Source organism: Varroa jacobsoni, unplaced genomic scaffold (genome assembly GCF_002532875.2).
Source record: "Varroa jacobsoni isolate VJ856 unplaced genomic scaffold, vjacob_1.0 contig00098, whole genome shotgun sequence".
Lineage (NCBI taxonomy): Eukaryota > Metazoa > Arthropoda > Arachnida > Mesostigmata > Varroidae > Varroa > Varroa jacobsoni.
In genome coordinates, this window is record NW_019214408.1 from 17,149 (window position 1) to 89,237 (window position 72,089).

General features: G+C 44.4%; 1 protein-coding gene and 2 long non-coding RNA genes across 7 annotated transcripts; 1 reads left to right on the forward strand and 2 right to left on the reverse strand.

Moving 5' to 3' along the window:
* The first annotated feature begins 6,359 nt into the window (after nt 1-6,359).
* LOC111270749 (innexin shaking-B) lies at nt 6,360-40,715 on the forward strand. Of its 4 annotated transcripts, none has more exons than XM_086972610.1 (3): nt 6,360-9,779; nt 9,953-20,394; nt 39,379-40,715. In XM_086972610.1, the coding sequence occupies exon 2, from the start codon at nt 10,560-10,562 to the stop codon at nt 11,667-11,669; it is 1,110 nt and encodes a 369-aa protein (XP_086828736.1). In that variant the 5' UTR covers nt 6,360-9,779; nt 9,953-10,559; the 3' UTR covers nt 11,670-20,394; nt 39,379-40,715. The 4 variants fall into 4 exon arrangements, with proteins under 4 accessions (XP_086828736.1, XP_022706869.1, XP_086828735.1 ...); XM_086972609.1 differs by lacking the exon at nt 6,360-9,779 and having other exon boundaries at nt 9,786-20,394; nt 39,379-40,232; nt 40,479-40,715; XM_022851134.2 differs by lacking the exon at nt 9,953-20,394.
* LOC147752087 (uncharacterized) lies at nt 15,508-57,655 on the reverse strand. The gene is made up of 2 exons (XR_015315067.1): nt 56,147-57,655; nt 15,508-19,574 (listed from the first exon to the last, which is right to left on the reverse strand). It is a non-coding gene; the product is annotated as an uncharacterized LOC147752087 (long non-coding RNA).
* On the reverse strand, nt 43,676-49,433 carry LOC111270750 (uncharacterized). 2 transcript variants are annotated; one of them, XR_015315068.1, is made up of 2 exons: nt 49,376-49,433; nt 43,676-44,082 (listed from the first exon to the last, which is right to left on the reverse strand). It is a non-coding gene; the product is annotated as an uncharacterized LOC111270750 (long non-coding RNA). The 2 variants fall into 2 exon arrangements; XR_015315069.1 differs by lacking the exon at nt 49,376-49,433 and adding an exon at nt 48,182-49,367.
* Nucleotides 57,656-72,089: the final 14,434 nt, after the last annotated feature.

Here is a 72,089-nt window from a genome sequence, read left to right on the forward strand (position 1 = left end):
GGATGGGTAGAATAGGACGATCGCTCAGTCAATGAAGATATTGTGATGACGGATCATAATATCCGATTTCGAGGCCATTACCATTGTGGTAGCGATGCTGAAATTATGACAGCGCAGTCCACCTGGAGCGCCATATAATTTGTACCTTCGTGACTTCGTTAGCCGAGTGACTTCAACAGGCTCCCGTTCAAAGGCTACAGTCTGACAAAAGTTGGCTAAAAGGCCCGATTGTGGAGCTATGTTTGTACTTACACGAAAAAGAAATCTGATAATGATTCTCGTTTGTTGTTTATGTCGGTGCCATAAACATAGTGTCATATGTCTACGTTTGATTATCGTACAAGATATAGCATTTGGCCTACTAGACATAATTATTCACTCAAAATTTAGCCCAAAACGTATTATCGACCATAAGAATGGAAGTTACGTAAACCGACTTTCCCACCGTTATTATATCCGTACTTGGATAATAAAAGAGAACAATAAATAAAACCACTAATGCGCGAGTTTGGAAGATAACATTTAATTTTTTTGCTTATGTGGACTGAAGTTTTAGAGTTCAATAGTCTTGTTAGACCCTTGTCGTTCGTCACCTGGCATTCACTCATCGGAGCATCTGATGGAAAGGTAGCGCACTATGAATATGCTTGCGGAGAGATAAACTCTGTGTAGAAAAAGATCTCTTAGAACCCTCTGGGATCAGACCCGGGACGTTATTATAACAACCTTTGTTTGCCGCTTGCTTCAATGTTTCCTCCACACTAGGAGTTTTGATGGAAATCAATTTCTCGAAAATAAACTATTTCGTCTTCTACAATACCAAACATACCATACGTGCATGCACGTTATTGTGAAAACTTTTTTTTTTAGCATAGCTCTTAACTTGAAGTTCTTGATTAGTACTCGTAACTACGCCGTGCCCTTCAAGCTTCAGAACAATCGGTTTTCAATATAAAAACTATCAAAATGATTGTATGTATATACTAGACATACTGAGACGAGATATAGTTGGATGTATCGACTGGCAGATCAAACAGGTGTACAGAATTTATGATTACAATCATTCAATTTTTATTAGCTCTGCTTTGTTAAGTCGTTGAAAATCTTTTTTCGAAAAGTTTTTTTTTTGAGAAGTTCACAACCTAACTAAACTACCAAAGATTTTAACTTCAGTTGTAGTTTACGTTCGAAAAAGCTTACATTCGCAGATTTTCACATGGGTTTCCTTTCAGAAGAAAGGCTTTCAGCTATATTTTTTCCTGTCTGTTACTCTTTATGCGTCCGAAACTTCCCTCTTCAAACATTTTAACTTCCCACCAGATGACCTTGTTTCCTAACTGACGTATTGTAAGTGAGACGAGGAAAAGCAAAATCAGCCGTTGGGTATGGCCACAGCTAGTACATTGGGTTCCTTTACCCTCTGAAGAGTAAGAACTTCGTATCTATTGTATATGAGCTGACGATTACCTTAGTTACGATGCCATATAGTACTACCAGTCACACATACCTATTACAGGCAGAAGCTGCTCTAACCTGTTCCGGTATCGAGAGATTTACAATCGAACTTTTCTTAATTCCAGGTAACCAAATATTTTCCGTGCTGGTCCCAGCGACGAGGGAACTGGGCCTTACTTTTATGTCTGCAGTGAACTGTTTCTCTAATGGAAATGAATTCCAACTTGCTCAGTCTATTTCGGTGCTTAGTTAAGGGTTTGTCCCTTAGAATCAAACGTGTCCCTAAATTACAGTCAGGAATTTCTTCACAATAGCGTACTCGTAAGAAGATTATTTGTTTTAAAAGACACTCAAGTTGAAGCCGTTTGCAGGCTATACTGTTAATGAGTGCAGCTTTTCCAAACGTTTTTCCTTATGCATTCATTTATCCAAGTCGGTTCCTAATTACGGCTATGTAAACTGACCTCAAACAAGCTACCTTTCATCACTTGAAATGAGGTCGTGAAAAACTGTGCTCATCTGCATTTCAGCGAAAGGACGTTAGGCTTCAATAGAATTGGAAGATGTTGTTGGGACACCGAGAAAAGTCGAATAAATCGGTTACTGTTAAAGTGGAAATTTTCCTTGCTATAATAGGCCGACACAACACTGAATAGCGCTGCTAACTTTTATCCTTTGTTTTCTATGCATATGAATCCTTGTTTACACATTTCATGGTTAAAAACGCTAGGCCCAAGGCAGGCGTTATATTGTTCAAGGTTTGTAATGTTAATGCAATCGAATGTCTGTAAAAGGTTATGATGGCGTTCGTTGCGGTGCAAAACTGCATCGCATTTTCGGTTCAGATTATAGTGATTCTTACCTGTCACGAATAGGCCCGAAATAATTTAATATTTGTTTTAACGGGTTTATTCAACAAGCTTTACAAGAAACAAGTGCAACGGGTCAACTACATCACAATGAGGTGCTGATCTGACTACAGAAACGTTGAAGTAAACCCTTGTAGCCACCTTAAAGCGTATATTTTTGTTTTGCCAAAACCTGAGAGTTTATAACATTTTACTGTAATTTTTAGGCTATTTTTACGGCCCGTGGACAGTTCTGTGCCTTAAACACTACTCCTTTGCGCTAACGTCCACTGCGAGCACTAACTTTTGTTCATTCAGTGTTTTTTAAATCTGTTCAACCAATTATGTGTGGCAAATTTACCTAAACCTGACACAAAGAATGTCTTTTCTTTTAAAGAAAATTGGCTCGAATTTGGTAACAGCGGCGGTTTGAAGTTGCTGAGTAACAAGCCTCCATAGCTTCGAAAGTCTATGCAGAAAACGGAAAACTTTTCAAGTTAGACCTAATTCAGATTGGGTCTTTTACCACAGCATAGGCAGACAGCGGATTTCAAAAAGTCATGTCCTCGACTTACAGTTGTATTTTACAAAGTACATATATACGCTGACAACTTCCCGAAATCTCTACGAGTCACGAAATTCTCATAAACCGATTCAGCTTGGGACAAAATGCAAAACATAGGTACAATACCAATCTAAATGTCCAGCATCACTTCTACATTTTCATCTTACTATACTATGAACAATGGTAAATATGCGCCATTTTTGCGCATAATGTATCGGTAGAGTTGCCCATATAATTGTCTTAAGTTCAAATTCGTCACTTGCTTTCCGCCAAAGCATTCTAGTACAAAAGCTGGCCGAATGACTTTTTTGGGATTAACTTCCTTATATACTAAGCCCTCTCAAGGGGAAGGTACTAAAGCCGTAGCACTAGAAAGAAAAGCGTCGGACCAAACTCGATCGTTCCCATCCAATTTTTTTACTGAACGCTGCCCCCGGCTGCTGAGTTAAATGATCGACTAAACACCCCAAATGAAGGCGATCAAAGGAATAACCACACGGGCGAAGGAAAGTTCTTTCAGCCCATTAAACAGCCCACAGGCGCATACTGCGCCATCTTGTTGCAAGCGTTTCTCGTACTGCCAACACGTGTGCTTGGTATGACGCCAATCGCTTCCTTCGCGCCCGATTAAAGCGGGGTACTCTTGTTTATCATATGACGCTTTTTTCTGTACGATGGCAATGTACGGCCGAGGATATAGACCACCATGGCTAACGTCAGCCCGAGTTTGCGATACTGACCACGATTTCGCCGTTGAACTGCTGCTCAACATTTCGTTCTTCTGCGCGTTCGGCTTAAGCGAATGTAAGTGTGCATCATTTGTACATTTAGCTTTTCCTTTCTGTATCTTTTTCCTGTAGTAAAGAAAGGATCATTTCCTTCCAAGTTCCGATTTCAAACTCCTGTCGATGTGTAAGACCCAAGATGCTCATCTGTCCTTCTATTCACCAAAGTTCCAACCAAGTGCTTTTGCACAAGCCTAGAACATGAACATACGTTTACGATCATATAAACCTACCAGGCTTCCATTTGAGCCCTGGTACATGTGTGATATTACCTCGAAAGCTTGATGAGCCTTTCCTTGTGCATCTGATCAGCTCAGGACCAAGAGCTCTACTTTTTCTCGTGCAAGCTCTGCTCGGCGCCACAAAATGTATACGTACTATCTCGTCTAGATAATTCTCAACGGCGACACCGGCATAAACTATACTGCAACCTGCAGAATATGTCGGCTGTTTCCAAACAAGGTATAGCAACCTGAAGACGAAGGGGAGTTCGCTGAACTCTTCGTCAAGAGCGCTGTCCTTGACGCTATATTGCTCTTCCGCGCCGCAAACAACAACAGAAAGGAAAACGAAGATAGGCATAAATTGCATGGCATAAGAGCTTGCGATGGCGGGTGGGCCGCAGTGAAGGGCTATGATGGCATCATAATGAGCTAAAGCGATGTTTTCCTTTGCTGGCGCCGCTTTTTTTTGCGTGTGACTGTGTGCGCGTACGCAAATATGCGTAGTACCTTATTATATATATATATATATATATATATATATATATAGCGTAAGAGGGAACATATTGTCGACTCGTTACTCTTGCATCGTGCTTTCGTATTCTGTCCCGTGTTGTTAGTATACAACTCGCTGAGTTGCCGCAAGCTCAACCGCCTAATTCTCGCGGTTGTTGGTTAGATTTCAGTGTTTATGGTGCACAGGGCAGATGACCGACCGATGCGGTAATAGCAAATGTCTAGCCAGCCAACCCTCTGTTCCAGCAGTGATTGGTCTACAAGCGTTGTCACGAAGCCCCGAATCGTCGATTAAATATCTTAGGCCTTAAAAAAATATAAAAGCCTTAGGCATCTACAGCAACAGCAAAGCAAAGGCAAACGTTGGTAGCATAGTCCTATTAGCTAAGCAGCAAATTGGTGCGATCGTTGCCGCCGCGCCGACCGTCTAGCCGCCACTCGCCTCCTTAACAGGAGGGTTAGTGGGCGTCGGTTACGCGCTTGAATAGTCTGCCGCTGCGACGGATGCTGGCATTAGCTGATTTGGAGCGGTAATATTGATCTCAGCAGCGACAATTGAGCAGCAGCTTGATATAGTTACAGTTCCTGCCGGTGCAGTGCAGTGCTCGACGTTCGAACCCGAAGCAGGCGGCGTCGCTGTGCCGCAACTGATAACCATTATAAACCCGCTTTTACGTCCTCCTCCCCGACACTTTACGACCGCACCTTATGGCAACAGCAGCGGCAGCGATTCTAACTACAATTTGGCGTAACATGGTAACGAAGGTGTAGGCACCATTAACACGAAGGCCGTGCTTCGTATTAGAACAGTGGGCGCCTGCTTTGCAAAGGAACAGATATCTTACCTACCCAGTTTTCAGTAATTGCTCATGTTTTCGATGTTATTCAATGCTCGTCCGAGTTCTCTATAGACACCAATGTGTGTAGGACCGTAATGTTGTGTTTTTCGTTACATCAGTCTTCCTATCGTTTATGTATATCTACTCCTCAAACAATTATCTATCAATAAGCATATCATACTTCATAGGCAACGCTGGCATCGTTTCTAATTCCGGCCTGAATGCACGCCTTCCTTGTTTGCGCATCTATCGACTGGGTCTCTATAGCTGCACCAATACAGGTATCGAATAGCTGTCAACACTCATCGTATTGGACTATATTAATTCCCGTTCTCGCTGCTGCTGTTGCTCGCATTTCTTCCAACCACCCCTGGCCCCATCTCGGCGATTGTATTTTGCCATTTACCACACCTAACCCCATCCCTACAACAAAAAACCTCGATCCCCCCGTCGCTTGTGCTTGAACGCGGCGACACAGCCTCATACGACTCTCGCTTAAACGTTGCTCGCCGCACATGCTTTCCTCACAGTAGCAATTGTCGCACAAAACAGGACTTTAAATGTGAGCTCCAAGCAGGTGTGGTAAACTTCACTGCTTCTCTCTATCCCGCTCCCCATTGGCTCGGTTGTTCGTAGCGATCCCCACTGCGGGCACTCCTCGAAATTCGTGAAAAACAACGTGGCAAGTTCACAATAAGTGTCAGCTACTGGGCGCGCTACAGGAAATTGTAGCCAGTCTAGGACGTGCGGCTCATTCCTGTATTGTGCGCTGCTTCGATCTGCGTTGCGCGGGCCTGAACCTGCCAAACCCGCGACTACTCTAGCATCTAATATCTGAACGGCTCAGTTGGTAGGCCGGCAGGCTCCTCATCGGTCAGTAGGTCACAATGTTGAGCTAGGCAAGTTAGGCAGGTTGGTAGAGGCTAGCCAGCCAGGTCAACCTTTTCTTGTTCCTGCTCTCTGCTGGTGCCAGAAGCTTTGGTAGTAGTTATCGCGGTCGCGGTGTCCGGATCTCTTTCTCTCGCGGTCCGGAAAGGGCAACTTCCCTCGCCTTCTTCAGTTAAGGCAGCACAGAAATGTGAAAGGGTCGACATGGGTTCGAGCCTATGCTACTAATAACTAGCAGTTTAAATAGGATGGCGGCGCGCATCGTGCGGAGTGACCATGTGAGAGCGCGACTGTTCGTGCGTGTGAGAAAGGAAGTTGTGCAGCTGCGCTGGTGATAGTGGTGCGAGTGCAGGATGTGCTGATGTGCCTGGGTGACCGCGCGCGCCTCACTTATTGTACATTATGAGATAAATTTAGTCTTCTATATTTTCTCCCAGTCTTCATTATAAGTAAATTGAAGCAGGCAAATAAATAAGAGACCGTAGCAGCTAAAACAGCAGTTGTGTGTTGCCACGATTGTCATAGAGTGGCGAGCACACGTTCGGATGCGTGTATGCGTTTAATAGATGATTAGAGTATACCTGATTAAAACGGAAACAGCAACCGACTAGTTCTCTTTCGTTAATACTTCTACTACTAATCGTTCCATCAGCCAGTATTCACGCCGGCGACACGGCCCGAAGCAATGGCTTCTTGTTCCTCCGACGCTGTAGTAACAGTGCGTCGTTCGAGACGCAAACTACGATCGGTCAATGTTGGCGACGATGACCTAGAACGACATCCTAGTCACTTTCAGGAACGTCGGCGTCAGTGAGCGTTAGCGTGTGTGGGGTGCTGTCGGAAACAGCAGGCGGTGACGGCGACGGCGACGGCGGGGACAGGAAAGAAGTTCAAACAAAGAAGCGAAGTGCTCCGCTAGTGAGATCGGTTGACGCGCGTCTAAGTTACTTACTGGGTCACCGCTGAGTGTGCTACTATGATTATACCCCCACGACAACGTTCATCTTCAATCTTCTATAATCGTATGCAAGAGTGCGTGTTCTTCCCATCGTGCGTTGATGAGCCTGAGTGCTTTGGTGGTTGAAGTGAAATTGTTCTCTGTGTGCTCAGCTGTAGCCTGCTAGTATCGCACCTGCTAACGAAACTCAATGGAAAAAAGCCCAGCCAACGAGAATTACCTATACATTTATATAGATATACGTATCTATCGGCAAAATACTACTACTGTATTGCCACCTATTTACAGTACGCCCAGCCAATAAGAAAATAGATGCCGTTGGCGTCTACCATGATACCATCAGCTAGCCAGGATCAGTTCAGTCTTCAGACCAATACCATCCATTAATTAGAGCCGGTTAGTCAATTGGTATTCTACAAGCAGAAGACAAGCACCACCTTCATGTATCTCAAAGGCAATATTATTAAAAAATCGAAACATTAAAAAGCACGTTATCATTAACTGCACCCTCTGGGACAGAAGCCATAGATTGGGGTCTACGAAAACTGCCAACTGAGTACAACTATCTAGGAAAGCGTTATTACAAACACATGCAGAGATTGCAGAAACTGAACGCCGTACAATGATCGCAGTAGATCTGCTGCTAAAATCAGGATAATAATTTCCAACGCAATAAGTCGCTGTTATCACGAGCAGAAAAATTCATTATTGTGCCCTTCATTGGTAGTCGCACAGGCCACTATGACGAGACGTAACTGCTGACATCGTTGCTGCTCGTGCTATTTGGTCCTATTCTACATAAGACTTCGATTGGTGCGCGAGGCCCACGCTGTTGACTTTTTCATTATATTGTAGCGACTGCTGCGGCAATTCTAATCCGTTTGTCCCGTATTCCCGTCTATTAAGCGTTCGCTACTGACGAGGCAGTATTTAGGCCACGATTAATTTCCCCTTACAACCTTGAGCCTTGATCTCGTCAACGAAGTGACGTGATGACAGTCATATGGAGCGGTCACCGACGCCCGCCCGGCTAGGGCAAGGTTATGGGGGGCTGCGCGCAAGGCTGAGGTGGTGCAGGAGGAGACGTCAGCAGGTACGCGGACCCCGAGCTTGGCGGAGGCAAGTGGAAACAGGCATGAAGTGAGAACCCTCGATCAGGCCGGTGACGATCTCGAACTGCTTCGATGCTATCTTGGGTCCGCTACCTCGCCAGGGTCGTCAGGACTACTCGGACTTCTGGACACCGCCAGATCTCAATGGTAACAGCAACAGCAACAGCAGAGGACACTACCAATAGTAATAAGAAGAAGAACAGACAAACGATAGAGGCAGCTAGTAGCGAGAAAATAACAACAGCTATATACAGAGCTCCACCAAAAGTCTCGTTAGAACCAACGACGAGATCGAAAGTAACGATCACAACGCAGAACGTACCGCAAATAACAACAACAACAACAACAACAACGAAGACAAATACCGAATCAGAAACAGCTGTGTCTGTGTTAAGGACGTTTGCGAAGTCAGAACAACAGGATCAGAAGCAATCCGCAGTGAGCGCGAGATCAGAACTTCGGTCGTTTTCGTTACTACTACAAACAGTTACAGCTCAGCAGCGACTTGACTGTATGTTCCGCTCTCGCTGTGTCCACGACGAAACATGTCATGTTCACACGGCACCCAGTCGAACATTTGCTGGTGGCTGACGCGTTCCGTTTGCAATGCTACAATTTTTACAGGTCACTACTGTTATTGTCATTACTATCTACATCGTCACATTCAAATTTCTACAATTCAAACTACCTCAGACACCGACCCTCAGCAAGTACAACCCAACAACGACAGTTATTACCAATTGTCCAACAGATATTTTTACAACCAAAGAAGGACGAAGCGAAACAGCGACAACGGAGAACAACAAAATCTCAACAGCTACAGACAACAGCAGCAGCAGCATCAACAACAGAGACGACAAAACAACGACAAACCAAAAACAGAAACAACACTTTTACTGTCTATCAGCAGCAGCAGCAGCAGCAGCAGCAACGACAGTACTGCTACTGCAGCCCGAACAGCACAAGCAGAAACAGCCGAATCAGCTATTACCGCTGTGATAAGTGCTGCTACGATTATTTCGGCAGGGGTCACCGCGAAAACAGCAGCCACAATATCAACTACAGATTACTATTACCGACGTTCGTCAGCGAGGCAAACTGCGGGAACTGTTACTCAGGCAACCATCGAACGTATACTCGCGCGGTCGGTATTAGGGCACTGTTCGAGGCGACACCAGAAGGACCCAGGTGGCCTTCGGACGCCTCTGTATCCCTCGGCCGCGAAGCGGCCAGCCGATTGGGGGTCGGCCTCAGCCGTCCTCCAGGCGCCTGTCCAAAGAAGCTTCCCCCAACGAAACAACAGGCAAAGGCAGCCAAAAGAGCAGCACAGAAGGCGCAGGGGCTGCATCCCGGCTTCGGACCGTGCTCCGGTCGTGAGAGCAGGCCGTGTAGGTGGAGACGCGAATGTGCAAGCGGATTTGAAAAAGCTCAGAAACAACAGCGTCACCATTGGTGCTGATGGTGGCGATGGTCAGTTACAGTGTCCGCGACGACAGAAATCTGTGACGCTGATAAGCGTTCACGACGAAAACACGCGACTCACCAAGTGTTGTCAGTATTTAGGCTGGTTAATCAGTCAGTCAAGTTACATCGTAAGTGGTTATTATTACAAATATTATTATTATTATTATTATAATTATTATCGCTACTCATATTATAGCAATTATTGCAACAAAATAATAACAAGTGGTGGTGATTGTTACACAAGTGGTTACGAAAGTGGTCATCAGATATTGTTACATCGTCAAACACGCCCTAAAAACAGGTTGGAAGGAAGTCGGTGGGAAGTTCGTTCTTATTGTGGTCAGGAAATCAACTACGAAGATAGAGAGAAACAGCAAAATCGGCTAAGTGACGTCCGATCGTCGCCCATAACGATCGGTGGTGGTAGTGCTGCGCCAGTCCCGGAGGAACCGGGTCGCTATCGGCTCTGCCGTCGTCGTTCATCTTATGTCTGCTGTATCAGTTTATTATTAAATTATACAGCTGAAAAGTCTATTCAATCAAGCCAGCTGAGTCATAGCAACCAGACAAAAAGAAGAGGTCAAACCGATAATACTGATACAAACAACAACAACAACAACTATAATAACAGAAATAACTATAACAATAACGAAACAAATTGTTGCCATTGCTATAAGTGCAGCAGTTGGAGAAACGAGCGCAGCTTATTCTGCAAGATAAAAAAGCACCACGACGAGGAGGGAAACGACAGCGATCAGAACACCCTAAACGAACTCCGGAATAGGTGGGGCCGCAGTAGCTGCGAGACTCTTTGGTGGTCCCAGAAGCGGGGTAGAATTTGTCGGTGTGGGCCGCCCCAGCTGCTTCGTCGGGCTCCACCACCGGCCGCGTCAGAACATTCGTCAGCCATGCTCGATGTTATACGTTCGGTCAAGTCTCTCTTGAAGGTATCGCGAGTACACATCGACAACGATGTGTTCCGACTGCACTACACCGCGACCTGTGTGATCCTGCTTGCTTTCTGTATAGTAGTCACCACGAAGCAGTATGTAGGAGATCCCATCGACTGCGTCCGGTCTGCGGAGGTCCCTCAGAGCGTCATCAATACCTATTGTTGGATCCACGCGACCTACTCGGTCAAGTCGCTCATGCATTCGGGTCACCATAAGGAAGTTGTCTATCCCGGTGTGGGCTCAAGATCGTTATCAGCGGACTCTTCGCCCAGCGACCACAAGTACCACAAGTACTATCAGTGGGTGTGCTTCATGCTGTTTTTCCAGGCGACACTTTTCTATATTCCTCGTTGGCTATGGAAGTTATGGGAAGGAGGCAAGATACAGACGTTAATGATGGACCTGGATGTAGGAATGTGCGGTGAAACGGAAAGAAAGCATAAAAAGAAGCTTTTGGTCGACTATCTCGTCAACTCATTACGCCAGCACGATTGGTACGTAGCGAAATACTTCACGTGCGAGTTTATGGCGTTCGCCAACGTTGTCGGCCAGATTTTCCTCATGGACAAATTCTTCGATGGAGAGTTCCTCACGTACGGACTGGAAGTAATCCGCTTTATGGACCAGGGTGACGAGGAACGCATCGATCCCATGGTTCGAATCTTCCCGCGCGTCGCCAAGTGCCAGTTCTATAAGTTCGGTCACTCCGGTACTATAGAGACCCACGACGCCATTTGTATATTACCCCTCAACATAGTAAATGAAAAGATCTATATTTTTCTTTGGTTTTGGTTTATAATCCTGTCGATACTCACGGGGTTCGTAGTTTTGCAACGAGTCATATTGACCGCGTGTCCGCCGGTACGCGTCTACTTGCTGAACATGCGGTTCCGGCTCGTACACTACGACCACTTTCACACCGTGGTTCGACGGGGCTCTCTTGGTGACTGGTTCCTGATATACATGCTCGGCCAAAACCTCGATTCAATGATTTTCCGCGAAGTCATCGCCGATATGGCCAAGAGGATGACGGCTGAGCCTAAAGATTCATCATCGGCTGCATGACGACACGAGTTCCGACCGCTCCAGCACTGTCGGGAGGCTCCGCCACCGCCGGGGATGGTCGGCCTGGGTACTGCAAGAACCAGCTTCGCAGTACCTTCCCATCAGGAAGTGTGAAGTACGGCTAAGCTATCCGAGTCGCTAAACCGTCGCTTACTGATGCTCAAGCGGACCCTTCTTCGATCCACGCGAAACCGCCCGCCCCGCGAGCGAGGCCCCGTTCCCAACGGAAGGCCCATTCACAATGAGGTCATCCGAATACGATCACTCTCGCTCGTTCAGGTGCCTTACTAGTCGCGATTCCATTTTAACTAGCAGATTCTGTTCAGCCCCTCAGAAACAACCGTCCACCCGCACACGTGGAGGACCATTAGCTGTTAGTGGGCACACGCACAGCGTAAGTCTTGATTTGGTTTGCTTCGACGAGAGAGAAAAAATATCAGGACGGCGATAACGACAACGATTAGGTAGTTTTTTTTGTCTGTTATTATTGCTGATAGTTACGAAACGGGAGAAGCGCGTGGAGTAACACAGGGAAGATGGACGGCGCCGTTAGGCGTTATCCTGAAGCCGAAAGTAAAAAAAGTGCTCGTTGATTTTTGCCATATAAAGCAGCAAGGAGGAAAAGTAAATGGCTATCTAAGAGAATGTACGGAGGATAAAAGTGTAAGAATCACCAACTCGACCTTTGTCGTGATGCTCTCAAAACAACGGGAACGTACGCATCGCTTTACGTTAGTTGGCGTGTATGAGAGCAATAGAACATGCAACAAAACTATTGTACATACAAATATAAAGGCATAGAACGATTTTCCAGTTTCTATACCGCCAACAGGTTTACGGTTCGAAAGCAGCGTGTCATATCGCCGTCTTCATCGTATTGTTAAAGCATTGTTGATCATTGTATTGAATCAATATAAAAAAAAAAATTTGCGACGAGCGAAGTAAACGTGCTTAGTAATCAAAGGCAAATATTTAAGCAAAAAGATCGGCTTCAAATTGTTCTCAACTATTCTTCCATTTGCCGCTAGTTGTTTTTCTCCTGTAATTGCAATTAGCGTTTTTCCATTATGACTATTAAACGTATTACGATTGTGCCCTGCGTGTCAAGTCGCATCTATATTTATACACTGCAAACGTACGTCGTGTCATGTATATGTGCCGACAAGAAGCAGCTTTAGCTGATAATAATAAGGCAATATTGCAACAACTACTACTACTTCCTATATGAAGGACAACAAAATGAAGTACGGAATCAAGATAACTGCGTGTGTCTGCAAGTGCTTTGTGTTGTACTGCCCCTTCCCTTAGTCTCGTCAGCCGAGCGAATCTTAATATCAGGAACGTGCGTCAAGAACTTACTCTGCCGCACCGCGTGACCGAACAAACCAGAACACTGCGAAAGGACGACCCGCTGTCTGGCTGTCGCACACTGCCACAATTGTCGGCCTGCGTTAAAAAAATCTTCAGAGGAAAAAAGGAAGTTAATGAAATCGAAAAACGAGCGAGGATGCATTAACCAATATAAAATTCTCTAAAAATCGAAAGAAAGGCCTGGCCATGATGCGTGAATGCTCTAAAGAACAGCCAGGCGGGGAAGACGAAGATAAGAGTGTCAATGTTTAGAGCGATAAGGATAATTTAAAAAAGACGGGAAACAAAACAAGGACAAGGACAGTTCGAGAGAAGGAACACTCTTCAAGGAGTTGCCAGCAATCTATTATTATATCAGCTGACAGTGAACAAGGACCGAGCTTCAACTATTACAAGAAAAATTCAAGACTCTCCTAAAGCTCGGGATATCGGTCTTCGATAGCCTCTTCAATACTAGCGCTCAGGATGGTGAGAGAGAAGGGAGAGAAACCGGGAGATTGGGGGCTGCGAAAAAAGAAAAAGCTGAAATGATCGGATCAAGTGGTGGATCAAATTAGCGACTGATTGTAAAACCAAATATGGAACATGCAAAAATCAAATCAGAAGGAGAGGATTCAGATGCGACGCTGTGAACGCAGGCGCCACAATATAGGCTTATACATAAGTGGCATCTCGTAATTTACCTCCCGGTTTTTCTGACGAACGGTAATTTCTGAGAGTTGCCTTAGCCATATCAGACAGCTGGCAGTTTCCGTGAAGTCTTCTTCTACAGATAAATACTACGTCCGACTGAGCGAAGTAGTGGAACTGCATCGGTTGGGCTGACCTGTGCCTATGCAATTTCTCGTCTCGTATCTGTGACTATGCCTGTAGCTGATCTTACTACGCCGACCATCTACTTATGATTGATTCGTTCACCCATCGTCCATCTGTATCACTGTGTATCTTATACAGAACAGCATTTTTTTCCAATTGCATCACGTGTGGACGCGTGTCTTGCCATTGTCACAACGACGTTTTAGTGATTTACGAACGCTGCGGAGACACGTTTCTCGTGTTACCTGTAACAACTTTAGATGTATAACGGAAACGAAAGTAATCGAAGCGATTAGGCGTCTTATGTGCGTAATACTTGGAATGTACATCATGTAAAAACAATAACACATTGCCAGAAAACACTATGAGCAGTGTTGATTTTTCTGCAACGACTCGAATTGATACGAAAAATAGACTAAAGCAGAAACATAGGTCCGTCTGCTGATCAAGACCAATAAAAGATAGTGTGGCATATGGCAGTGTAGATTCGTTTCTGTTCCCAAGTCGTCCTCATGCACGCGCACGTACACACACACACACACACACACACATACACCGACCCATCCACCTTCTGATATCGAAGAAGTGAGAAACAAGGGTCAATCAATTGAATTGATTACCACAGTTTCGTGCATACAGCAGCTACTGCTATCGAACAGGATAGCGTATCTCGTGAGTCAGTCGATATGGAGAAGGGCTGCTACTGTCTTGACCTGAAGAGCTGTTAGCACCGCGTACCACAACATTCTTATTCTGACGGAGCGTGTAACGGAGCAACAATAATACGTGTTACGTATCGAACCGTTAGCGCGTAGCGACATCCAACAAAGAAACAGACCACAAGATAAACAACAGATCGAAACGAAAGTATGGTAGACACAACGAGAAACAACGAGTTGTACGTACTGCATTCAGCACCAACTAGTACTACTTCTATTATGATGGTCAACGGATGAAGAAAAGAAAAAATTAGATGAATTCATCTTCACGAACAAGCTTTGAAGACACAATCTCCGCCCAACGTTGCAAGCTGCCTGTTCTTTGGGTGGAAACTGTCTCACAGAGACACAATGAATATATTTGTATATCTGTCGATATTCGGACAACAGTTAGCGTTCATCGGGGTGACGTGACAGGGGAAAAAGAGAGCACCAAAATACAGGCGAAACTGGAAGATATTTGAGCCAAATCTCTTTGGAAATTACTTTCCTAGCGTGCTCGTCATTTACGTGTATGGTATTATGATAGACAGAACTACCTCAGGACAGTATATAATAACAAACGCATATTATTATACAGAAGATAGATGCTATACATATTTAAGCGCGTTACTTTCTAGCAGCTCCATGAGCCTAAATGCTTCGTCGCCGTTAGCTCTGCACAGAAAGCTTCCATTACTACTGCTACTTAATATTTACAATAACCGAAAGATACTGGTGTTCTATGATGAACTGATCGGCATTAGAAGTATTATTCAAATTCGCAATACCTATCTAGAGACGGTGATTAATCGAGGCAGATAGAAGATGCGCGACTGCACAGAGGCTAAAATCAAACAATGGAAAACGTATAGAATAGAAGCAACAACAACAACAACAACATCGGCAAAAAAAATAACAAGGAAACGATGGAAGTCATTAATTAGAAGAGCTACGATGACAACGATTTATTATTACGATGATCAAAAATAACAATCGGGAAAGAGATTAGACCGTGACGGAGAAAGCGTCAGCCACAAATGACCAAGAGTTGTTAGACATTTCTTCGCAGAAGCTCCTACTCTAGAGTGACGACTTATGCGCGTATTCATAATAGATAACGATTAAGATCAGTAAGTGAAGCGCCATTCATAATTACTAGTGAAATCGGTGTGTGACGGCACATCGAAGTACGGCATCGTCGACGTAGACGATGCCCTCAGCTCGAACTTTATATCTATTCTATATTTAGTCTATACTTGATGCATAATAGACTAATAGTTCACTCGTCCATAAGTGGGTTTATGGTACATAAATTCCCTGCTGTTATCATCGTCGCGGAGCTCAAGCTTGAACAATGCTAAATAACATTAACATGATTTAGCATTATTTTCCCATCGACGCTGCCGTTGACAGACATGCGGGCGGACCTGGTATAACTTTCAGCGAAAGTAACTTTACTCCGCGAAACCTGCCAGTGGCAATTTTATGCCAATGTCCTGCTTCCGAATCCAAAGACGCCTCAGTTATTAAAAGCGGTCGTTATCGTCACCAACAGCAGACGCCCTTGCTGGCAAGCACGACCTGTAAACAGCATTAACAATGACGACGGCAGAGAAAAATTCCGCAAACAACAACTGACAGACTCTCGCATCGCGCGAACTTACCTGGAAGAGGAAGGGGAAGGGGGAGAGAGGGAAGTAAAGGTCGAGAAGTACCATATCACGGCAAAACTGTGCTTATAGTAACAACAAAACCTTGTATGCCAATGACAAAACTTAGGACGAAATCAACCATCAATCCGACTAATACTGTTAATATACCGCAGCAAGCAACATGTAAAATTTTCCTAATATCTACTTTTCGTAAAGCGCCAAGTACAAGAAGTATTTTGCTTCACCTTTCATCCTCCGTTGTAGCTATCTAGCGACTTATTGCTACGACTGCCTCTCGTTATGAGCTTCAACGTAGTACTACTACAAACACTGAGGGGAAGGAGAATGATGATATATGAAGAAACGTGTGTACATGAAGAGGCCAAACAAAATAGATGATGAAGAGGTACCCTTGTATCGTTAGAAACACAATGTCATGGTCATTCCCTCTGATTCACTTTCGGAATGACAGTTGATTTCGGATGTTTATATATATACACATACATATATGTATATGCGTTATAAAGATACGGCGATATAATATAAGTAATATTGTCGGCGCTAAGCGCAAAAAAGACGAGGGAAAAGCAAGCAATCCGAAACGCAAAACCCAACTAGAAATAACAGTAATTCATATATAAGATGGAGGAGAGATCGGAACACTGAGATAAATGAATAAAAGCAATTCAACTACAATGGGGAATGACATGTTAACGGCAGACAGCCCAACTACGAATCCGTCTAAAGATTGCTGTCACCTCTGTAGGTGTCCATTGGTTTTGTTGCGCGCCCATCGACCGAACGACCTTCACCGTGTTATGCTTCGTGAGTACATCTGGTTCGTCGCCGCCCGAAACGGTAATATTAAACTGGCGAAGTAAACAGTCAAACCGAAATTACCCCCCCCCCCGCCCCCCCGCGTCTCTTAAGACCACACGTCTCGGTGCACTTTTACCCTCACGACTTCTACTATTTACATTGTAAACACAACTGCGACAATGTCAGCATTACGAAGATTGGAAAAACATAACTGTAAGGACAAACATAACGTACGGCTGTGTCGGATTCAAACCAGGACCGAGTCAGCGTGCGTACAGATGTCGACCTGCCGCACTTACCTTAATTACTTGCGGCTATCATAGACAGGACGACCTCTAACCGACCACCTACATTTATCGACAACTTTTTTACGACAGTCAGTATCAATGCATATATGTACCTCATAACCTCAAAAACGCCAGTAATTTTGACCAACCAGCTTCAAGACTCTGATCACGGCGACGACAACAACAATGCCAAATTATTTTTATCACTATTTTTAATACTACCGATTCTAACTGTTATCTCTAAGACAACAACAGTCAAAACTCAATCGGCATAATGAGTATCGGTCGTTACCGAGGACCGTTCCGAGCTAAGCGATTCCTACCACTTCATAGCTCTAGCAGAAGCTATCGTAGTGTTTTCTTACTGCGATAACAACTACCTCTACTGATCCACCGCCATATTTCTGTCTTCACACAGCACCGCTCGTCAGTCTCCAACGTATAAGGAAATTAGGTGTGCTAAGGATTATGTAACGATAGCATTCGGTGGAATGGACGTTTCGAATCATCTTTATGTCGGACTATTCTATCTGGATAAATGTTGGAACTGTCTACGCTTATAGGAAAGATAAAGTCGAAAGGCAAAGAACAAAACGCTCCTGGCTTTTCAAGCCGCTAGACCAGGTCTTTTTGCCTCAACAAGCTCCATATTTGAATGTCGAGGTTAAGCTTACGATGAATGCTTTCGGTTCTCAGCTTGTCGTTTATTTATTACAAGAAGAATAATGATAACAATAATAATAAAAATAAGTATTAACAACATCTACTTAAAAGATGACCAACACCTGTGCACGTTGCTGACGGAAGATCTGACCCGAGGAGATTCACCATTGTCTACGATCGGCTGGACGTCATGCTAACAATGGACACAGACACCCTGATCTGCATCGATTTGGTGAGCGTTCTGGTATCTCAACGAAGAGCCAGCGGTCTCTTCGCCCCCTGAGATGAGCATCAAATTGTATTGAAGAGTTAGTGTGAGGCAGGAAAGGTAACGCGTATTGATTATGATGTGAATAGTATGCCAACGATTACCTAACACCGGCAGAATCCATCGGGACGGATTGGCCAGCCATTTTAGATTTCATCTCATTTACTGGACAGCAAAGCAGATAAAAAAAACTGGCCGTGGTATCTAAAAGGTGAAACGCGGTTTCTAACTAGGGCCCTTTAGGGGGGTACATACTTGCGAGAGGACCAGGACTCCCCCAAATGGAAACACCGAGAATGAGGATAATGATTAGAATGTTGAAAGAGACAGCTAATTCACTAAGCAGTCGATCCACAACGACAACAGAAACAACCAATGAAACGAACAGATAATTAAGAAAAGCACGCATAGTTTCCATTAATGCAAGGCGTTGGTCAAAAAAAATTACCCTGAAACATGACCACAGTTGATTCATGAACAGGAATCATCACATAGTATTGACTATGATGACGATAACAATAAATAACAGTAATAGATAGAAACAAACTGATACCACGAACCACTGCACAAACCTAACCACACGAATACAATTACCACCAATAGGAGCTGAGAAACGCGGAAAGGAAACCAAAATTACAATTGTCAATCAAGCACGACACTTACCGTACGTAACGGAGAAACGTGTGCAAGTTATAGAACACGATGAAAGTATGGCTGATAATTGACGAATTACGCAGAAAACAGAAGTTACGGAATCGTGATATTTTACCGACGCCAAACTAGAATAGCTATATTTGAAAAAAAAAAACAAAAATGAAAGACAGTGAGCTAGAAAGATGGATGATAACTAAATGGGAAGAGTGAAATGGACTTTGAAAATTTTATCCACCGCAAAACAGCAAGGATACCAGTAATAATTGATTGATACGTGTATGAAGAATTAGTTAAATGAAATCGTATGACGACGGTGACAAAGAGTGCCGATAAATATCATCACAATTATTATACATATGGAATAGTAATGATAACAATAAACGTATATGACACAGATGATGATGATGATGATGATTGTGGACTGCGAATGCTGCCGGTAATTGTTTGATTAAACGTTGATATAAACACGTACGATAGAACGAAAAGGAAGGGTACACGTGTGTGACAATATCCGTCACGACTGTAATAGCGTAATTTGTCGCTCCTTCGCGCCGATGAAAGTCTTCGTCAGCGTCAGAAAGGATTGCGCTCGCACGAAAAGACGCAAACTCCGTCGTTGGCCGAATGCCGCCAGTGGGTCGCACAACAGTAACGTTAGGCTAAAATGTGTGGACCTAACAAAAAAAAAAGAAAGCTCATCTGTGGTGATAAATTCACGACGATAATCCTTTGCGAAAAGAAGAAACAGACTGTCACCAGAATAAGTGAGCAGATGACGCTGACGACGACGACGACGACGACGATTACGGCAAAGTGACGACGGTTTCTCACCTGTCTACGCATAAAGCAGAAGGAGTAAAAAAACGGAGAAAGAAGAATGATGGGGTTTCATCCGTGCCATATGTATAGAGGCGTATGGACAAAATGAGGCTCACACAGACACCAGCTAGAACATACTCGACAGTTATTTCTACTGCCACTTTAACGGCTTCTGCTCCTACGACTGTTTTACGTCTGAGAAAAATTTCGAGTGGAACATGATTCCTGTCGAATTCGGGAGTGCGGAAAACAAGGCCTGTCCCAACGAGAAAATAAACAGTTCTGTAGTATGAGCTTACCAAACAAGTGACCTGCTATGTACGAAACGAGGAAATGAGCAAGTCACCGATCGAAGACGCCGTTGGACGATGAGCCGATGTGTTTCTATGTGGCCTAATGTGGCCATAGAATTCCTTTAATTGAATAACGAATGAAGGGGCATGCAACAAATGTCAACAAACAAGGAGGTTAAAAAAGCGTATGCCCAGCTCGCCACAAAGGGCCAACATGACACAAGGAGATATCTAAAACGGCCACAAGACCGAAAAACCTTTAACGGTATCGAAGAATAAACAATACTCTTCCAAGTAGCGTGAGACAAACATATATGAGGAGCCAAGTCTTCATCATTTTGGGTTCAATTACAGACCTTCTGGTATCCGATCGATACACACGGTAAGTGGCACCCTTTTAGTTATTTCGATAGTTATAAGCTACCTGCTGATAGTATTATATACAATGAGTAGATGATATTATGTCCTTATAACGAAATAGTGTAGTCTATGTTTGGTCCACTTCTGAGCTAAAATTGGGTGTATTTAATCAGTATTTTATGCTCGATACTAACTAAATGTGAATTACGAAACTAAGAAATCACGAGAATTTTCTTGAAGGCTATAACTGGTTTAGCTATATAACTGGGTTTCAAACGGGATGCTCATAAGAAAAGTCTGCTCGTGTATCACATGGGCCTTATAAGGTTAGGTTGGCCTAAACTGGATTAAAGACGTGCTACTCGTGCGGGCTGTCATTAGTTTGTGCAGGCAGGAAGGTCAGTGGAGGCTTCGCGTAGTAAAGACATATCAGGGACCTAACCTTAGCGAATGGCCAACCCGGGACAGGTTAGGCGGGATGAAGTTCAGTTGAGTTCGGCAAGCCAACTTGTAGCATGGAATAAATTATCGGCCTCGGGAAGTCTGTGAGAATATCAGCACTGAATACCGTCGACACCCCGTGATCTTTTGTCGTTATTTTATGTACTTTTTTGAAGCGAATATCTGCATCAGCGGCAGAAGCAGCAGCCGTGACGACAGACAGAAGGCACAGGCACTCATTCTGTGCTAGCATTTATTTGAGCTCTCCTTTGACATCGCCTATGGCCTTGCAGTGATTCAGCGGAGACTACCAACAGTCGAACAAATTTTTCTGTCGTCTTTCTCCCACTTCCCAGACTAAATAGTCCCTATTACTACTACTACCACTGCTACTGCTGCTGCTGCTGCTGTTCGCTAAGGCAGTATTTCAAGCTCTGGTGGCCCAGATTACAAAACCGTCGTTCTCTTATACAGCGCCACTGCGTCTCAACTTTCGACGCATTAACAGCAGCCGGGTAACGCTTAATGTCACTTAAGCCACCCTATGCCTTTGCTATGCTGCATTCACCATGTTCGAATGACGAACGGAACGATATCGCACTCCTATCGGCCGGGAGCTTTTCCGTACACTGAAACAATCTGTCTATTTTCTTTGTTTCAATCTCGCTGAGTCACTGTTCCGTTCTCGATATCTTTTTTATTCTCTGTTTCTCTTTCTCTCTCTTCAGCTCACTACTTCGCTGTCCTTTCCATGTGCACATGGTTAAAATCACAAATGCATGGATTAATTGTACTGTTGGTCCTCGTTTAGATTCGAGAACTTCCCTAGATTGTTCTTTGCTAGACCCGCCCCGATCCCTGCTCTTTTTACACGACGACGTCGACACTGGCGCCCACTGACTTGAACGAAGGAAGCCATCTCGGTTTTCGGCAGCAATATCAACTAGCACGTATTTGCATAGCAAGGGAAGCCTGGCAGGTTGGTTGTTGTGGCGGTCTTCAGGACAGGAGCGGCGGCGGCGGCGTTGTCTTTTAAACCCTTAGGTGTGGCGATCCTGCTAACCGCAGAGGGTTTTCTGTGTGTGCCTTCGCACCATAAGCTACTTGTCTCTTTGTTTTAGGGAGTGCCTGTCACTTAGGAAAAAAAAAAGAGAACAGCAAGGTAGGGAACAATGGCGGACGAACGGGGGTGCCTAGGGGTAGGGCCCTATCATGCCATGGATAAGGTGGACGAACATAGGGGGAGCCGAACATGTCGGTCTAAAATAGGCTCCGCTTGGACTTTCTAGATGGTGGCCTGGCAGCGTGGCTGGAACCTGCTGGTTGGTTTGATTGTGTAGCCGCCTTCGACCGAAACCGAGCGAGCTTGTGTTAGTTCCACTGTTCCTGCAGTCTCATTGCTGCTAGGTAAGCAGCACATACCGGAGTAAGCTGACTCATTGAAGTGCACATACGGGCAGATGGCTAGCGCGCCAAGCACACAGACGCACTTCAATGGGCTTTGGTCACACTATCAAAACCTCACACCATTCCACCGTCGCCGCCACCTCATTTTAGCGATTGCGGACAGGACAGAAGGGGACGTGACGAGCAACAACCTTTAAGGTAGCTCGTAGAGAGGGCTTAAAGGGAAATAGCGATGGTATCTCGTTATGTTACCCAGCCGGTCAGTTCGTTGATCAAACAGCCAGCACGAAGCAAAGAGGAAGCCAGACACCAACCCATCTGGCGACTCATTGCTGTTACCCTTCTGGGACTGTTCCTTCTCATATCTTACTTTTTTCTCTCTTTGAAAATTCGGCATCAACTTGAGGACGGCACTGCTCCGAGTTTGAACTTCGAGTGCTCGTGGCCGACCCCTTGTCCTGCTTGCTATCCTGATATTCGGCCACTCGAGAACATATTACAACGACGACCGGCCGCATTGCCTAGCTGCTCAGTGATTTTGAAGGCTAACCTGTTTATGATGATGCTTAGTGGTCGTTTCTACCACTGCAACCGGGACGAGAGAGGGAATTTCTCTGATACACAGCCACTATGACTACTGGTGGTACTGCAGCTGCGATGACGCAGCAAAGGCCATCCAAGCGATCGTATGAAATCCGCTCTGCAACTTCGAATGCACTCTGCACATTAGGTTCTGTCTGACATCGCTGCTATACACATCGTTACCCCACTGATAGTCCAGCACCCAAACTGCTTCAGTCAGTTTGTACATGAGCGGTCGTAAAAGCGGGCCCACGACGGCGCCGACATGCGTATACTACGCAGAAAAGAACAATTTATTTTGTGCGTTGTTTGCACAGCTTAATTTGCACCTCCGCCCGGTGATTTTCGTGGCCATAATATTTGACAAATGCAGTAGCAGGGCTACTAACGTGCGACGTTTCAAAGGCTACAATGTCGCCTTTGCCCCCTGACGTTTTGTTAACTGTAGTGTGAGCATGCAGTGCAATAGAAGTCTGCTTAGTTTCTAGAAAGCAACGAACTCGCTTGCATTGTTTACTGGAAGGTGTTCACTAGCAGGTCATGAAGCAAGAAACAATGTTAACAGAAACGCACGCAAACGTAGCAACGCTACAGTTCGTAGTAGATTTACGTGGTTTTGCGTTGATCGTGCACGAGGCCACTGTCGCGACGGGCCGACGGCGCCTATTATATTTTCCACTAAGACCGAATTTGTTTCTAGATAGACTATGGGAAATTCAAAAAGGCCCTTACGTGTCTAGAATATGTTTATACCTATAAATATAGGTATGTTTTTCACTTTCGAATATTAACGAAAAACAGGATTGTTTACGCAGCTTATATATATTTGATTGCGTCTGTTTCATCGATCACAATGTTCAGCCAGAGACGGCCCACAGTGACTCTTTATACCATGTATATTGAAGCACGGTAAAATATTAATCGACAACACAATATAGTCGTTTATGTATCTGCGTATTCTAAGCCGGTAGAAAGCTATCAGATAGAAGCGGTACAAACACCTGTGTACACTATTGCGTTACGAAAATTCTTTAAGTTCAAGCATGACTTAGATATTGAGAAGTTTGCCCGTTTAAGGTTCTCTAACATACTGAAGATAAACTAATGACTGTACGACAACGATTACTCTGGCTCGAAATGTCCTTTCTTCTGTGTTTGCTTATATACTTTCTTGAATTCACCAAACAACGATGTATATAAAATACGAACGTATCACGACGATTTTTAGACGACCACAAACAAACAGTAACGGCAAAAACAATCGCAGAAATTATTCGCACATTTGGTCCATGTTGAGATTGAAAGTGCCTATTTTAAGTATTCTAGTCGCTCGGAGTCGTTTGCCACTTATCCGGGTTTCCGAGGCATGGTCGTGTTATGGCAGCAAGTAAGGTAGCTAGATAAACATACTTTATGAGACAGCCTAACGAAAGTATGGTTTGGTAGATCGCAAAGCTAAAGCTATGTCCGTCGAAAACAGAATGTAGAGACATCACCTACGAGCAAAACTAGCTAATCGGGCCGTAATGGCGAGGTAGTCTCGTCTTCGAGTCTCTTTACATGGCTGCGCTACGAGATTGTATTGTCTCTCTCCGTTGGCTAAATGAGCTTTTGCTGGCCCTGCAAGACCCTACGTCCTAATAACGGCTTCGATCCCTCTCCATTGGCCTAGATGGATCTTGTATCGGGCTAAAGATGTCGCTACCTTGACCGTCTCCGTCGCGTCCATCGTCAGTGTCGCCCTAATGGTGCTCTTGTGCCGTTGCCCATCCAATTCTAGCTTCTTTCGTACACTAGGACGAGGTCAGCCAACGGCGGCTAGACGCTCCGGTATCCGCTTTTTGCTAATCGGGTATCTCACGTCAAATCTCTGCAGCTACTGAACTACTACGGAATGACATGGAGATGAGGCTATTGAAAGAGCTCGAATGCTGTGGTTTTCCTAGTCGTTTTCACTGTTTCGGTGGTTTGACAAATTTTTTGAGATTCTTCACTATGACAGGATGATATAGTATCGCTGAAACTTCTACTACTGTTGTTTACTGCAGTCATCTAAACCACCGTTATCAGAAACGCTTCCTAAGAGGAACAGCAAAAAAGACAAGCAAAACTGATCGACGATCATACGTCTCCGTGTACTCCGGCATACTTGAGACGTTGTACTTTCCTCTTCATCCTTTCTCTTCCTTCGAACGCGCCTAGATGGAACGCGTGATTAGTGGGCACGTGGTCATCTCTGGTTGTAGTAGGCCGATGGCGCTTCAATCGTATTGAAAGAGCAAAAGAAGGCGCGCACAACGCTTTCTAAAGCACTGAAGGTAACGCCTACTCCTGTACCGTTTTGTCCAGCTTTCATCTCAAACCACGCATAAGTGCAAAAAATGCTGTTAAAAATTGAACACTTTTATTGTTTGAGAAAGTGCGCACACAAAGAAACGGAAGCGAGTAGAAAACCACGCCGCGTGTAATGGAACAATGATCTTCATTGATTTTCAAAGGCTTTTGGTAGTTTTTTTTCTTTATTCGAGCTAGGCTGAAACACACGACCAGTCGATCAGCTCAAACATAAGCATGTAAGTCTAAATTTTGGCGTATCTACATTGGGGCGTTGTTCCAGAGCGTAAGATTTTTGAGAATACTGCTTTCAGACACAAAAGAATTGTTTGACCTACTTGAACCGTACATAGTCCACTGGCTGTGAAATAATACATGATGGTATGTTAAATTAGCCAAAATGGCGTTGGATTGAAAAACTAGTGCAGAATATCCAGGTGACAGGAATTCTCATTATATAGTCTCGGCTGACCTAGACAAGGGCGTCATCTCGATCAGGTCGTCCTTTCTTTCTCCACCTATTTAGTCACCACTACGGAAATAACAGCCCGAAACGAGACCACTGTGCGAGAAGATGCCTGTCGGCGTTGGCGGCTATCCAGTGCAAAGTTTTACCCAACACTCATCAAGGGCCATTTGCTGCGCCCTCTGGCGGACTGGCTAGTTCGCCTTCTATCAACCAGTTGCTGCGTCTCGGCAATATGAAGTCATTAAAAACAAGCAGACATCAGCAATAGTAGCAGCAGTAGAAAAACTACCTTCAGTCAGCGTTATCACTGATCTGCTGCTGCATATTGGTAGGGCGAACAGCAGTAAGAGTTAGATAGACACTTTACCCTTGTTGCTGCCGTTATTAACTACTACTTAGTTGCTAACCTAACGTCTGTTTGGTTTTGCCTATACACCCCCATGGCCAATTGTGCTTCAGTATGCTTGGCCAACGACTCACTTTCCATTGTTAGCTACTTGTCACAACGCAAAACTTTCGTACAAAGGGAAAGGGACAACTGGGCTTCCAACGGTTGTAACTTGACCGGAGGTAGCGTGAAAGATGGACGAAGGTAGAGTAATAGCAGGAAGGCACTGGCGTGGAGATTGGCGTCGTTTGTCTTAGCAGCGCCGTGGATTTGATTCATCCACGTTTAGGCAGTAATATGTCGTGTGCATGGTGCTCTTTCGCGAAGTAACCGTTCGGTTGATCTATGAATTCGTAATGCCACGCAACATTATCGATCTAAAGGGTGAAGGAGAGGTGGAAGGATTGGAGGGGGGATGGGGCAAATGCAAAAAAAAAAGGCAAAGAAGCAACAATTCAACATAAGCGTCGTGGTTCCTCCTTTTCCAGCAGTTGTTTAGCCAGCTGACTTTTTGGAATCGAGGTCGCGAAACCAACCCAATACTGTTATTCAAGCGCTTTAACGAAGAGGATGGTCGAACAGAATGCCAAACATGGAGGAACACGGTAAGAAGGGCAAACGGACAGCAGCTCGGGTTAGCCAGCCTTTTGCTTTCTACCAGCCTGCTGTTCTATGCTGATGCTGCGTACGTGGCGTAATCACACAACAAATGACGACGAACACATGCTAATGACGCAGCCGGTGTCGCCTCTGGCCTTGAGTAGTAATAATCATTGCACTTAAAGTGATGCAGCTGTTGTTTCTGCAAACCCTGTGCACAGGGAGCTATGGTGCGCGGGCAGCCAAGACAAAAGAGATGAGGAAAACGCAGCTGCAGCAGGTGTTTGTGTGGGTCGTAGCAACAGCATGTCATAGTGGTACTTTTCTATCATGCTATCCGTATCTCATGCTGTCGACCAGGCTTTGCCATTCGGCTCCCTGCCGTGTCCGTCTGGTTCGTTTTGTCTGATAACTTAGTCTGCCTATAAGCACAGTGGGACCATCATTTCGGTGTCGTGCACATGGCCATGTGGTTTCATCGACGCCAGACCAGTCTATTGAGGAAGCATAAACGTTCGAGTGTTTGTCTGTAAATAGCAGAACTATAGCAGTCTTCGCTGATTCAATCACACGGCCGCTGCCGCTGTCACCACATTTACCGCACTTCACACATGAAAAGAAGGACGTTGGCGCAGGTGCGATGTCAATTATTATTGTTCTGCTACTGCAACTGCTGTTAGTATTGCTATCAATATTACGATCTCTGCGACCGCCAGTGAACGCGTAATTTGGGTTTCCATGAAGACCGTAAGTGGAGATCATGACGAAGACATCCAAGGTAAAGTCGCCTAGCGGAAGAAATAGTCGATCTACGGTGCTTCAGTGACTGTATCGACGTACCCCATCAGTCCTACACAGAACGTGGGCACACGACGAAGCGGCGATGGTGACAGTGTCACTGCGACGACACCGCCGAATGACTGAGAGCTTGGTCGTTTACTTAGAGAGCCCCTAAGTCTCGAATCGATCTATCGAAAGACAGCACTAGTCAGAGATAGAAAATTGTACGGCGAATAAGCAATGCCTACCCCCCACATTTCTTACTCGTGCTTTATCTGCCTTCATTGACTTCTCCTCAGCAGCAGCACCTCCCTATTCCCATAGGCAACCACTACTTTATGTGCGCATCGCACGACGATGACAAACGTAAGTTGACGGATAAATATCTACGGGTGGAACTTTACGGAATACGTAGCTTAATATAGTAGAATGAGCAACACTCTATGGTTTGACAGTTCTGCCGCTAGTAATCCTACTTGGCGCTCAGTAAGAGAGCGTGCGGTATAAACAGAATCATCACATTGGACAATCAGCAGGAAATGAGTACGGAATAAATTATTTACTTTTTTTTATTGTTACAATTGATATATTATTGCAAGGGGCACTCGAGGCGCTTGTGCTTGCTTTAAGCTCAGCAACGTGAATCAATGAACTTAACGTCGCAAAGTGCAAGGTATGCAAAAAAAATCTACCTTTTTTTAGGCGCGTTTGCTAGTTTGCCGATTGCCAGCCAGTTAGGCCACTGAAAGAAGCTTAGCGGTTTATCAGGCGTTTATATCCTATCTATGGGCAGATGATTTCGTTATATCTTGTTAGCGACCTTGTGACATCATCTAGGGGCTCTTTATCTACTGGGTGGTAACACGATTAATATTAATCACTATTACTAGTATTCTGATAAGTACATCCATGTCAATGTTTCTTGAATGTAGGGTGTGCAGCAGACAGAGAAATATAAATCTAGACAAATATTTTCCCATCACATGATTGAACCAAGATGACTGCTGCATTAAGGCAAACGATCAGTTTGTTCTTGTGAGGAAACGCGGGCGGTAGGATTGCAGGAGCGCGGGTGAACAGGGACCTGATAGAGGGTGAAGGTGGAAACAGGCAACCTGCATTTTAGGCTGTAGGCTGTTCGATGGTATGCTGTTCCGTGGCCAGCCAGGATAGAGAACAAGCGAGTCTCGTCGAACGGACGTGATCGGAAAGCTAGTGCGGTCTAACCTGAACAAATGAATACATTTTCTATCAAGACGGCATCGCCATCGACGGTATTCCCAGGGGTCTATGGAGTCAGTTTGGCCACAAAGACACTCGTAGAGGACCTGCTGTAATAGAACGGGGGCAACGTGAGAAACCAGCGAACTAGGACGGTGTAGGCACCTTGTCAAGTAGAGGTGAAACGATTTGGGTGGAGATGCCCCGCCGCCGGGAAGCCGCTGAAGCCGAGAGCCGATGCAAGGCTCTTCTGATCGAATCAAAACAACCGCGCGACTGTCCTACGCTATGATAGTCCAACTATGTCCCGCGATTTGACCGTATGTTCGTCATCCACTGTTAACAATAGCCGCTGCAACTGCCGATAACGGTGGGCGTGCTACTGCCTCTTCTATAAGGCATTGCTTCGTTCGTGCTTCATCCCATATGGCCGGTCTAAATGCGCAAAATTAATGCGTTGCTCCCTGCCATGCCAGTCTCTACCTCTCTTTCGTAGCGCTTGTACCATCGTACCGCCAGCAAGATAGCTGGCACTCGTTATTATTTAATATCGGTTTCGCCACGGCGTGGATGACACTGCATCTACCGCGTGGCGCTTTTCTCTGGCCATTTTCTCGTTATCCGGCCGACTTGGACTGTCCCATACAAAGGCACGTCTTTATCCTCGAGTCCTTAAGGGGATATGGGGTACTTGGCCTTGTAGCTTCTAGCTACTAGATAGGTATAGCCCTAGGCGGGGGGCTGAATTACTGAATTAGTTTAAAGAAAGGGCTGCTGACCGAGCTGGAGAAAACTAACGGAAAAGTAGAAGCTTTTCACCTCACTCCTTGCGCCTACTCATCGGCAGACCAGGAGGAGGAGTGAACAGAAGAGATTTAAGCAAAATGTGAGGTTAACCTTGATCCAGAGCGGGTCTCAAGTCAGTGTAAATCTGTTGCATTTGGGCGTAGCTGTGCAGTCAGAGCAGGCGCAGCTTTCAAAAATGAGTATGAACATTTGTGTTAGATCAAGTGAATGACAGAACGAGAAAAAGAAAGGCTAAAATAAAAGTCACAAGGATGGAATCAAGAAAAAGGCAGGAAAGTTCCGTTGAGGATATCAAGTCGCTTGGCATAGCCCCTCAAAGAACCCCGCTATCTTTCGGCTTTGTTTTCTAGGTTGGTTTTACGAAATTCCTCTCGATAACACATGGCAGCGTGTTGTGAATTCCTTGACAGCCAGGGAAGCATCTGCAGTTGGGTTTTTGTCTCGAATTTTCTTCACTACTGAAGATTCCCGAAACAGCTCCAGCTCCTACTGGCGCGACAGCAAGCGTTCCAGCTGACTCCTCTCATTCCTCATTTGAGGGTTGCTGGATCAGAGGTAGACTGCATGTGCGATTGTGTCTATGCCGAGTGAGTGGCGGTGTATGAGAGCTTTAAGAAAGAATCAGGGGCATTATGGCCGCCCGAAACGGCTCTTTGATGGCAAAGCTATCTTCTATCTGCCGACCCCGAGGGGCAAACAGGAAGAAAAGTAAAGCTAGTAAGTAAGAAGCAACGTCGGGATCTGTTTTTCCTACACCGATAATACACGAGTACTGTCATCGAGAATTTCTTCCTTTCTAGCGCGAGCTAACGCTACTTCTTAGGCAGCGAATGAGCGACCGACAGGACGATCTGCCATTCGTTAGCCCACTCACCAAGTGGAGCAACCAGGGGGTCTCGCTACCTTCCTCTTCCAGCATAGGATGAGTGCAGATGCAGAGCCGTTCTCGTAGCAAATCGTCTTGCCTACTCATAGCGACGTCGCTAGCTTGGCTTGAAACAGCTGCCTTATTTATCGAACTGGCGTACACATGCCAGGCCGGCTAGGGCAAAAGCGACGCCGATACTAGCAAAGACAAAGCTACTAATGCTATTAAAACAAGGCGAAGAGGAACAAGCTAAATTCAAGAACAGGAAAGAACGTCTCATCATCTTGGAGTGTGCGGGGCAGGAAGGACAAAACTAGTGGCAGGACGAGCGGAGACGGTAGCAGCAGCAGCGGCAGCAGTTATGAAATCAAAAGCAAACAGCTGTCTCTAATTCGTCTAGTGTAATCTTTTTGTGAAAATGAAATCAAGCGAGTGCGTATGTAGCCCGTAAGTGTATGCGAACATACTGAGGTGAGGTTGAGTACAAAAGTTGAGAAAAAAAAACTTCTAATTTTCTTTTCAGACTAGGGCAAACTAGAATAGTTCTTTCCAAGGTTATCGCCCTTTTGCGCCGAATTGAAGCAGATGGCGCTCCTAAAAACGAGTTTTGGCAAGTGGTTTTGGCTGGTCAACCTCTTTCTCTTTACCGTATAGACGGCAGACGAGGACTCTTAGGCTTGGCATGCTGATGTGGTCCATTTCTCTAGTTTTCTTTCGAATTTTTTCAGTCGTAATTCCCAAGGCTCTGCCCCAGGGATTATACATGCTTCCTTGCTTTTTAGTCTTTGTCTTTCAATAGAAAACGATCGAAAATCGTATCCTGAAAATCTGCCTTTGTCAGTTGAATATAAGCGTTTTTCTGTTGTGGAACAGATGAATGAATAAGTGAGCTGTTATAATCTCCATCACGCATGACTGGTTATCAAGGCGCATCGCAATCTAGTTAAGGTGCCATACGGTGGAAATTAGTTGTAGATTGTATAGAGTAAATGCGATACTAAAACACCTCGTCGGGCAAAAAAGCAAACACGATAACAACAATTGTTTACCAAACGCAGATTTTTTGTAAATTGGGCTACTATCTCCAGGATCCCATTGTCTGTTCTAAAATTCCATTTTGATGAATGAGTATTTTACCTTTGTGGCTGTGTGATAAGCTATAAATAAAGAGTAATTTTCCGCAAAGAACTGCGTAACTTGGTAACAGTGGGTATGGAGTGAATACAAGTATTTATATACATATGGATAGCTCATACACTTCGCAACTCATTCGCAAGCACATGGTCGAAATGCGTGTTTTAAATAACTGAACCTTAATTAATAAATTTACCCTTTAATACAACGTTCTTAATAATTAAAGCTAACGAGTGATAGGACCTAATAAGCAAGCCATAAAAAAATTGAATGTGGTGCACATGACATGGGCCATTAATCGTTTGCCTTCCTTCATTTTAATAACGGAGGCTACCTCAAGCGGATCCAGCCACGGATATCCATAACCTTCAGTACACATTTGGAGCTCTGCATAAGCTTGAAGTAGCACTACCGGTGAGGTTAGAGCAGCACTGGAGTGCCACATGGTTTTGAGCGTAACCAGACGTCGGGATTACTCAGTCGGATCTCGGGGATGCTGACTGGCCATGGTCCTCCAAAGGTCAATCCGACATCCTTTTGTCTGTTGAGCTCTTTTTTACTCTTTTTCTCTATACCACACCATTCACAGGATACTGTCGTTTTGGTTAGGACGACAACTGCATTCATCTTCTAGCTTTTCCACAGGATTGTAATGGTAACAGTGGCAATTCGGTAGATGGCATGGTTGTGACAGCCACTCATGGATAACTGCTGCTTCTCGTCTTTCTGTCCTTCCCATGGAAATTTGCAGTCACCCTCTCGTGAAAACGTTGCTCTTAAAGCCCCTAATACTACCGCCGTCACCTCAGCCGCGTGTCCGTGTACAGACAGCGAGCTAAATGCAGTATTATATATGTAGTAGCATCTAGTGGAGGAAAGGCAAGCATACATTCCTCGGAAACAGATAAAATAACTGCCAGTGAAGGTCCAGTAGAGCCAGTCATTGGAGTGAGCGACTGAACGGGTTACCAACATCAAGCGACTGTTGTTTATTTCATAGATAACAAAGCAATGCCGTTACCGTTGCTCCTACTGGCGCAGCGTTAAGGGCAACAGAGTATGACCGTGATAGTCAATGCATCAGAGTGATATTGTGCCGCTGACCTTCTTTGAAGTGCTCTCAAGAGGAAGCATCATGACAATTTCGAAGTGACGAATGCCTACGCACCGACGGATAGGGAAACAGAAAGAAAAAGGTTACCTGCCTGTCCTTTTTTTTAAATTTGGCCACCGATCGCGACGTTTAGCTAGCCACTAGTAGATACTGAACCAGTAAGCTCACATCTTTAATTGAACTATTACACCGTTGTTGCCGTTCAGATGACTGTTCAGAGATAAAGGGAATCATAGAGAATTCGCTAAATCGACAGACTGGCAACTGTGTTTTTTGGTCCAAGTCTGTTTATACAGCGGGCGCCTTCTATCAGACTGTAGTTGCGAAACCGCCACACTTATCCCAACCGCTGACAGAGGTTACTTGTGTTGTTGGTGGGAGTGGTAATCGACTTAGCTGGGTCCGCAGCATTTAGCGGACATTCACCGGCGCCTCGATAGATCTCGCGTCTCTAGGTTTATCGACTGTTGCTCATTCTGGTCCATGATGTGCTAATGTTGGTTGTAGCAACAATGGCCTATCGACGTGACTGCGTCTGTCAGAAGCACAGCCAATAGCACTAAGACACTCTCGGATGTTGCAGTCACGCTGTTCAGCTTTTACCTGACTAATACGAAGAATAATAGCGATATCTACGGGTCACTCTTTGTCATCTCCCATCATTTCCACCGTGATGTCGCCTGTTGCAGCTCTGTGTTTGTTGACGCTTACTCTATAGGTGGCCTTTGCCGCGTAAAGTTCACCTCCCGTGCCACTCGTTGATACGTATTACAGATTTAAGTCATGTGTGTCTGTCGCTAGTGTTTAACAAGTCAGTAACCATCCCTCTACTCGCTCGATAAGCTTTGCTTCCCCCGCTACTACTGAGAAGATAGTAGGAAAAGCAGGCCAAGCGGCAGACGACGAGAGTGTTGCGGAGTGGACTGACCCGCGTGTAATCTGTGTTTCTCGTTTTAGCTACAATGTCCAGTATTCCTCAGATTTCAAGCAACGCTACCCGCGGTCAGGGCAGCATCAACGATAGCAGCAGCAGTGATATCATCGGGTTAGCCAGAACGGTCCCGACAAGATCGGCGAACCCAGGCACGTTGTTAACGCCACTACATAGCTTATTGCCAGTAGTAACAGCAGTCATACTTATATTGTTTGTGAGTCTTTCAGTTCTTCGATTCAGCTCTGCGAACTGAGATTCTGTACCGTGACTCGCTGAAACGGTAGTAGTAGTATATCCCTAGCAGTTGCTGCTCCTTCCTGCTGGCGCGACACGCCAACACGCTCGAAAAGCTCACTCTGCTGATCGCCTAGACATGCCCACAAACTGGGCTTAGCTTCCCAAGAAGAGCAACCGGACGCAAAAGACATAGAAATAGAGACGAACGTGGCAACAACGAGCTTGCTAGGGCCCTCGGAACGAAACCGCAAAAAGGCACTTCGACAACGACAACCACCGCAAGGGGACGGACCCAACCAGCATGTTTGTTCGACCTTCTGACCCAGTAGCTTTGCCTACGGACTACTTTGCCCGTCTCTTGTTTATTAGCAGGAAGAGAGAGGCAGTGAGAGCAGAACGGCCCGGCGACAAGACTAAACCTACATAAATGCCGCCATTGCCATCATTTCTACTATATCCGTAAGACGCTTGTAACGTTTCCAGTTACACCCAAGGCAATTGCATCAACTGTAGCTGCCGCCGCTGCCCGTAGACGCCCGCTGTTTTGCTGGAAAGTAAAAACATGTATTTCATCTTATTACTGTGGACGATATTAGTCAGCTTGTTATCGTATTTCTATCATCTACAGGATAGAAGGATGAAGACGACGACATTATTGCAGAATATCCGGGCTAGCAAAATCAAATGAGGCGCAAAAGAGAGAATATGTACATGCATAAGTGTTATGTAAATGTAGTCATAAGATCGGATTGCAACAAGGGAACGTGAATGTTTAGAGGAAACAAAACGGCGGTTTATAGGTAAGAGTAAGTTCCGGAAGCTGAAGGGGGCATAAATGCTGGTGCTCTGCAGCGGTATGTTCTTATAGAATAAAACAGATGTGTAGCGTGCCTCGTTGGAGCAAGTTTCTGCTACAAGGGCAGCACAGGCTGATTTTGGACCAATTTTCTGGGGAGACGTCGGCCATTCCAACAAAAAGGGCGAAACAGATTGGGGTCTACGTTCGAGGCAGGTCAGATCAGCGGGCCCGGATCGACAAGTTCTGGGACGCGAGCGATTATCTAATGTGCACCTTATCTCCGCCTGCCACGTTGCTCATTACTTTCTAGATATCTGGGCTAGGTGCTTTAATTTTCGTATGCGCTTTGCGGGAAAATTTATGAAGCATTACCAAGTTCCCTAGGGCCCATTGTTGACTGTTAAGCCATAACCGTAGTTATATATGCAAGCGCCAGTCTCCGTTCATCTTTCTGCTAAAGTATAACCTTCTCAAAAACGACGGGGAGAGAGAGAAAGCGAACAATGATAAAATAAAAAACGATCAGCCATCGTAGCAGCAGCAGCAGCAGCAGCAGCAGCAGCGTCAGTCAAGGAAGCAGCAGATGACTGGTCCCAAAAAACAAGCGAATAAACGTGCAGACAGCCTTCTCGCTAAGCAATCGCAGACAAATGATGAATTGTGCGATGTATATATAGAGATAAATCAAACCGGTCTTCACCATAAGCATGTGCTTCGTCTGAGGCAGCATGCTGACGAATCAACGGATGATTGCTAGAGTTGTTGGCCACAGGTACCACTAATGTTCACTAACCGTGGAGAACTGCAGACACCATTAGAGCAGCTAGCGCCGACAGCTATCTACAGCTTGTTGTTGCTGAGAAGTAATAATTAAATAATGCCAACATTCTATTGAATGAATATCCTAATAACAAGGGGCCTAAGCGCCTACAAAGTAGTTCTTGTCCGAAGTTCCGTGTGTCGTATGTCTGTTTGTGATCCTCAGACGGTGAACCTATAGCTTATTTCGATTTCGTCATAAGCAATTGGTTTGTTCCGGCCATGTTACACATAAATGCCTCAATGCGTTCACAACTGTGTATAATATAAATTCTGAAAAAAGGCCCATTTTCGAAAAAATAATTCTGTGGGTTTGTATGTCAAATCTGAACCCAGATAATGTATGAGTGATGTCAAAGCGTAAGGTAATAATTATAAGAAAAAGCTTATTACAATACTTCAAGCTCGCTCGTGAAACGTGTCAGTTGTTGATATCATTTTATGTATTTCATTAATAAATAGCAACTCGTGACTTCTTTCAAATGAAGAAACATACACGGAACAAAAGTGTCTAAGAGTCTATAGAAAGTGAGTTTTCTTTCATATGTTAGGTAATGTCGATTTGTCCTGCTCTTTATATTTTTCGGTCCAAAATCGCTTTTTGAGAAGCGTTCAAAATGTTGAAGTGATTTTAAATGTTTAACAGCTATCACAACAGCTCATTTCATAGTTCCCTATACGCGTTTAGTAAAAGCAAGTGATCTCGATCGCATCGGAATATATTATAGCTCGCTCGTACAGTTCATTTTATCCCTCTATAGGTGAACTTTACCCATTCTGGAACAATGAGCTAGCTTCATCACCCACAATAGCCCGTAACCTAAAAGGTTTCGGGGTACCTATAGTGCGCACAGACTTCCATGCAATACAAACCTTATACACACGCGGAAGTTCTCTCCACATTTGTCCCCTCTCTCCAGCCCATGTTAGCCATAGTCAGCGTCAACAGAGGTCTAGAGATGAATGCGTGCATTAGGTAGAGACGAGCCCGTCTGTCTTGACCTGTCGTTACATGAAGGGGTCTGTGCGAGGACGCTTGTATGTTGAGGACACTGATTCGGTATTTGTGTGCGGTCCCCGATAAATATTGAGCCCTGACGGTCCAGCTCCAGCCATATCCCATTAAATATTGTAGTCAGGCGACAGTAATGGACATCGGTGCGGACGGCGTATCACTCGTTTATTCGTCGATAGCCTATTGGGCACGCCGACAAGCCCCATAATAGACGGGAGTTAAGAGCGGGGCTGCTTAGCCGCGCGGTGACGGCGTCTAAAAACCAGAAAAGAAGAAATGACCTAATACTAGCTACCTGAATAAGCGCAACATGGCAGAGTTTCTGGCAGGTTATCAAAGCAGATCAAACTATGTCGAGCCAGATCTGACGCACAAGGCGGAATTGGCAGAGAATATGGCCAACCCCAGCAGTGCCACTCGTATACAGCCGCTCCTGTTATCACTGCAGCTGCTGTTGTGTTAATTCTAGTAGCAGCAGCAGTCAATGAAACAGTTTGCCCCACTGACGGCGTAAAATCCCAAACGAATCGTGGTTATGCTCATCGCCTCTATTGTAGCCGTAACACTTCGTTTTTCCGTTCAGCATTTTCTAGGCTCTACCCGCTGGTAACAGAAGTGGTTCCTGAAAGCACGTCGCCTCAGTGAGCAGCATCGTATGGCGCTTCATTGCCTTTCCCGCTGCCACGTAGTTGTCTGTTTTGATCCTAGCGCAGCTCCTTCCACGTTCGCCAATAAACCATAAAAGACTGTCTGAGTACTTCTGCTACCACTGTTGATGCTAGTAATACTGCATTAGAGTCGGATACTTCAAAGTTCCACGTAACCATAGACACACTCACACACTAGTTAGCCGTGGGAAGCGGGGACATAGTTTATCGCCCTAGGCGCTATCCTAAAAAGCAGGATACCCATTCTTAGCGTAATTATGCGTAACTGCTGCGAAGGCAAGCTTTTTCATCCTGGTAACCATTCCTTGTCTTCTTTTTTCAGCGGTTCCTTATTACTTAGGTTGTTGCTACTTTACCGTAGTCTACGGCTCTCCTGCGCACTCCGTTCTCTTCTGCAGCCGCGTCCAACGATAACTCTAACGTAAAGGGCAGAAAAGCAGATGGCAGTTGCGACACGCGGCTTTCAGGGGTCGGCTGATTGCTAGAGCTTTTAGCGTTGATAACTTTGCAACGATCGCCAGCAGCTGAAACAAATAACAGCATCCCACCGTCTCTGCCATCACCTCTTCGTCGTCTTATCTCGTCTTCAAAAACGGCCGTTATGTTGGTTTTATGTTGGTACATGTTAGTTGCCCTGCAGAACGTGGAAAGGACGGTGCAACTAAGAACAGGGGATAGATTGAATTCGTTTAGAGGAGCTAATAATAATAGTAATGATCGTAATCCAAATAAGAAAGATAGGATAGCTACTACGAAGGCTTAAAGTAACGCCGTTGTGTCTCGTCATCAGAGGAAAGTACTTATATAGCATTGACAGTTCTCTCCACGCGGAAGATGGCTGACATTGAGACAGCAAAAATTAGGTTTGCTGATCAGATGCAATATATATTAACGGAATACTCGGGTTACGCGATGACTTAATGTGGTTCACGTGTGTCGATGGGCTGTAAAGTACTCCATTAAGCAGTTGTCTGCCTCTTTGGACAGATGGTCGGTGGGGCTTCAGAAAAAGTAGTTTCGTTAGTTTTTTATAAGTACTAGCCCTACGTCTTCTGTGGAATATAAAAAATGCTACTTGTCAGAGTCAGGTAGCTGGAACTGCAAGGGAAAAGAATGCCATAGATCGTTTCGCTGCCTGAAATGGCTAAATTAGGTTTGTGGCGATACTTCTCGATGCCGAGGTAATCTTGGAGCCTTAAGCAACAGTAAGCGACAACGGATCATCTAGTGAGGTACATTTCTTCGCAAGCGACTCTGCTGTTTGATTGCGCATGTTTTGGCCTTTACCTCGTTTATATTTGGTCCCGCTTGAGACTTTCTGCTGCGTTCCATTGTGACATATGGAAGCTCTATAAAATAGCGACAGTATACTGCTTTTCGATTTCCAGCGCTAATCGATGCGAACAGCAACATAAAGTCATAATCGTTTTCACCGTTGACCTCTCCTGGAGTATTGTTTTCATTCAGAAGCAAGTCTTTAGGATTGGTTATATAGGTACTTGTTTATTTACAACAGAAACAAAGTACGATTCGCTGCGCAAAAATTTTCAACTGTTTGTTTAAGGCATTACTTTCCTACCGGCAGCGTTGTGGCCGAAATAGGCCATTGAAGGAGAAATAGCAAAATCTAGTAATTCAGTCACTAATTATGTTCCTAAAAAGTTACTCGTTGCTTCGGTGATAGCTTCTCGTATCAGCAAATATCAATATTTGGAAAGCATTCGTAAGGTGAAATCATATGGCTGGCAGACCGGTATTTTGGCTCGAACACGAGCTCCATACGATGTCGTTGATGTCGTACCCAGGAGTTACGGTTCTAATCGACAACGTTCAAAACGGAACCGCTTGCAGAAACAATGAATACGCATACTATGTACAATTATTGATATTCCCGTATTCGATACTTCTCAGAGTCAACTGCCTTATTAGGAATAGCTTTTGGCGTCATTTTGTTACCTTTGTTGGATACACAGTAATTCATGGCCATTGTGAAAGGTGGTACCGGCATTTGATCGACAAGATACTGTGCAACGCGATAGCTTACATGGAAACTTTGCTTGGACTTGCTTTGGGTAACTCGCCATAACGTTTTCGCGACCTGAAAGTTTGGCCGGCTATATTTAAGGCACTATTGCCTCTAGACTCTGTGCAAACAGCTCGTTGTACAAGAAAAGCTAACGCGCGTTTAACTACTAATTAATTTGAATTAATTTTACTGCCTATGTTGTACACGCGTCGTCACAAAGAAGCCACGATTAATTGAGCTATCGTGACTATCTCGGGACTCAAACCGTTTTTGTTTACGTCGATATTTGAAACAAAATGCACTAGCAGTAAAAACAGTAGTAATGTTAATAATAATAGTTTGTTCTCTGCGTTTTTTTTACAGGAGGGGAATGGACGGATCTGGCCGTGCTACCTCGTACGCATGCGCTGTGAATAGAATGTAGATTTACAAACAAGAGGAAGCAAAATAACGCGAGAGAAAACGATACGAGGCAACTTACTTTTACGATACACATACACGCACACCCATACACTGCTGTTCTAAAAAGAACCGTTTGTTGCGTTCGGTGTCCTCGATTGGAGGCGCCTGGGAAACGACGACTGCCTGCGAAAAGCAACGACTACAAATGGCTTCGAGCTATATATGATCTGCAGCTACCCTTAGACTGATCCGCTTTTTTTTTTCACCCGACCAGCGGAAGATCGCTTCAGCGCGGTGAACGGGTCGATAGAAGAGTGCCTATTTGGCTGGCCGGCCGGCCGGCAGGTCAGTCACCGTTAACAGCTGCTCAACATAACGCAGATCAAACAAGATAAACGTTTGCAGTCTTACCTATCCATAAACCTCAGACGCTATCGCGTCACTCCGATCCATATGTGTTTCACTGCTTCTTTGTGTAACTTCGGTGTCTACGATGAAGATTCTGCGCTGACTTAATATGTTTGATACGTCAACTGGAGAATATGGAACTTCCGCCAGTGTTCTGATCCCTCTTTTACTAAAGTGGGGGAATTCGATCACCAATGACGGACAAGCGTACAGAGTGACGGAGAGATGAAGACAAGAGAAGATTAACACAACTGACGAATACTAATGAACGCTATGTAGTAATAAAGCAAAGAAAAATCGAGTGTATTGAGCAAACGCGAAGAACGAAGTTGAATGACGAAGCAAAGATAACCAGTACATAATAGCGACCGCAAAATACGGATAAAAAAGAAGCCAATTTGGCACTTGTAAGTTAGAAGCAATTATCATGCTAATGATTATTATGATACGCTAAAAAAACAATGGTGATGTGAAGAAGGGTACACTTGGATTGAAATAGCCATCTTGTAGATTACGCCACGTTGTCATGAAGTGTTGTCACTCATACTATTGATAGTGATAATTATTATTATTACGATACAATATATAATTACAGCAGTAATAATATGGATATTAATAATAGGATAATAATGCTCTACTAATATTAATAATAGCCTCAACTGCCTTCATTCGGGTCGCCCACTGCCGTGACACCGCCAATGGTGTCCGGACCCAGGATGGCGGTCCCACAATAATCCGCAGCATTTCGGTACCTTATCGTGGAAGAGAAGCGCATGCAGATGGTAGTTTGGTGGTGGCTTCAAGCTCAACAAACGACGAATACTAATAACAGTAATAATGATAATGTAATGAAAATAAACAAGCAAAAATATACACATCAGGCTATATAATTTTTGTTTTCGCTATTCGCCTCTTTCGTTTGAGTTCAGTAGATTGGTTACCGTTTTTCCCCTAAACCCACTCGAGTTTTTAACAGAACAGAAAACATTCACAAACATAAATAATTTATAAGCACAAATAACATGCGAACACATACTAAGAAAAGGTTGTATTCATCGCATGAGAAGATTTGGCCCGTTCTCACCTCGTTAAGAATCGGCAGAAAACGTCGACCATTCGAGAAGAGTCGATTTCTGGTCGCATCTTATTGGCCATTTGCGATTTCAAGAACCTATCTTTGGTGGCGGCGGCGGCGGCGGACGGAAGTCGAAATGGAAGAACGTTACGTCGTGTGGACCATGAGTGTAAGTTGGTGTGCTGTGTGTACACGCTATATGTGTGCAGTCGGTACTGTGTGCCATGACCTCGCCCTTGTCCCGGGTAAGGGGAACAGGATTATTTTTTTCCTTCGATCGAGCCCTAACTTGTCTTGCGCATTACACTGGGGAGTTGAGCGAGTCTCATGCGATTTCCTCTTTTCCTTTCCCCTTCTTGAGTCGTACCAGGCTGTTTCACTTTCCGACGAACCAGTGCTCTCCGCTTGATATCAAGGAGAAGCTAGTTAGACCCATTCAATCGTACCTCCCGCAAACCTCCTCTTTTCTTTTACATTTCCCGTTCATACCCCCCCCCCCCCCAAATGTGCCTATCCAATCGAGATCCGGTAGTAAGTGTACTTCCAGCAACGACAAAAAAATCATCGTTGTCGTCGCTAACCTAAAGCAGCCTGGTGTCGAACTTGTCGACCAACTCTTTCACGAGACCTTAGCCCTATTACGTAGTAGACGGCTTCCCTATTCAACATAGGCCACTTATTACCAGTGAACAGCAAATTATTCAACTGCTCTTCGATATTCAACTCATTCAGAAGGACCTACCAAGCTCCACTGTACACCCTCTAGCCTATAACCGCCGGTACCACCATGGTTATATATATCGAACCATATATTGGTTCGACTAGCTCAACAGTTGTAAGATTTGCCTCGTCCGGCACCAGCAGTTGGTCACTCAAACGATTTTGGAAACCGTGCCTGCCACCGCCGGCCACCCTTCTTTCTACTTTCAACCCACCAGTCAGTCTTTTCATATTTCCTGTGTCATTAAAACATTGTTAAGAGGCTTGCCTTGCTTGTCGCCAGGCCAGAACTCGGAACTTTCCTCCCCATTTTTCTCAAAAACTTGACCATCTCTGTCGACACTGTGCTGTAATTGTTGCGCTATTTCGCATGGCGAACCGTACCGTAGACACTAGTTGCCACCAGTTCAAGGTAAACCGTTTCGCCCCGGTCTCCTTCCCATTGGATGAGTTCGTTCCTTTAAAGAACGAACGCGGAAGACAATAAGACAAGAGAACGGTAGGCAGACGAATACAGGAGACTAAAAGAGGGTCTCTTCGGACGCTACGATATCAAGGAGGAAAATGAGGGCACGCTCCACTAGCTAAAGTATCGAATTTGAAGATAAATTGCGAATCCTTCTCCAATGCTGCCCAGTAGTAGTGGTAGGCCTAGTAGCAGCCCTAGCAGCAGGAGAAGAGAACGCCTTGATGCAGAGATCTGGTTTTCGGCTTGATTGTCCTGCACAAACTACCGCTTGCCCGTAGAGGCAGGCGGTAGTCTGTGAAGAGGACTCACAGGATTTGCTGATCAGGCCGCTCGTCGATGGAAGCCATCGCGGTTGCGGTCGTTGGCTACGGCTGTAGTAGCAACAGAGAGGGTAAAGCTCTGCAGGTCATTTCCCTCACGCAGAGCATGAGCCAGCCACCGAGTGAATAGCAGATGCTGCATGGCTAGTTGGTGATGTATTACGCTTTAATGATAGTTTTGCTTCGCGGCCGCGTGTCTTGAGAAGGATACAGACAAGCGGCGTTTGCAGTGGGGAAAACTGAACCAGACGAACAATATAAAAAGCGGAACAAATCGAACTGCTCGTCGCAGAAGTTAGCCATGCAGCGAATGTTGGATTATTTTGGCGGCAACCGCGGCACTAGTCGGCCAGCAAAGAACGAAGAACATGAGCCGCTGGCGGAGTGAATGGTCGTTTGGACGGCAATCGAGCACTGAGTACACAGCGGCTTGCTTGTCGAATCCCAGGCGAGCGTTGGGCGAAAATGTTTGGGCAGGCAGTAAGTGAACGGCTGCCCGCTGTCTTGCGTACCTGACCGCCGTTATCGCTGCTGCCTGAGAAGCGTACCTCACTTGCTCGTCAGTTGAACCAGCGTTCTTCGCAGGTACAACTACTGCCATCACTGTAAGCAGAAGAAGCACGTTGGTCTTGTCTACCCGACCCCTCACTCTCGCTTGCTCAGATCTGTTAGCCAGTTTGAGCGTCTAGGGAAATCGTTCTACCTAGACTTCAGCATTGGCGCGCGGTATATTGAGATCTAACGTTACTAACCATCATTCTATCAGTCTCGGCGGTTTTGTCGTTTGTGCCGCCTGTGCCCTAGAAGAGAGACGACTTCGGCACCTTCGTTTTCGCGCCGTTAGCCGTGCCGAAAAGCAACCTGCTACAGCTTGTCGTAAGGCAATGGGCCCGATGGCCACCGTGGGACCACGGATCGTCGAAATATGACGGTGCAGCGACCAAAGTATAGGACGTCGGCCACTTTCAGTTAGATCAATCCTGTTATCCATAGTAGGTACTTATGGGCTCACAAGCACATATGGGCACACCGCGAACTCCACTCCGGTCCCATATATACGGAAATTCGCTAGCCGATGATTATAGACAGATAAAAGAAATCGAACTGAAAAAAAACTATATTTAATTTAAATTTTCGTATCGCCACGAGAAATCACGGTAACCATGATATTACTTTCCGTTGATTTCTGAACTTGAGTCATACGAATGTACCTGCATAGTACTATATAAAACCTACATAAGGATATAGAAATTAAGAACAAGAGTCTTCTATGTGTGGCTGCGGAATGATGCAACCAAGTTACTTGCTTTAATGAAAGAACAGGAAATACACTAGTCATCAGCTTGCTTTCCACCAACTAATAATACGCATTGTGTCAAAGGTCAATCATTATTTATTGCACTTTGCTGGATGATCTTTAAGTTATAAGCACTGTCAAAAGTTGGCTCAACGGTAGCCTCATTTCTATGTTAAACCCTTTTAAATTGAACTGGAACGCAGGTAAAAGCGGCACAATTACCCGAAGAAGATACGAATCCCTCTAGTGATATCTTGGGTTCTTCGCCTTTGTCTCGCATTATTTGTCCTGTCCTACGCTGTCCGATCTTTTGAATCAGAGCTTGATCTGTCAGTTTCGGGGCCTGAACTATTGCTCTCATCCCGGATCAATTGGCCTGCTCAAAGATTAAACAGTTCGGATAAAGAAGGACCTGGCAGTTTACCTGGTGCACCTAGTTCAAGCCACACGTAAAGCTATTATAGACACGTTATCATTTATGTTAGCTCTAAAAATCTTACATCACCGACTTGACCTTGTGAAAACTTCGTCTCGATTATGAGTACGCAAGTCCAAGTAAGAATTAACCAACTAGTACATTTTCAGATTTCTTAGTTCTACTAGTGCACAGCCTTATTCTTCGATGGGATGGACGTCCATCCATCCTTCTGGCCCTTTGTTCTGTGTTCATTGCGAACGCATCCTACTTCCATAAATTTGGATCTATTACGAAGCTCGTATACGAATTATTGTCTCACAGCATAACGTCGTAAAGCTTGTATGACAAGTAGGTGTGCGCGGAAACCTTTAAATTACAAATGGCTTCGATCCTATGAGCATATGAAATTCCTTAGAGGTATGTGGATATCGCTGCGCGGCGGCTTGTTATTAGCGGCCAAGCCCCACAATGGTCATTGAGGCCGTTCGAAAGGCTAGGTGGTGGCTGGCGGCTTATCCCTCATCTCCGCTGTTAGTCTTTCCCCTTTATTCGACTCAAACTCAACCAGGTGGCGTATCAACGTCGTGGCATTTTCTACAGGAACGAATGAACGTTGTGCAGAAAGCAGTGGAATTTGACTGTGTACAGTCACGTCGTCTTATACCTGTGCCAGTGTTATATATTACCAATACTATAGTATCATCCTTCTAGCTTCAACGTTTGTCTCGTTCATCGTCCTTTCACAATACTATCTGTTAATAGGCGGTAAAAATACTCAGTGCGTGAATATATTGTATTTAGTCAGTGTTAATGCCACAACGAGCCAAAAGGATAACGGTTAAAATGAATCCTACGCGAGCGCACGGAACGTTTCCCTGAAATTAGAAATGTCTGTCCAGAGTGGTTGTCGGCGATAGGTTTTCACAGATGATTTATGCTTGTGACACAAAACGTGAGTATATTATTATAAAAAAATTCTACTTCCATTTAACCATTGTAGCGCGTATGAGCAGTGCCCCTGAAAATAAGAGTGAGCTGTCATAGAGCACGTTGGAGCCAACACGGTCCGAAGACAAAAAGGCCGACAATGCTTGAGTACCGAAGTACGTATATAGGATACCTGACTCTTCACTGGGCGATAAAACTAAAGGGTATCAGAGATGCATGGACTATAGCGCGTTATAGGTATGTAGACTGCTACATGCCTTGCACTAAAATCAACGTTCTCTAGGTCGACGCTCCTCGAGTTGCTTAACTTAAGCCTGCATAAACTCATTGATCCCTCCGCGATCTTCTAATATACGTAAAGCATATCCCCTAAGCAGTGTTAACTAATTGGCTTGCTGAGTCAGATGCGCAACCACTTCTCTACAATACATAACTCTTCAAAGAATTCTCGTCACGTCACACTAAAATCGCATCCGCAGTATAATGCCAGCTAGATGTTGCTTAAATCCGTGCGTTAAGAAACAATATCAGCTGCGTTTTCATATCCAAGTTCGAAGAGAAGGTATTGGAAAGGACTAAGCAATGGAAGTGGAGCAGAACTGCGGGACAGTCAAAAAGCAAGCCGGCAGCCAGACCAAGCCAAAACAACCTAGGCCAGGTTCTTCAAGGACGAATGACCTCTGTGCACTCATCCGGGGAGATCGGCGTGTCGAGTGGCTGACTGCCGGACTGTGTTCCGTGGTGGGAGGTGATATTTTTTAATATTGTTCTTGACCGTCCTTTTTTTCGTTCTTTCTTATCGTACCCTGCCCACGAACAATTCGATGCGAGCTGACGCCGCACCCTCTTGGGAACCTTGAATTGCCCCTGTTTGTGTGGGAAGAGACGAAGGGCAAAGGCTTTCGCTACCTACTCACTGCTGCTAGATTGGCCGCTGTCTGGCCGGCTGGTTGACTGGTACTTTCGGCCTAGTTCTTCTTTTCGACCTTTTCCTCTACTGTAAATAGAAACAGCTTCGCCGTCGTGCCCCTCTTCATCGCCATCTTCGGTAGGCCGTTTCCTAGGTTGAGAGCCTGCCGGCCGTCCTCCGTTTAGTTTTCAGCTCTCTTTAGTGTCATTACTTAGCGCCGCTGCGCGGCGAGACTTTTTTTCTGTTCTGCTTTCGCTACGTTCCATTGCACCAGTCCTTGCGTCCTTCCTTTCCCTTTGGTAGTCTTATTGTAGACGCCACTATCGCTGCTGTTCGGCTGTCGCCCACAGCGATGATGACGCCCTGATTGTATAGAGTGCGCCTACTTTCTTTATAAGGCTGCTTATAAACCGGGACCCCTTTTCCCCATCGTTCTTTCTTCGTTCCTAGGACATCTTGACAACCTTCTCCATCTGCCGGATGTAGTGGCCAACGCTATCAAAATCCAGCAAGTCAGGTTCCGGGTCCTGGAACGTTAGTACCTAGCACTGCATAGAACCTGTATATATGCCTCTCCTGCGTCCGTCCTTAACTGTCCTTGATTTCTCTCCTCCTTTGTTTTTTTCTCTGAGATTTGCTAAAAGATTTAGAATTTGTTTTTAAAAAGATGCTGTCTTCCTTTGATGGCCTTTCTTCCAGCAAATGCATATATGACTACTCAAGAAAAACGATGCAAGTCGAACGAACGCTAGTTGCTGTTGACTGCAGTCCATCATGGTATCGCGGCCATAATTTTTGGGTAGCAGTGGCAAAAGTAGTGGCAAGAGCCAACGAGACATTGCCAGTCTCGTCCGGCCCAGTGCTCCGACGACTACAACATGGGCATCGATGCACTGGTAGGCTACGTCTGCGTGGTCAAAGAACGTCATTTATCTCAGGTATCCTCCAGCAGCTACAGAGCCAATATGTTGTCTAGAAGGGTGCCAAGCTCTGCTAGTATCGATTGAAAGCTGTCATTCGTTTTAGAGTCGTCTGAAAGGGGTAGAACGTAGAGCAAATGTCATGTTAAATCGTTGGTTATGCCATATATGGCAGCCGGCAAGTACGAAATTTGAAGTACAACTAAGATTGAGATCACGAGCAGAGATGGCGGCGCCAGCGCTGCGCGAGTTAAACTCCAACTGCTACCACACCACCACACTACCGGGAGCTGTAGCTCTCCTCTCGGTCAATGGAAGAGAACGAAGACCTTTATTAGAATGTTGCCTGAGCAGGCAAAAAGATTTATTGCGATCGGATATCGACAGATCGCCAAGAGGCAAACATGGGCTAAGGGACACTGAGAACACCAGCCTGGTGCCAGGCATCTACCCTGGTGGGCCACCAAGGCCAGCAGGTCATTCGGCTTGTATAGGGGAAAAAACTGGCAGCAACATCCAATACAAAAACAATAATTCCCGGCACACATTTCATCAGGCCAGCACACGCCTTTGCTATCGCCGTACGCTCTCCACGACGCTAGGTCCTCCTGCCGACGTCAACAGTGACGTCATTGAAAGAGCAGCAGCTGGCAGACTTTGGGCGGAGTAACTCGGAGTTTAAGGCGAGTTGCAGGTGTCATTGTCGCTTCAAAAACGCCTTCACCTTTCTTGCCCACATAAAATAAAGTCAGATAGCCCTGCGTCGTGGAGCCAACTACTATCAGATAACATGGTGAAATAAGTTTATACGACAACCTACAATTCTAAAAATAGGATGGCTTGCTCCAGTTTGTAGTCCACTATTAATTTCCTATCATTGAAAACTCTACTCTTTTGTGTGCAAGTGTTGCCCAAAATTACGAACTTCTCATAAGCATTGCATACAGCAGTCTTGCCACTCGGTTCCCCCACCTATAAAACTTATATATTTTATCTTGTTTGTCGTAAAATAGCGTGCAAAGTACAGCAACAGATCCACCAAAAAATGTCGTTTCCTATTACGCTTGCTGACTGTCTAGAAAAAGATACAAAAAGTTCAGTTGGCCTTGAGAAGCATATTTTTTCGAAGCTGACTCTTCTAACGCGACAGAAGTGGCAATGGCACTGGCAAAAGTCTGAATCTGCGTATGTAACATATTTTTCAAATAGAAAGTTCCATAGAATGTGGTTACTTCTGCACTTCTGTGAATCGATTGTTGACAGGCCGACCATTGCCTACCTTGACGAAAGGGTTTCTTCGGGCTCAGATGCTTGGCACAGCGAAGGTAGCACATTCTTGTAAGATGAAGCAATGGTGCCTTCCTTACACAAAGTTTGCTGGGGCGGCAACTGCTGCTGTCTTGCCTTTTTCGCAGTCTTCCTACCGCTCGTGTTGACTGCATTGTCGAACGTGGAATGAATGAAGCAAGGTAATGAACGAGCGTCGACTAAAAAGAATGATTTTTCTGTCGCGCATGGTACTTCTCCTGCTTCACCTGCTGGGCACGCATACACTCGTCTTGTCTTCGTAGTCTTGTGTCGATTTGCCTGTCTGTCTGTCGGTCAGTCGGTCGATCAATGGGCCGGCCAACGGGCGTATCGCCGTGGACGGGGCCAACTCGAGCCTAATCGAGTTGGCCGTTTATCCTTTAGGCCGTTGGGGTTCTCTCTCCCTTGATATCGTCACGTGCTGCTTCCCAATGTATTTTCCTTTTTTCCGCTCCCTTTAGTCAACAATAACTTGTAGTTATGGTCGCTGCCCCGTATAATTGCTGCCATTTCAACTTAACTATTACTTCAATTATTGCGGGTGCGAAGGGAAAGAACAAGCGAATAGCCATACTCACAACACATATACCCTCGCCTACGGGCAGACAAACAGCCATTAGTCACAGCTACGGAAGCCCGCAGTACCCGTGGACAACCCCCACTTCTTCTGTAAATCTTGACAGGTCGCGTGTCAACGTCGCATGAGCATAAACTCCACGCCTGTGCTCCACACGTTGGCGAGGAAAACCTCACATGCACGCATTGCAGTCCATACGCTGTAGGCTTATTGTGTGCGACACACGAAATGTAGACCTGCGCTTGCCCAGCCATGAACTTGCTAACATACGCGATATAGCAAGCAGCAAGCTCCTCACATAATCCAGCGGTTGATTCATTAATTTTTCTTCATCATTTTTGAGCTGTTCACATGCTTAGCGGTGGACTGACGAAAACGTCACGAGCTGAAGACTTCGCCAACCGGCACACATTTATAAGGTGCAAACAAGCACATGCAATAGACGTTTAAGTACACAGAAGCACACGGACATCCACAGACATACGCCGGGATGGATGAATGATCATGAATAAATTTGGCTGAAGCTTGGCAGTAGAAGTGATTGAAAGCTTCGACTATGCTTTTACAATAATAGCAACTATTACCTACATATATGATGATACATATACGAACGATCGTGCTTGCAGCTGCTGCCGAACGCTACCGTCACGAAGAGATGTAAAGTACAAGGGAACAGTACGTGTTCATTGACTGAGCAAGTTTGCGTGAATATTTGTGTGTGGGTGTATGGTAATGAGAGGTGCCCATCGAACCAAAGCGCGCGATGGGTGAAGATTTGAGGAAAGACGAATCTTCGATGAGAGGATGTGATTGTCACTCTTACCAATACAAAATGAAAGCGAGACAGGTTCAATTGTTTGTCAGACTAGCTGGTGAGACAGCGACGTACCGCAGGCGCCATGAAGGACGTAGCATGTAAACGGCCTTACGCTGTCTAGAGATACGTATTTCCTATACATGAAATAAATTGACTGTTGTTACCACTTGCAGCCAATTACAAAGCGAAGGTAGATAAAAGCCAATGGATGTAGATAAAGATGATGGCAAACACTTGTCATCGTTCACCAATCAATGGCACAAAATACAAATAAACAGTTTAGAAGAGATGCGAGTAGTTGGACGTATTTCCTGTAACTGCTACGATGTTCCAATCTTCTTCCTAATCGTTGCCACTTTTAGTCTTCTATGGAACCATAAATGAAAACTTTGGATTTTTGATTAGCTTAAATAGCATTTGTTCGACACTGATCACGCAATCGCGGGCACTCTATGACAAGATCTCTATGGCCATACTACAATACTGTTTTGCTGAGAAATCATAAATGAACCAATCGAGATTTTTACGTGAATACGATTCTGACAAATGGTCAGTCACTCCACCTTCAAATTATACCAGCCATTATTCAACGACTAGTTTAATAGGGATCTTCTAGCCTTGTATGAGTGTTTGCTGCTCGCTTAATATTTAATTTAATTCAATACAAGTGAGAAAAACGAGATATCGTTCCCACTGGTTCTACGGCGTGAGTAACGACGCTGCAACGGTCCTGTATTCTCAGAAATCTTAGATACGAAATACAGTGAATGGTTACTACTCAAGAATTTTGTGATGGCTACAAAACAGCCTTTGTCTGGGTTTGATGAACGATCGTCTCTGGGTTATGTGTGTTTACCGTGTAACTGAGGTGATTGCAGTAACTATATGCGAAATGGAAACAAAGTAAGTTGTTTATAGCTGCTTTGATTGTAACTATCCGTTGCAAGTGTCAACTGCTTTTGCGGCTGTTAGTTTGTTCCTTTATCCGTCATATCATTGTTATGATCATAACCGTGTATGGGAAACATGGTCATATAGTATTACTGATATCATTTAACATTATTATCATTGCCGACACAAAAGGTGGCAAGAAGATTTCTCCCGAAAGTGTTAGTTCCGAAAAGCAACGATTACTAGATAAACAAAGGACCGTTAGTCATGGAGCTGAAGGAAAAGATACGTCTAATAGGACAAATAGAACGGAATACGCTTGAAAAGAAAAGGTTAGAAAGCTGAAGAACGAAGAGCGAATATATACGGGAACGTTGTTCACTGCCAAACGCCAACCATCAATGACAAAGAATGAGGTTTAACAAAAACAACAATACACACAAAAAGTAAATCAATGCCAGCAATATATAACAATGCTGCTCTGATATACATATACAGAGACATTAGTTGACCGATTGTTGATTTCAATATCATCTCGAAGATTAACGATGAGAATTGAGCTGTGGGCCGGTATTTTACGGGAGTCATCTTGGGCTACTAACGACGATGTTAGTCTGTGCAGTGATATCTACTGCATTGTGAATAGAGGGCGCGCACACAACGGCGCTGTCACGACACGTTAGCAACCGTTGGAGCAGACGATTCTGTCCAGCGCCGGCTGTGAGTGATCCGCAGAAGGGTGAAGGTTATGACTTTAAAGAATCAGCAAAACAAAAACACTAACAGTGACAACAATCAACTCTGACGTATCATGTGCTCGAAATTAACTTATATGAATCGCATTTAACGTACCATTGGCGCGGTACAAGGTTTAGTGGTATGTTCATGCTCGAGCGTTGCCATAAGGCCCGAACTCTCGCAAAAAATGACCGCCAGCAGCCGGACATTCGTGTCCGTATTTGGCTAAATGATTAAAATAGTGCGTTGTGAGATCGCGCTGTGAAAAAAGAAAAAGACGAAGACGGCAACAGAGATTCTCTACTACGGACGCAGCGCGAAGTGCATATTGTTCGCAGAACGCTAAGTTTGTCTTGAGAAAGGGTCGGTAGTAGAAACTGACCTTAACTTTAGGCGTGCTTTGATTTGTTTCAACATTTACATATCAAGAGATTACTGCTTTAAGCTAACACGTACATCGTCGCTATGACTGTCGAGGTAGTCGTCATTGGCCCGTTTAACTTCACGATAGCAGCGTGTTAAAGCTGCAGGAGCGTACAAACCAGTGCACCCGGGTAAACACGACGAGTCTCGCCGATCATACGACATATAGCTAGCCAGATAAAAGGCAGAAAGGTAAAGTTTAGGTGGAATAGGGATAGGGCCAACAGTGACAGGCGATACGACGCTTAAGAGACGCTGTGAAAAAGACACTGAAAATAGGCGGAGGGGATCATATGCTTACAAAACGCATAGTCACATGCTCGTACAGACAAAGGGGTAGCAGGCATTCATATGCTATAACATTTAACTGTATGTTAGCAGGACAGCTGACATGGCACAACAAAAGCCATATAATCCTTTCATTTTGAGCCATTGAATTTTAGCAGACACAGAAAGAAGCGTATATATTTTCGGGCAGATACATGACAGGAAGCGAAGCGTGGACAGCGGTTTACGGGCTACCGCCCACAAATACGGCAATGCCGTCCGTCACACGTGCGTGAATCAACCAAGGGCGCCAGTGAAAAGAGACTCAGCGATTGTTTGGATGTTACGTGTACGAGGAAAATAGAAACACGTTTGGTAAGCCCGAAAGGTTTGAATGGGTATGCAACTTCGGGATATGCGTGAGGAGCATATATGGATGCAAGCTTAAACTGAACAAGCAGAAACAGTACCAGCCGACACGGCTTAAGATAAATAATCCTGTGACTTAATATATTAAGGGTTTTTTTCCTTTCGTTAAGAGCTAATTCGGAGAAAAAGAATTGTAGCATTCGTCAATATTACTTTTCCTTTGTCCACGAACAATATCGATATACAATATTAATTGTAGTGTCCCGAACACAGGACTGACCGAATGCTTTACATGTATATAGGAAAGTAGAAGTTGCAATAGTATATACCGAAATATGTGTCATTCTTTGCACAATATAGCGGAGTAGTCAACAAGGCTGGCTTTCTATAGAAAAAAGTTACGATGACGACGACGACGACGACACACAAAGCTACAAATGGCCTGCTGACGGTGGCAGCGATGCAGAAGTAACAACGAAAACACATGATAAGCTACTTAGAAATAGCAAAATTCACACAAAGAAACACAGCAGACTTATAAATGCCGAAAACAAACTGGTACAGTCGGTGACTTATGATTGTTTCGAAAGTTGACGCGACGAGAGATGGGAATGAAAAACATTTTGTGGAAGCAGGAATACGATCGACAAAGTTGACCTCCTGTAAGCTGATAGTTACGTTAATAGTTCAACGGGTATATATATATATATATATATATGTATTAAAAAGTAATTGAAAGGAAGCTTAGCTCGGCTAGTAGCGCCGTGATATATGCAAGGAGCTATTCAAAATGTAAATAATAAATCTCTACTAAATAATAATTATGAAGGAAATAATCGTAATGCTGATGCTTTATTATGACGTCTTGTGGGAAGACCGAAAAGCCAGAGATAACAAGCACAACAACGGAACACTCAGTTAATCCATCGTCATATGATCGTCACAGACACAGAAAGGCACACACAGAAACAAGCGTCTACATGAAGGTAACATCAGCTACAACGCTGATAGGCAGGCAGGCAGGCAGGCAGGCAGACAGACAGACAGACAGACAGACAGACAGACAGACAGACAGACAGACGAGCGTTGACAGAGACTAGCTACATAATAGATGAGATAAAAAACTCTCAAAATGAAATAATACGATAGTAATTTTTAGCAAGAACGATTTACTACAACAAAGATAAGACGGAAGCAAGCGATACACTGTAAAAACTCGGCACACCCCCCGCCCTTACTCCCCCAACGAATGACGCTAATAAGCCCAATCGTTGCTACTGATTACGAAAATAAAAACGATAATTGTAACATTGAAGAAAATGAGCGTTGAATGAGCGGGTGTGCGCGCAAATGGTAAAAAACCTTACACATACAAACGCCGACAGGCAAAGACGTCAAGAAGAAGCACTTTAAAAGATCGCGGCGCAGGTTGGGAACCTCGAACCGAGACTAGGAGGGGAAATCGAGACCCATATACAACAGTGACATTTTAACACAATAACATAGACATACGTGAAGCGTTGCGCTGCCAGTTCCTTGAATATTGTCTAGTGCCGAATAATAATAATAACCCTCGTTTTATAATTAATATTGATACTAATAATGATAATTTTTATTATACAAAACGAATATGATAAGAGCGGCACCCGAGTGGTGCGCTCCAGGCGGCAGAATCAAAACACAGGAAGCCGCACCAATAGGCTGACTCATAACATGAAACAAACCAATCTTTGTTAGACGAAAATTCTCTTATATTTTTTACTCACTACCTCATCTTTGTATATACACGTAACGTATGGAAAGGCGCACAATGCAGAAGACACACGACGAACATACCATGATCCATCTGTTCGGCATCGGCGACTGACTGTTGTCTTTTAGACAGTCGCGATAATAACGGTCCTTGCTGTTGACGATGAAAACAGTAGCAACAAACAATAATACATGTATAAATAATAACTTAAATTTGCTCGACGTTTCCAAGGGTCGTTTCTGCCAATTGCAGTTGCGTTCTTTTTGCGACAGATAATTTCGTAGTAGACGACGGTAACGCTGCGCGACGGTTGATAAACGAAGCCGGTTATTAAATGGCACTTATTCGCGCCCATCTCTACCAGGTCGCCGTCGTCACGCGGCGAACGGCATAGGTTACTGAGCAATTGATCATTGCTGAGCGCAGGGAGGAAAGTTGGCAAGGATATGAATAAGCGAAAGGTGAACTTGTGGAAAATCCGCCGCCCGTCTTACATGGCGTGCCTGGCCGTTACACGGATGGATTGATTGATTGATTGATCAATCAATCATTTCTTGAATTGCATTCAGTGATGAAAGAATTGACGTGTCATAATGACGAATTGAGGTCGATAAGCAACGGACGCAAATGGACACCGACCGAAAGAATTAGGAAAGATACGATAAGTACCAAAGGAGCTAAGAATGGCGTATGAAGAACAAACAAAGAATAAAAGGATTCTGTCTGTTCAGGAGGCTGTCTGAGGTTCTGGCGTTGGACGCGGGCCATCAACTATTTCAGCGAAAACGAACAAAAAGACGATAACAACGATATGATTTGAAAAGATGCTACTTCGAACAAGATCACCCAGATACGACGACAGCGATTACGATGATGATTATTGTGATGACGCTGATGACAACAACGACGAGGGCGATGTGCCGAAAATGTTGAATGGTAAGAAAGCCAGGGCATGATACGCCAGAGGAGTATGAAAAATGACTGGTGAGTGCCCCACGACCGCTTAATCCAGCCGTTCAGCTGCTCATTCTCGAGCTTTCCAACTCGAGAAAAAAGGGGAAAATACGACGAGACAATGTAAGCGTGCAATCACCGCCCGGGGTATGGGCCAAGACGCTAACTAGAGGTAGAAGAAAGGAACCTGCACATTACCAACATGCAAGGGAACACCCCACATGGACAGAGACGAAAGCAAATAGAAATGATCAAACAATGTAAGCGACATATTGGCACGCTTTTACCCACGCACGCAATCGGCCTTTACAAACACGCCCAGCGCAAAGGGACATTCCCAATCAGACGATGAGTGGGGCAATTGACGAAAGTACGCAGATGGTTGGTCATGACGAGAGATAGAATCAATTAGCCACCCGCGAGGCCAACAGGACAACGGAGCACTTTTCGGCTCGTTTATTTTCTCTGATGAAAAAGCAAAAATTACCGAAAAATATGGGCATTCTTCATTGTTGGAGAGAGTAATGCTGCGCAGCATTACGTCCTCCAATGAAATATTACAACAATCTCCAACAAATATTACAAGGTCCCAGTATCAATAACTGAAACAGGTCTGCACGCACGGGCTGGTACGAATAAACAAAAAATAACTAAGCGTCCATTTTCTGCGTATTTACGCGCCTCGAATGAGACTGTTTGTACGCTGCTACCTCGCGCTATTTCTGTCGCGTCTTGCCAACGACCGATGACATCTACCTCTGATAACGTCTCCTGAGAATTAAACGAAGAAAAGTATATAGGCAAATGTGCAAACATGGAATGGATTGCACGCGATCAGAACCGAAAGTAACATACGAACAATCGTTACGCCTCTGCGATCGCTCTTCCCGTGTATTGAGAACGTCTCTACGATTTACAAATCGAAAGCCACTATGAAATGTCGTCGATACGTACATGGACATACACATGCACACAAAGCACATATATATAATATAATACGTGCAACGCGGACAAGACAAAAAACCTAATAAATAAAAAAAAAAAAAAAAAAAACTGACTGTACCCGAATGCAACGATGAGCGGGGTTGGTTTTGCTAAAAAAAAATTTAAGTATTCAGACGGTTGACTAACTGATGAGTCGACTTACCGGAAGTAGTAACTGCAGAGATGAGAAATGACTGAGATTCAGACGAATACTCGATTAGATACAGCTACACCCACTAACGATTTTGCTCTTTGGCGTCGTTGAATTGCGAAGTTATCATTTACATCTCTTCGAAGCTAGGTAGCAGACGACGCCAAGATCATAATACAGTTGAAAACAATAATATCGATAGGGACAACGGATTTACGATAACTAAGGGACAGAATAAAGTTAGCGTGCAGAATTTTTGAGAAGAACATTCACGATAGCGATAATTATACGAATAATTATAATAACAGTGTAATGGTACGATGCTTATTATGATAGTGCGATGGGAATGATGAGGGTTGACTGGTTGATGGACGTTTGACTAGGGATACTTGCGTATGACGAAGTGTTGATGACAGCGCAAATACTATATGATGCTAATGATGATAACAAAAGCTAATATCGACATGCGAAACAATTCCAATAATAACATCAACATTACAGACAGAGATTGCCTAGTATTTTGATGGTGTTCGTGCCACTGAAGTGTGGCGAAGGAACGCGCTTGAGCCAGAACGTTGACTTAGATTACGGATAAGACACACAGAGATAGGCAATAGAAGCACAAACAGAGCCGATCATAATGTTCCATTATCCATCTAGCACTCTGCCCGTGCAAAATATAGGATAGACGAGGAACAGTCGCAGAACGACGGTATTTGGGCCTTGGCGGTCCTGACAATTGTAACAACGAAAAGCAATAGGAACACTGATGACATACACGTAACAATTCATAACAGTTGTCAAATAACAAACATTATAAATGCTATGGATCATTTCCTTGGTCACTTGCCGAGAACTTGATGACTCTCACTCAGTCCCTCGTTGACTCACCCGTGAACGAACCAAGTCTCTATGACGACGCTGCAGGGAAAAGCCAAAATAAAATTGAGACATCGGAAAACATGTAGAGGCCTGAGGACAGACAAACCAAACGACAGAGCCTGCAAAAGCAAAAACTACATAACTCATAATACGTTTCGATATAGATACACATACAAAAAAAAATACTGAGTTACATCAATGCTGATGCATCTGATGATGATGATGGTTCCGACGCATGAACGGAAATCAAGTAGCCTAGGGAAATACGATTAATAATAATGAATTGAATGTTGCTGCTGATGACGATGATGATGTAATGAACGAAAGACGAGCGAGACGGAAATAGGACAGAGGAAGAAAGGAGAGAAAGAGACAAGTGTAGTCTCTGAGGGAGGTCAGTGGTGGCATGCCTCTTTGCTAGGAGACTTTATTATCAATACTGTTATTGATTGAACATAAGCTATATAATATTATATTGTAACTACTTTCCTCTGAGTTAATAAAAAAAAATAAATAAATAAATAATTTAATAAAATTATTGAAGGTTAATACGTACATGCCGATTGCGTTTTTACTGAATAGTTGTGTAAGAAAGCATGGAACAGAAAAAGAAAAAGATCGAGAACATAGAATAGGAAAAGTAACTCTCCAAAAAGCGTTCTTAAGCGGAGATGAAAAAGGACAGAAGCCAACAACCCCTCACCACTTTATACAGACCACACCCCCATTTCTGGGTCGTCGGTCGGCTATCAAGTTCAACATATGTAGCAACTTCATCGAGGACGACTGTTTCTCGGACCTCTTACTTTTGTTTAACAAAGCAAAGTCAAGATACGCCAAATAACGATACATCAGTAATAAAAACGAAAACACAAGTTAGGTAGCTCGTTCTAGATGCTAGGTAGATATTAACTGACTGCTATGTAGCTCAGTTTTAACAATTTGTTTGATCGTATTAATGAATTAATTGTTAGAAAATGGCACCAGAACTAGCTGGTTGCATCTCTGAATTCTTTCCGAAGTTTTCTTCATAACAGTCAACCATTCAATTGCGTATATTTATAACGTTATGTAATGGTGCTTTTCGAAAATATTGCCTCACCTATTTTTCCGTCATGATCGTGTTCGACGCATTAAAAGACTATTTTTTAGGCAGAGGTAGCAGTATTGTATACTAAATGTTTACTTGACTTAATCCATCAGCCCATCCGTTCAGTGCGGGACCTAAGACCCAATGCGCGTACTGTAAACCGTAACCATTCGTGGCCAATGCGCGCTTTGATTCCGTTCTAGGTAAAATGACGTTGGTCCTAGATGGGCCCGTTAAAACGTGCACCCCATTTGTGGTTTGCTTTTTGCCGTAACGGTAACGTCGATAGCAACCCGCGGTGAGGTAAGCAGGAGACGGCTGCAGCTTCCGCTGATGGGCCCAGGGCCCTTCCCGGAGTCCAGCAGTGCTGGCGGCAGCGCGACCAAGTAATAGTATTGCCATGCTGTGACTATCATCGATAAGGAATATAAACCTTGGGTGAGGGTGAAATAGCTATGAGCAGCCTGGTCGGTTACTTACGTCGTCAAAGCTTAGCCGTTTGGTCGGCTCGCACCGTTGGATTCGCCCGTGTAATCTCGACTCTGCTCATAGTCCCTGGCCCCTCGAATCGGATAAGACTGGCGTCATTGTCGTCTTGTTCTTCTTCGTCTCGTTTGCTTCCAGCACGGAGGCAAAGAACGAAAAGTGTATGTTGCCCAGGTGACGGGGCAGAAGACGAGCATAGACTGAGATCGGGGTGAGTGAGACAAAGAAGCTAGAAAGGGCAGTACGTTGGCTGACTGAAGCGGCCATTGAAGACCTACTGCCTGGGAGGGCAACTAAATGAGTCAGAGGTGTATCAATAGCTGCGGAAAAGACCTCGCCTGGTTAGATCCGATTATGGAACTTCTGTAAAGTGGCTTTTTGGTGGCACGGTGATATTCCTCTTGCAATCCTCAGTGTAGAAATGTACTGCGTTCGGTAGCTCGAGAAACGCAGTTCCTTCACGATGCGTGTAAGCCGCAGTTTAAGACAATTCCTATAATGCTAATGTAAACAGCAGCTTTGTTGCTGCCATCGGAGATTATTTTCGATCGAATACAAATCAACATTAGATGGACTGATATTCAATCTCTTGCGACGATTCATTAGATTGTAATGAGTAAAAGCAGTATTAATCAGTACCTAACAATAACATTGGCGGGAAGTAGGTTTGCGTTGTAGCAAAGATCAGCATTTTGGACACGTTCGAAAAATGACTCTTAGCGGTTCTGGTGCAGGCCTAGCTATAAGATATGTATCGTGTAGAAACGAGGCCTAAAGCAAATTTTTTATTCTGATATTTGATTTCCTTACAAAGTGCCCTGATGGGGACTTTGACCTTAAAGCATAGTCCATATTAGATGGTTGGTATAGTAATGTTTAGCCGTCCGTTGAAAGTACCTTGCTAAATTTACACCGAGTTTATAGTGTGGTGAAAGACCATCTCTTGTATAATGAAAATCCCGAAATTCTGCTTCAGTTTGGCATACTTTACAATACCTTAGTATGCATTTATAACTAGGGGGTCTTACTTAGCACAAGCCTCTCAGAAGTCCTTTGATGTAATCTTTTTTCCTTGTACCGCAATAAGCTTGAGTATATCATTCTATAATCATAGCAACCGGCAAATGTCAGCAATCAAGCGATTGTCTCGCGGTTCAAAAGGCAACACCCAAACTAGCTTGCATTACTAGGCACAACTCTATTCAGTTTTGTTTGTTTTAAACGAAAAAATAACTTTCTTTACAATAGAACCTCATATATGTGTATATATATAGAGAGAGAAAGAGAATACAGATCTGAACAGTTATATAGATAGAGAAGCCTAGTAGCGGCCTGTGAATCGATCAATTTCAGTCCCCTATAAATATATCGCGAATTTGGTGCAAAGCTTTATTTCAAGGAAATAGAAGCTGATTCAATCGACACTTAAACACAATGTTACCTTCAGGTTTGATCATCAAAGAAAGCATTTTCAACTATCGGAAACGTCTCGAAATATCTCTTAGGGAAATAAGCACAAAATCGGGCTTTCATGCTTGCGACAAAGCAGATGTAACCAGTTGATCAGCGCGTCGACCGAAAGATCCAGTGAGAGGCCAAGCTTTGGTCATCTGCTCTGGACTTTTCTCTATCGGGCGCGCAGCTGCGATCAATATGACGGCTTCAAATCGAACTCTCTCTAAGACAACATTCGTAAAGTCCAAGATTGTGAGGGAAAAAAAATTCAGGACTGGAGAAGCGGCAGAAATTCGGGGCAAAACTAATGATTCCCCAGAACGAATGCGATGAAGCACAGGAAGTTTGAAATAGACCAGTATGCGCTATTTGTCGACTGAAACCCCGACAACCCTTTAAGCCATTCTGCTTCCTTATAAATCCATGCTTCCTAAAAGATTCGTTCTGTAAGCTGAGACAAATGGAAAGACCTTTTCCACCAACAAGCTTAAGTTGACTCAGAACGGTTCGAACGGATTACCGGCACGTTTTCAGGAGATTGATTTCTACGTCTTCTTTCGTACTACCCTAATACCGTCTCCTCTATATTCCAGCAACAATGACGAAGCCCTTACCTGACCTGGATGCTACATGTAGGTCCCTTTTATTTTTTCCCGCGTTGTACTGCACCGTAACTCAAATTGTGTTTCGAATACATCTCAGTGGTAGTCGGCCTGTCCTTAGTGCCGCTAGAATTGACTGTAGATAAACAGAAAGGTTATTTGCAGGACTGCACAACGGGCGAATAAGCGGTTGGGACACGGGGTAGTGGGAACATAGTTAGCCAAGCCATAGATAAATAGGTGATGGTGCTTAAAACACGAAACGACTAGGTATCTTTTCGCTCCCCCATTTATTAGCAAATATATAGCCGATAACAAGAGCTAGTACACGCTAGGAAGCATTGCGCCACTTATAGTGAGACCGCGGACGAGCCTTTACGAGTATCCCTATTGCTCATTGCGGAGTTTAGCTCAGCCCGAGGTAGCTGACACATCTCATCAAAGTTAAAGCTTCGAAAATACAGGAAGTCTAATGTGTTAAAATCATTTGTGCGCACAACTTAACAGCAAGTTCTTTCTTACTGCTTAGAACAAAAAGCTGTTTGATTATCAGGTATTCATGTTTAATAAGTACGTTTTGACAATGAAAAAATTATCCAAAAAGTATACAAGTTTCACAGGAGTCGTGTCAATAACAAGTGAATTGCTTAGGATTTAGTATTCTGTTTATCTGCACAATTGATACCCTGGCTTGATGCTGCTTTCATTGTGATCTCGATTTAGTAAACGGAGCAATCTCATAGTTGGTAACTGATGTAAGGTACCGTGTATTATTTATTATATATCACAAATAGAATGTAATGAAATATTCTTTTGTCCAACGATTTATTGTCCCTTCGTTTAGACCTCATGTTAGCAATGATAAAATAAAAATGAAAAATGTCATGACCATATATGACCCATATAATAGCAACTGTCCGGGAAACTCGAATGCTACTAGAAATTTACTACACACTTCCTCTTAGGTATATTTAGTCTGCAGACCGCTCACATAAGTTACCCTTAACAGCACCTAATAGCAGCTAGGTATTTATTTATAATTTGTTCATTATTGGCTACTTTTGTACTGCTACTTCTGGCCACTGTTTCGATGATCCAGGGTACACATTACTGATTCACGTCTCCGTGGTCCTAAAAGGTTATATTATGCGCCCATCGGCCGCTTGGCTTCACCGTCTGGCCGTCACCTACTTTGGTTTGCCGTTCGTTTCTGTTACCAGGTGTCTGCTTCTGGCACTGAATACGTACACCTTTGATCAGAGCAAGTTTGTAGCTTTCTCTCTCACAGGGTGTATGTCGGACTACCGCCACCGCTGCTACGCCACGCTTATCCCTAACCGTACCCCGGCAAAACGCTCTGGGAAGAAACCAGCACTGGTCGGTTAGTTCGTCGCTTCGTAGGTCGGCAGGTGGGTAAGAAGGCTACTTCTCCAGTTTGTGGTGGTTGTACTATCGTCAAAGAAACGGAAGCGATCGGTGTCCGTCTTTTTGACATGGCACCGGTTGCACTTTCTCGACTCCTTCCCTCTGTTTCGTCGTTTCCATAAGCTTGTCCCGACCTGCCACGTCACAGCATCTGCCGTTATGCCTCCATCTGCCGATTTACCTAGAGATTTTGCTGGCATCCTATAAGCAAAGCTTGCCGAACGACGAAGCAATGCCATGGTGGTTCGTAGTCGAAATAGCTTAGCTACTTTGTTCGAACGAGCGAAAACGAGAGGCTACTTTTACTGCCAGTACGGTAAGCAGCGCCACCTGGTGAAAACAGGTAGCAAAAAAACCCAAAAGGCTACAACTATCCGCAGCCCCTCTTATTCTTATTCTCACAATCTCTCTCAATTCTTCACGTCGGGCAAGCTGAGGCAGACCTCAGGCAGCCCAGCATCAACAACAGCGGCAGCAGTCGAAGTTTACCTGTGGAAAATGTCTTGTCTGCTTTTATTTCGTGGAACGACCGCATTCACCGGTGCCTGCCTAGCGAGCGACGGAAACTTCGCTTGAGTCGAGCTACGTACTGCTGTAGCAGGCTTGCTTATCACCTCTTCTATCTCGGCTGTTTAAGCCCCAGAGGAACCTCTCAAATTTGCTTTGTGCATATCTGTAAATCAGTCCTCACGACGCTATTATAGTACATTGCAACGTGAGGAGAAATAACTGGTTTCTTTCATGGAGTTAACCAGTGGAGTAACAATGGCAGCAGCAGTAGCAGGTTCTAATAGGGACGGCCCGCCGCAAAACAGAACCAGAGGACCAGGTCGTGCAAGACTGTCGAGCACACTATTTTTATATTAACAGCATTACTAGTCCGTCCGGCTGTGGCTATATTTCTGCTCCCCTCTCCACTGCTCAAAGCCTACAAAACATGGCAGCGCCTTTTTTTTATTCGTCCCCCAGAACCCCATCGGTGCCATTAGGGTCTTTCTCTTTTTCACAGTACCGCCACTTTTGACTCCTGGCAGCTGCTTGACCACAGCCATCGAAGCTAAATAATAAGTGATCGCTATTTGTTGTCATGGGTTTGCATTGGAAAAGAAGACGACCACTGAGCAGTGCGCCGCATGTTCTTGCTACTCCTGTTGTCAGCGGTATTGTCTTGTCATTGAAATGGTCCATATCTTTCTGGTGATTTCGTCCTACACTCCGACGATGGTGGGGACAAAATGGGGCGAGAAGCAAGTAGACGGCTGAGGCCTCAAATAGCCTTGTCTCCGCCAGAAGCGTTCGAAGCTAGACTTGTGCCAAAGCCTGTTTGTAAGACTTGAGAGAGAGTCTTTGTAAGCATGTTTGTGCGAGCCTTAGAAATTCAAGTGCAGGTGGCCTTTAGTTTCTATACGAGGTATGTAAGCACCACATTACTTAATCGGTGGATATGATAACCGCATTTTATTTGGTGTTGGGAAAAAGCCAATGTTCGAAAGCTTGTCACAGTGTCCTTATTTTGTGCAGTGTGTTCTCCTCCTTCTTACCGTTTCCGGCTGGAAGAGAGTGGGCGGCGATAGAGGCGACCGCGTGGGAAAGCGGACTTCTAGAGAGGATTTTGTTTAAGGCGTCAAGAATTTGTGTGGCAGGAAAACGAGCTTCACTGCGGGCGGAGAACTAGCTAGGGCAATGTCCCATACGATCTTTCATTCTAGTAGACCTGTTTCTTATATGAGAAGCAATGAAAGGTCTGCGCAAGCGGAAAAGCTGAAGACGGGGCATCTACAGGAGGCTGGACAGCAGACGATACGCACAAGAATTTCTCAGATCTCCCGAGCTCCGACTAGGAGGTAATGCAACCAATAAATGACAGTATCGGCTTCGATTGCTGACGCTTTCGCCAGTTCTTAGTCAGTTTTAGCCATCCTGTCCCCCCACGCCTCTAACACTGGACTGGAACAAACACAGCTAACACAAAAAAAAAATAGAAGCAGTGAAATTCCGATGAGAAAGACGACTGACCGAGTCGATAGACTTCAAATAAACAACCGGCATCTTCACCTATTTAGGCAATTATTTAATTTGTCATTCACTGATAGATTGTGCTTGAGCTATTCTAGATAAAAGTAACGCCGAAATCCTCATACAGTCTGCTTTGCCCCTATTCGCAAAACGCACGAGTCGCTCATTCGTTAACACTGGATCGAGTAGAGCCTGTCTGCCTAAAACGAGTTGCGGGCCTCAACCGTATCACAAGGAAACGGGTTGTCTAGATGTAGGCAGATGCACTGCTTTTTGTATAGGATCTAAGGAAACAGCACGGGCTACTGAAAACCTAACACTACAAAAGGTTCATGAAGTCGTATGAACGCAAAGTGACTTGTATCGACCTACAGTTTTTTTTCTGCAACGAATAAATCGTAATGAGTGACGAGACCAAACTGCCACATAGTCACTGAATATGCAACACACGGATTTCGCTATATGTTTTGCAAAACAGAAGGTGACAACGGCCCAGTTGACATCTGTATCTGCAGCCCATTATATCATGCAACTAGTTGCCATTTTCTCTAACTCGACCAGTGACAACTTCGAAAACCTTGGCGTGCTTAGACCAAGCATGATCTTACATATTTATGTTTGTAACTATAGGATTGATTTAATTTCGAATAAATTCATCATCATTATTACGACGATCACATTCATTCTACAGAAGCCTGTAGAAAGGCGGTCACTGGACCAGTACTAGGGCAACGGCAGGTGTCGGTGATACCGCGTTCCATTGCTCTCCATTAACTTAACTGGATAGGGTCCGAACGAACACATTCACGACGGTACGCGCTCACTCAGAAAGAGCCAAGTGCTCTTATATCGTCAATATTTACATGAATTAAGCGGTCAACTCTAAAAGAACTCAACATCAAACACCGAGCCCTTACGTTTCACTTGAATTGTCCTAGTCGTCCTGCCGACGCTGTCTCTTGTTGCTAAAATATGGTGACTGTGCATGCATCTCGTCATCGCCAATATCATCAGTATCAATGAGTGTCGATATAAGTGTGTCAGGATCTAAGTAAGGTTTTATAGTAATTGTGTACATACACCAATGTCGATCAGGGGTAATACCGGTGTTATATTTTGCACTGCAGTATAACACTGCGCCCTAGCGGTCTGCCGCAGCAGGCTCGTCTATTGTATGGTTCTGTAAAAGCAAGTCAGCTACGTCTTTGACTCACTGTGTTGTACGTCTTTGTGTGTATGTAGTTTTTTTTCGAAAAAAAAAAAACGATCCTAAACGATAGGTGAAGACCATCAACGCTGAGCGAAGACGGCTGGTAACACTTGAATCTCAATAAAGAGATTTTTTTCTTCTTCTTGCTGCTGGTGCCATTATACTCCACTAAGGGTACACAGATCAACACCAGTGGCATCGTGCAGCGGCTGTGTTTTTGCCTTCTGAGATGCTGTAAGTACCCATTGTTCATTGTATGGACCACTAACGAACAAGCCAGTTCGTCAGCCGAAATGAATTTGGAAATAGGAAAGGAGCGGTGCGAAAGGATCGCATATGGAAATAAGTGTGGAAGGCCGCTTGCGATGAGGCGTTTATTTCGACAGCTTTGAGCAGGGGGTGCTTATAGCATTGCTTGAAACAAAGTGGAAAGCGTTTGAATGAGAAAGCGAACAAACGGTATTGATAATGCACATGAGACCTTAACCAAAATTGAAGGAACGTTGAAAGCGACGTGGGGTCAACGCTAACGGAATGGTTAAATAAATATAAAAGATTTAATCTCGAAGAGGAAGGTGGCGGAGGAGGGAAACTGTCCATTACTTCTATGTTTCACTACCGTTTCGAGGACTCTCGAATAATTCGGAGTGGCAATCGTCACCTAGTCTGTAGTTAAGAGTCGATGTCTTCGCTGAATGATGTAGGTAGATTTACGGTTACGTCAGTCAATAAACAATGAATTCTAGTATATATACATATCCATGAGCGATAATAGTACGTGTTGAAAAAACGAGGAGGTAAAAAGGACTATAAAGACCAGTAGGGCGATCCAGCGTAAAACAAGCAGATGTTTCTTTACGTTGCCATAATCCGACTAGTCTCATTTTTCTGTCGATTCGAGCTTAGCGACAATGCTGAATAACGCTATACTAATAGTACTACTAATAGAAAGAAACTGCTGCCGGCCTGCATCGTTTTATGCTCTCTGCAGAAGGTCGAAACAGGCCCGATTTATTGCCTTACTGTGGACTTTCCACCTCCTAGCTTCCGTGGATAGGGGCTACCCAAACGAGCGAATTTATTGATCCGATCGCGTCTCCAGTGTTCAGTGTGCGAGCCTCCTCAGAAGCGATCGTATGCCATTGCGACAGTCTTATACAGGAACGAATGTGTTGAAGTGTGCTGGTTCTATCTACGAGTGGCCAATATTTATTTAAGTACCCCTGTTCTTATTTTGAACACGTGACCTTTACAAACTGAACGGAACGATGCAAATATGTAGCTAGAAATTTGCGTACACACTTAGACTTGTCTATTTATTTATTTAGTCGTAAACCATGTAGCGACACAAAGCAAAATCGAGAAATGACCAAATAATGAAAAGCTCAGGGTTATGGGGATCGCGTGAATATGAACCACTGAAAGCTTCGACAAGGCGCCTCAGTAATATTTGGGGCATATTCGTCAGGGCATGTAAGCTATGCGTTCCTCCAACCAAAACAGGTAAAAGTACACTTCCTATAGTTATTATTAACTTTTTTTTTTTGCTCTGAGTCCGAAATTGTCCGTCCTAACATCTCCATACGATGTTCGTTGTCCATTGTGCAATGATAACTATGTGTCTACTGGCCTTCGTTAAACTAGGCCCGTCTATAGTGTAACAGGCGGTAGAAAGCGTTCGCCAAGGGATATCACACGATAATACGGATGACTGTGGAACAATTATTGACAATCCGTACGAAATGCAGTGTGTTGTTTTTATGATTCGCATATATATACCTATAAGGGCTTCGTGTCGTGGCACAGTGGGTATACATTACCAGTGACGACGATTTTTACAGAGAATTGTTCCTTTACTCGATCTAAGGATAGTCAGAATGAACATATAATCAATCAGTCGTTGGTCCCCTATTTTACTTAACAGTGGTTGCGACGACAGTGGCGACGCACGTCCCCGTACGTTTATCCAGCACCTTCTAGGATCGAGACCAACGGATACCCCGTTGTTGTCATATAGATTGTAATATAGGAACCAATAAGGCATATTCAAGCTGTAAACAACAACAAGCAAACGACAATCTACGTAGCGTGGCCTGATGATTCTCAAGGTTGTTTTGACGTTTGAGCTCGTGCCCGTGGTTATAAGAAGTATTCAGCATCAACATTTACATATCCATATATTGGCCGCGTGTCATTGAAGTCGTAGTTGTTGCGTATCACAGGAGTAATCTTAGAGGGCGGCCATAAACCGCGTCAGCACTAGCGTTGTTCTTTTTTAGCTCGTCTATGCTGCAAACTGTAGCCGGCGACGAACGTCCGCCTAACGTAGTATCGTGCGATGTTCGACTGATCCTCAGAGCCTATCATAGTACATGTAACGGAAATAGCCCAAAAAGCGAGTTTTGTTTGTTGTTAATTGCTCGGGCGGTATTCGCAATGTGAACTGGGTTTAGAATCTAATTTTCAACCCAATTTACACTTATAATATAAACAGCGTTTACGAAAGAACGATATTTGGTACGCCAACCGCAGAAGCAGCCTTGTCTATGGTTGTGTTCTGTGCTCTCGGGCTAGAAGAATGGAGCTCATTTTTTTTCGTTGGTTTTGCCTGCTCTGAGCCAGTCGACGCACCAACACCGATTCTCGAATATGTCGCAAGGCTGTTGCAGATAGATCGTGAAGATACGACCGACGCGTGCAAGGGCCACTCGCGTATTCTGTGCAGTGCGGCCAGCTTCCGAGCCGAGAAAGCAGACCCACCTGCTTGAATCGAGCTACAGCATTCGACAACATTGCTTAGGTCTCCCAGCATCGGCGTTTTGCCTTTACAGCATCCGACACACACGTGTATAGGCAAAATACCTCAGCATTTCGTGACGACTGCGGCTGTGCCAGTCAACGGTTAGAACGACACTGCACGCCAATATCCACGTGTCCGGTAGCTTCTGACAAGCTATTAGCCAGCGTAGTTGTCTAGGACTGCTATTGTCCTGTCGCGTCGGACGACATGCATGCCCCCTGCCACCTTTGGTGCTCGCGGTCGCTAAGTCGTACTACAGAGTAACCCTCTATCCCTTAGCGAGTATAAATTACTGAGATTTTACGATATATTATCGTTGTTTTGCTTACGATTCTATGCAGTTTTCGGTACTTTACACTATAGTTAATTTAGAGTGGAAATTGTGCCACAATTCGAATGCCGAGAGATGTCGCTGCAATTTTGTTCACGCATTTGATCGCATCTAGGTGGACTTAACAAAGCATGGAGTACATTCGATTATATTACGGGATTTATCATTTAGGTCTAAATAAGATGCCAACGTATTTTGCTTGCCGTGCACTATTCTATTTTGCATATATAACAGGAACAATCACAGAAATAACATTTATATATATTTCTCATCCTTCACATCTCTATACTCCTCATATTTAGCTCGGTGCACGCCTGCCAAGGTCGCGCACAGCAAAAGTTAAATTCTAGCTGCAAGTAAGTTTGACGGGCTTCATCGCGTACTCAATAGTGTTATATACGCAGCAAGCGCACACTCGACCCGGCCGTGTTCAACTAGTTTATCGGCTATTGAAGTTTAGCCAGCTGGGTGTCGTCCATTCGTTCGATAGCATTGATAACTTCGGTTCTAGTAGCATATCAACATTGTACCTTGACATAGCAATGGTGACTGCGATGCTGGTAGCGGGCCGGTAGGCAACGACTCAGTGATGGCTCACTAGTTCTTCCATACAGCCACCTCAACGAGCTGAGGACACAGACAGCCTAACCGACCGAATGGTATAGACTGTCGAGTCCGCAGCGGCAGTTAATGACGGACGAAAAGATCATTGCGGCTGCTATCTCCACACGGCGGCAGCAGCAGCTTACAGCCAAAAATTCAAGCAGAGAGTCAAACAGCCTACGTCTATTGCGTTCGCGGTGCATAGTGGTGGTAGTGTCCTGAAGCCATGGCTGAAGGCAAAGGGCCGATCGCGAGGGTTTACTGGTAGGCAACGCCGAAGGGATGGGGAAGAACTCGGTGTGGTCTGATCCACTAGCAGACTCAGAGCAGCGGTACCAGCAGTCCAACAGACAGTCAGCAACGTACGTGCGCCAATATGGTGATCAATAATGTTCTAAAAATAATATTTGCGCCGACCTTGAACGACGGATAGGCAGGCTAACGCTTGATAATGGTTCACGCAGCAATGAAAGCGGTGGTCGCACTACATCGACAGATATAAGCTCTTCGTTAATTGGATTTGCTTGGCACGTGGATTGTCTAGTCGTTCCAGCTCGTGCGTCATCGCTCGTGCTGCTGTCACCGACACTCGAAAACTGAGCAGGCAGAATGACTTAGTAAACCTCAGCCTTTTTCAAATTAAAGACCCGAGACCCCACGCTATCAGGCCTCACCTAAGGCCTCCTGAGTGCCGATTTCGTCAAGGAACAGCCGAATATTATTGACAGAGCCGCTGTCGTCATCGTTACCACCAGTCAAGTGATATCGATGCCGTAAATACATACGCAACAGTTTAAGCTTACACTCTGTATGGCGTAGCGGAGGTAGTGACGATAGCGATACGATGTCTACAACTGTCAAACATCGAAGAACACGCTGGCAGTACATCGGCTCAGGCTGGCCAAACTATCTCACTACCTACAATAACTTAGGCATAGAATTTCGTAAATGAATATGTTATTGCGGATACGCGGCTTCCCCCGCAAGCGGTGCGAGTTACTCGAGGGTTGGCTTGAAACGCGCGTGGCCTTTGCAGCTGTTATTGGTTGAATGTAACTCATGGTTCCTCCCTTTTTTCTGCTAAACAGTGGCCAACATTGCTGTCGACTTCTGCTTTAGTTATTTATAGATTCGAATCGAATCGAATAAACCGTATGGCATAACAAACTAAAATTATACGTGTTACCATGAGGCAAGAACAATTCCAATATCGGTGCTAGTTCTCTAACTAGCAGATAGTAGAACAATTATCACAGCTAAGAAAATACGTGAATTCATTATAAGCTGTATCGAAATGATGGTGTGTGTGAATAAAAAATGAATTAAGAAAAAAACGTTTACTTTGTAATTTGTCCTTTCCTGCCAAGATTAAAAATTTATAGGTGTCGTTTGTTCCAGTTCGTATGCACGCATAGCTTTTTATGTATCTCTATGTGGCCAATATAATACGACAGGAATACTAGCCAACAAGCTATAGTGGCAACCTGTCTTGATGTCAGCTTCATTCTTACCGAGTACGTCCTTTTTGGCCAAGAGACTGAGTAATTAGCGACCCTTTGGACCAAAGACCAATATCATATAACTGCATTTAGTTCAACACTACTGCAAGGGGCGTCTTGTTCAATGGCAATGGTGTATTTTGGTGCTCGATTATCTTCGAACTTGCATATACAACCCTGCGCTAACTAGCTCGACTGACTCAAAAAGCTGTCGGCTAACAGAAAATCCATCGGAACAAGACAGGATAAAAACTGAAAGATCTCCAGAACAAACATCGCTTCCTCGTTCAAGTCTGTGTTTTGACTCAAAACGCTTGATAGGATGTTGATGTACTCTCCATTGTGTATAGATTGTCAGGCACAAACGGCCAACAAAACTCGTACGCGTGTCTAACCTAATGAATCTACGTATAAGCTACGGCTAATAACGGCCTATGCTGACGGAAGGAGCGATTTGTAAATGCCAGCAAATGAAAGATCCAGACGTTCCGAATACTATACATTGTTTCGTTGTATACAGTGTCTAACGAACAAGGCAACGGCCTTCGAGCTTACTGGAGAAAAATCAACTGGACGTAGATGTTGTCTTGGAAAAAAGAAAAAGGAGGGACCACCTTGATCAGGACAACTCCGAGCGCCGAAAAAAATATTATTCCATAAGTCTAAATGCATTAAGCGAGTCATTACATATTGGCTTTCCCGGACGTATTTAGTAGTGAAGCTACCTGGCATCAACAGAGGAAATATGGTAGATATTTACGTTTGGGTATTTACTAACATTAACTCAAATCAATGTTCAACAGGTAGATTGTGTTTTTTGAAGACAAATTTATTGAAAGTTAGTGAAAAGACCGGAAGTAAGTGTTTGAAATAACTAATGCAACCGCATGAAACAAGAATGGAGAATAACTGTAAATGGAAAATAATTCCCAACTCTTACAAATATATATAAAGTAACTTCAAATAATCAGATCCATATAGACGCTCAGGCTGATGCCAGATTATATATTCTGTTAAAAACGTTTTACAAACAACCTCTCAATGTCATATTATACCTTTGATTTCGTAGAGTGCATCCGGAAGCACCATGTCCAATGGCATCTCGAATGCAAAGACTGTGGAGGATGTGATCTCAGGCGCTTGACCTTAAAACAATTTGTTTTAGTCGGATAAGTTTTTCAACAAATCGTGGCATAAACAATGCTCTCTTTCTGTTAACTCTATATAGGATCCTTTGAAGCACATGTTTCAAAGAAATTACATTGGTAGTGCCGACTAAATTTAAACAGACTAATTCTCACGCTCGCAGTGGATACTAGGGACGTATGTTATGAAAGGGAGACAGTTAATGCTTCCGGATATCTCGAAAAGCCTTCTAGACGTAGTTACTTGACAACACCGCACGGCTTCATCGCCATTTAGCCTAGATCGTGCGAAAACTCCGGCTTCCACATTCTCTAGATTTTGAGTCCTCGTAAATTGGAGTGCCTCCCCGCCTTAAAGAGAGCGAAACGTTGATGTGAGGTAGCGCGTCCAATCATTGATTCTATCAAACC

Coding starts and splice junctions, on each gene's coding strand:
- LOC111270749 (XM_086972610.1), top strand. CDS start 10,560: ATGCTCGATGTTATACGTTCGGTCAAGTCTCTCTTGAAGGTATCGCGA.